Source organism: Aulostomus chinensis, chromosome 4 (genome assembly GCF_037954235.1).
Source record: "Aulostomus chinensis isolate RoL2024-O1b breed Wild chromosome 4, RoL_Achi_v1.0, whole genome shotgun sequence".
NCBI classification, from domain to species: domain Eukaryota; kingdom Metazoa; phylum Chordata; class Actinopteri; order Syngnathiformes; family Aulostomidae; genus Aulostomus; species Aulostomus chinensis.
Genome location: NC_141323.1, coordinates 17,894,073 through 17,966,161, shown reverse-complemented (window position 1 = coordinate 17,966,161; position 72,089 = coordinate 17,894,073). Strand labels below are relative to the sequence as shown.

The 72,089-nt window shown below is 42.8% G+C and overlaps 1 protein-coding gene across 1 annotated transcript; it reads left to right on the top strand.

Annotated features, from left to right (window-relative positions):
• The first annotated feature begins 36,776 nt into the window (after positions 1-36,776).
• gpr37b (G protein-coupled receptor 37b) lies at positions 36,777-56,421 on the top strand. The gene is made up of 2 exons (XM_086202201.1): positions 36,777-38,385; positions 52,859-56,421. The coding sequence occupies exons 1-2, from the start codon at positions 37,363-37,365 to the stop codon at positions 53,672-53,674; spliced, it is 1,839 nt and encodes a 612-aa protein (XP_086058327.1). The 5' UTR covers positions 36,777-37,362; the 3' UTR covers positions 53,675-56,421.
• The last annotated feature ends 15,668 nt before the right edge of the window (positions 56,422-72,089 follow it).

The window sequence follows — 72,089 nt, the reverse complement described above, 5'->3', positions numbered from 1 at the left end:
CACATTTTATTTGTGAATGAAGAAACATTTTATTCGTGGAAGTCGTGTGATGGAAGATTCCCCCTGAATCCTTCAAAAGATTAAACCCTTTTTCTCGTATTCATGCATCTCTAATGTTTCTCATACAAAATGAGGAGGTAAATAACTTTTAAGCCATAAAGTAATGAAAAATTGGGGAAGCGTGTCGCAAATGATATGGGGGCTGGACATGTTCATGTGCGTAAAGGTGCATTCACTTGATTGCTCGGGTAGGTTTGATGCAGGATTTTACAGGTTTGACAAATAAAACCAGGCGAACATCAACTCAATAATAAAAAAGAACCCGATCAAATATTTCCAACAGCCTTCACCGAGAAAAAAGTTTGAAGATGAGCTTCAAATGATGTCAGATACTTTCATGAATTCTGCAAGGAGTGCTTGAAATGCAAGGCCCTTTCTTGCTTTACTTCACTTCAATCTGAACCCTGGGGTGAGCAACAGGGCTCCATTTGCGGCTCTTTAGGGCTTGATGGGCCACACACCAGGCCAGTATGGATCATAGAGACCACCTCTATAACAAATCCCAGTCTAGTGATTTTGGTACATAAAATAAGTGTAACTGCCAAAAAAGAAAAACACTCAAGGGTTTGATTAAGCAGTTCTAAATTAGAAAGGTGTGATACCAAAGTATGCAAAAGAGAGAGAACCTAAATTTTGAAAGAAGTTCAATAGAGATTAATTTTCCTTTGTGGCATAACTTTGGCTTCGGTTTCCTCACATCCAGGCTTGCCTACTGTGTTTCCGAGGTTCGACTTTATACACCCTATAAAAGGAAAACTGCATCATGTGGTGCTGAAGTTACTGGCGGCCTGACGGACACGCATAAAAGAGCTTAGTTTACTTCTACCAGCAGATTGTCCTCTGTTTTCATCGTGCTCTTTCATGGACTCAGACCATTTGCAGTAATGTTGGCATTCTTTAGGTTGAGGGATGATATTCCCATGAGTACTACAGCATCGGGTCATTTCATTCATTAGCTGGTAAATGACAAAATAGAACGAGAACATTCCAGATTAATCCAGGGAGGACATGGATAAATGCATCGTCTGAACTGGAGATCAGTTGTACAGCAACACCGAATTTTTGCACATACGGCTCTTCCTTTCTCTGCTATTTCTTTGTGATGACTGACTGTGTGAGGTGAGTGGCGGTCTTGAACAAAAAAAATTAGGGGACTGTTAAGTGTCAGACTTCAACCTACTGTGCAAAACAGATCAAACAGAATTAGATGTTAACCGCTGTGAAAGTTCAAGTTCCCTTCTTTCCTTCTTGATGAAACAGGCGTGCTCAAATGAGTCAGAGAAAAATCCCCCCAAAATCCCCCTGCTGGTTTCACGTTTGTGACACAGCAAAACAAAAGTGCGTGTGTGTGTGTGTGTGTGTGTTTGTTTGCCTTTGGGACTTCTTGTGAATTTTTCTTGGACCCCATTCTGAACACCCTACATGACAGCTGTGCCATCACAACGCTGAGCAATACAGGCGGTGTGAACACTGTTCAAGTCTCTTTGATTGTTGCGAAAAAGCGATTGGTCATACAGTCTGTCAGCTGGAGAGAGATGAACATCATCCCCAGAACTTTTTTTTTTGTTTTTTTTGTAGCACTCCACCGCAGACTCTTGACCTTACTCTTGTCTACTGTGAAAACAAATAGTACGACATATTGCTTTTCATGACTCATCTGAGCTCCTTTTTTTTTTTTTTTTTTTTTTTGCCATAATATCTGGTTTTTCATGACGTTTGCATTTACAATTTCAAAGATTATCTTGAAAGAGTTTTGTGACCCGTGACCAGTCTTTTTTTTCTTTTTTTTTTGGGTCTTCTCTGACTCCTCTCTATGGATAGGGTGAGCTAGGAGGGCTTAGAGCTTAGAGAGGCCAACTTCTTACTTTCGGGTTGCTTGTTCAATCCCCTGGACCAGCAGGGTAAATCTGGGTGGAGAAAGAGAAGAAGGAACAACCTAGTCAGTGTCTGTCACATCAGAATGCATCTTCGCATCCATTCCTGTAAAGCGGTGAGCCTGCTAAAATTTTATCAGTGAAGGTGGTGTTCTTGAACAAGTCTTCTCTTTTATACTTGGCATTTTCTCGATCGTTACATTTAGAGAAAAAGAGCGAGCGTATATGATCAAGTGACATGGTTCATTTGGAAATTTGGCCCCTCTGTGAGGAAAGCTCACATCAACTGAAGGGTTTTTCCACTACATTTCATTTCTTTACGTTATTAACAATGAATGAAGTAACCGATCGCTCGGTTCTGCTTTTGGACATCCCTTATAACCTGTACGTTGTTAAACCATGAAGGCGTAGTCACTCAAAAATACAGGTGACAATGTGTACTACTTAAAATGGAAAGATGGGGGTGGTGGGAGTAAGGCTTTGAGAAGAAAGTGTGCACCCCCTCTACCCTCTCTGTTGATCAAAATGTGCAGTTATGGTCTCTTGAAAACCAATGCTGTGCTATTGAGGTAATCGATAACTTGTATGGAACATTTTTCAAAAGCGTACCTGTGTGTACAGAACTATTCTTGTCTTGTACTTCCAGTTTTAAGGTTTCACAGCACTGACTTTCGTAGCCATCTCTGGGAACTGCATAAAGCGTCCAACTCTCCATCCATCCATCCATTCCATACCGCTCATTCTGTTAAGGGTCGCGGGGGGGCTGGAGCTTATCCCAGCAGCCTCCGGGTGAGAGGCGGGGTTCACCCTGGACGGGTTTCCAGTCCATCACAGGGCCAACACATGGAGACAGACAACCATTCACACTCACAGCCACACCTACGGTCAGTTTAGAGTATCCGGTCGTGGCTCGAACCCGGAACCTTCTTGCTGTGAGGCAACAGTGCTGACCACTGCACCACAGCGCCCAACTTTATTCTCAGTTATTTAATCATAATAATTGGAATACAACCTAAATAATCTTGATTACCATTTGGACCAATTTAAGATCTGTCGGCCCCCCCCCCCCCCCCCCCCCAAAAAAAATTGAAATTCCCAAAATTAAGATTGGATCAGGGAATACGATCCTCTTCCAGTCTCTGTCATCATGAGTCATTGCCTTGTTCCTAATCTACATCTTCTATGTCCTTAAAGTTGCTTTTAGTTTCATCAAAATCCAGTTTATGGATTATATATTACATTTTCTAACACGTAAGAATACCTGCATTCTAAATTCTGCTTGCAGAATCTTTCCATGTCCTGAAGGCACCAGGTAATAATTAGGTGTCGGAATGGCATCAGTGTGTGTGTGTGTGTGTGCGCGCGTGTGTGTGTGTGTGTGTGTGTGTGTGCGCTTTATTCATTCATTCACGTTCTTTCCCATGTCAAGAAAACCTTGACAAGACAAATCCACTGACATTTCTTGAAGGGCACAGACATTGCAAGGCCAGCAATGCAGCTATTTAGTACATGTACTTTGTGAATTTCTTAAGTGCATTCCAGTTTCTGAGCTCATGGTATATTTTAGAAACGCTAAACCAAAGGAAATAAAAGCTTCATCTCATTGAAATGAATGCACGTGCACACAAACATTTTTTAAAAAAAAATCAGAACTCAAGTACGAATGCTTACTTACTTATGTGTGTGGGTGGGAATTTTTTATGAGATTGCATTTTCCCTTTTCCCATAGTGTAAACCTACGAGTGCATATCCTCATCATGTCTCGTACTGTTAGACCGTATCAGTAAAGATAAAGGGGGGGGGGGGGTTGCAGTAGAGACTGCTCCATAAAAATACAGGAGAGAGGAGGAATAAAATAAGCACGTGAACAGGAAGTAGGGATAATAGAGCCCCGTAAAATAGAAGAAGTGGGCACAAGATTCAAATTGCCTGTAAAACATTTTTTGTCCAAAACAAATAATCTCTCTCACACAAACACTCACACACACACACACACACACACACACACACACATCTAGAATTGCTCACATTTTGACATGACAGTAGAAGGCAGCAGCGGGGGGGGGGGGTGACTTTGTTACGTAATTCAATGTTTCAGTGCCGTTTAGATGCAAGCGAGTCTTTGTAGAGGTGTCCATCTCCTTTTGAATGCAACCTACGTGTGTATGACAACTGTGGTACCACAGCGCCATCTGTCGACTGTCAGAGGCAACAACCTGCAGAAGGACAAAATCAATCCACTTGTTTTTGTTTGGTTTTTTTTTTGCAACAAAGTCGCTCTGATTGTCTGAGTCATTTATCCATTAAAGCTCGGCGGCATAGGTCGTAGATTTAGACTGGTTCAATAAATGATTGCGTCTGAGCTTTACTGACAGCGACATATCAGTGTGTGCGGGGTTGTTTGTGGGTAATCCTTTCATTTCCAGAGTGGTTTATATATTTAATTCATATAAATATGAAATGAAATTGTGAATTTAGACCTACCTAGAAACCTAGAATGGCCTTTTTTTTGTAAATAACCTCCTAAAAACCTGAACAGTCTGATAGACCTGACAGCGTCTACTAAAACCCTCCGCCTCTGCGTCAGATAGATATACAAACGGGGAGGGGGAGGAGCTTAAAATGATTTGCCTTTGCCATTTTGTCATGAGAAATGTAGATATTTTTCTGAAATGTTTTTAAATACCGGCTCAAATGACATGGACTTTAGGTTAAACGTGCTCATGCAGCTTTAGATACACGTGTTTACATCACAAGAAAGTAAATTCATCATGAAAACGTTTTATGTGATCATAATCTGTGTAAATATTAGTTTTCGTAAGACTATTGTGCTGTGACTCTAATGCTCTTCGGGCCTGCAGCCTTTTATTTTGCTTGTTTCTTCGGGGTTAACAAGAATTTATCTGAATTTTGATTTATTTGACCTGTTAAGAAGACTTCAGTGAGACTTTCAAGGATTTCCGCACTGGATGATTTGACTCAAACCTGGTCAAGTGGTCGCCGCGAGTAACCAAGTCTTTTTCCTAACCCTGCACAGTTACTTGATGACCACTTGACCTCTGAGTTATGTCAACCAACTTAACATAACCAGACCTTAACACACTGTTGACACATCATGTTATGCAATCTGTTCTCACAATAAATTCCTGTTTATTCCTAAACGAACTCCGTCCATCCTCAATTGCCTAAACTATTTCGGAGCAAGAGTTGCGGTTTAAACCTTGAACAGGTCGCCAGTCTATCCCTGGCTCCCATCTAGGCACAGACAACCTTTCACACTCACACCTAGAGGTGTTTTAGAGCCTCTAATTAACCCAACATGTGTGTTTTTTGATGTTTGCGAGAGAAACAGACGCAGGAAAACATGCAAATGCCACACAGAGTCTTCGGACCCAGAACCTTCTTGCTATGAGGCGATGACGCTAACCATCCATCCATCCATCCATTTATTTTCTCCCGCTAATTCCTGTTAAGGGTCCTGGGGGGGGGGCTGGAGCCTATCCCAGCAGCTACCGGCGAGAGGCGGGGTTCACCCTGGACGGGTTTCCAGTCCATCGCAGGACCAACATATAGAGACAGACAACCATTCACACTCACAGTCACACCTACGGTCAATTTAGAGTATCAATCAGCCTCGTCCCCTCTTGATGTCTTTGGACTGTGGGAGGAAGCTGGAGTACCAGAGAGAACCCACACAGGAACAGGGAGAACATGGAGACTCACACAGAAAGATCCTGTGCTGGAGTCGGCATTCGCACCCTGAACCTTCTCGCTGTGAGGCTACAGTGCTGACCACTGCACCACAATCTCACTCCCTAAGTAAAGTGATGCAGTCTGTATTTGTATGATAAACCATGTCATTTTGAGGCAGGAGGATAAATGAGCAGCAAACTGTATCTTTCCAGCAAAATGTTTGGACGTTTCTGGGTGATTTAGTGGGGTGACTGGGTCATTGTTTTTTGTTTTTGTTTTTTGTTTTTTTGGCTTCTTGTGATTTAACTTTATTTAAGAAATCATGTGTATGACTCCTGAGAAAATGACGTTATATGACATAAAAAAAACATGCTTATGAGTTGTAGAGGCTGGAAATAACCATCATAAATATCTTATATGGTTGCTTTGGGGTGTAGTTGAAGTGGAAACCTCAGTCAAAAGGACAAAAGTTGACAGTTTCCATATATTTTGCCTTTAACTCTCAGATGTTGAAGCACCAAAAAGTCACTATAACTCCCAATACTTTCTCCACATTCGTTCATAACAGCAGCTTTGACATTTTACATCAAGAGAGCTGATTGATTAAAGAGTCATTGAGCTCTTTCCAGCTGCCCATTTTAGATTAGACACACACTCAACCACGCGCGGGCTGATTGCAAAGAAAGTGACTTATTCCTCCACTGGTCAGTTATGTGCACAATAATGATTTGAAATTATCGATCTGACAAAAGAACCCAACATCCCTGGCTGCTTTGAAACAAGCAAACGGGAGGAAAAAAAACGAAACAAACAAACAAAAAAAAACCCCGAAAGAGATCGATGGTTATTTTACTCTGCGGACCGCACACACAAAAGCATTGGCAGAGATCCACATTTATCACATTAGCAATACACACCCTCTCCCCACCTGCTGCAAATCTCATCTCCACCTATTGACCGCAGCATTCCAGCACGAAAGGGTTTAAGCGTTAAAATATCGTTGAAAGACAAAAAGAAAAATCAGGACACACAGAGAGGTCATGAAAAACTACGACAGAAGATGATTCGGTTAATAATTGAGCCAATAAAAAGAAATCTTCATCTTTTCCTCTTTTCTTCATCTCTTACTCTCCTGTGCACTTATTTTGAAAAGGTTGCTCTACTCGTTCCTTCTTTCTGAATGTTTTCAATTAAATCCAAATGAAAGTGGCCTCTTTATGTATTTTTGCCCCTTCTCATAATTGTAAACACCGATAAGAATTTTATCACTCCGCTGTTTTAACGATCGGTTCAGTTTGCTGTTGTTTTTTTTATTCTCCCATCAGCCACTCATCTGTTATTGCATTTTTATGCTTTCTGCACACACTTATCTTTTCTATAGACCTGCAACGGATCAGTCACTTGATTCCCCCCCCCCCCCCCCCTTTTCTTGTCATTCTCTTTTATTCTTGTGAGACACGGTCAGGCTTGAATCGATTCACAAAGGGAGAATTATAAACGGATGAAAGCGTCGTTGCGAAAAACCGTATAAACATACATGTTACATACAGGAATTTGCACGCGGGAGAATTTCTCCCGGCATCGATGCAGGCTTACGGGGCCACAGGTTTCAATTGGACTTGTTTTATTTAGAGGCCATATTGAGTTTTTCTTCCTCGCTTATTAAAACAGAGGAGTGAAACCGGCTCGGAGATCCACACCGAGTCAGACGCTGATATTGTCTTCACCACTAATAGGATCTTTACGCCCCCCCCCCCCCCCTCGCTTTTAATGATTTTTCTCCTGAAAGAGGTTCGGATCAATAGCAATATTACATCAGTGTCATCAAAAGATAACAAGTTTCATTTAAATTGGAATCCTAACGTGATGCCGCAACGCTGTCACACTGGGAGACGGACAGTTGACATTACGGAAACTTACTAAAAAGTTTGTCCCGTTCAGGGACCCCTCACCACTGCTGTCAGTCAACAAAAACATGATCCTTTTGAATAAACTCGAAATCTAATTTGGACTCACACAGGATAATTAGCTGTAGAGAATTCGCTTCGCATTAACGTTTTTGTTTTGGCAGACAAGATAAGCCTCACCTTCGTGTGTCTGTCCGTTTGTTTGCTGGAAACAAACAAACTAACGGATGGATTTTGATGAAATTTGGTGGAAAGATGGATCGTATAACAAGAGACGACTGAGAAGCTGTTGGAGGTTTGTCGCGATTGTTCTGCGAGGCACTGCGAGGATTTCGCTATTCGCCGTACTTTTCTGAACATGCCAGATGAATCTTAATCAAATCCCCAATACATGTGGAAGGGATTGAAAGAGGAAAGTTTCCAGTTCTGGTAATCATCTTCATCACATTCAGTAGGTTTTGAATTCTTTCTAATTTTGAATAAATTCAAAACCCCGATGGTAGAACTCACTTGTGTGTGTTGTATTCAAGAAAATACTGAGGTCATGTAGAGTGTCCCTTCAGTTTTAGGATGAAATGTTTCCAGCAGTGGAGAATTAGACTCACATTAAATCTTAAGGCTTTAGGATCTTTGTCAGCTTATCGAAGTGTTCTTCAAAAAACGTTTTCGCATAGTTTGAGTTCAAATAATAAAATGTTATGATGCTTAATTATTAAGAAGAAAATGTTTCCTTTTAAAATGAATACATTAGTTATGTTCAGGGAAACACTTTTCAAATATGGTGCAGTAAACAACCATGCTAGTGTGTGTGTGTGTGTGTGTGTGAGTGTGTGTTTTGTGTATCTGTGTATGCATGGCCCGCAGTCACTAATAATCTTTCCTATCCCAAATGTCATATGGCCATGAGACTACAACGTGATAGAGCAACACCTTCCGTCCTCATCTACCTCATCTCACAAGCACACACACACACTCACACACACACACACACACACACACACACACACACACACACACACACACACACACACTTCAGAGGGCATTACATTTCCTGGAGACTTACCCGACAACTTTCCTCATCTTTTCATGTAATGACTTTCATCATGGGGACTTGCCTTGTCCCCAAAAGAGACGTGAATCCCCACAGCATGTGAAGTACAAACACACACGCTCACACAAACACACACACATACACATATCCTCATTATACGAGTGTCAGCACCTCTAATCTGAAAAGTTACATAATCCAGCATATATTAATAAAGACAGAAATAACAGTAAATGACTCATGTAGCATGTGAAGAGCTAGAGGCCCAATAAGCATCATGGGTAAATAAAGTCAAGACAGAGACCAGGGCCGGATGCACACCGGAGAGCAGTTCATAGATTTTTTTTCCCCCAGATTTCATCATGCAGAGCACAGACCCAACATTTTATCTCTACATGTTCAACAGGGTCCAGCAAGTGCAGCAAGTGCTATTTCAAATACACAGCCTCCCATGACCTCACAGCATCATCTATTTGTTGAAGCGCCCCCCTGAAGTGCAGTGGTTAGCACCGTCGCCTCACAGCAAGAAGGTTCCAGGTTCGAGCCCCGGCTCCAGCACAGGATCTTTCTGTGTGAGTCTCCATGTTCTCCCTGTTCCTGTGTGGGTTCTCTCTGGTACTCCAGCTTCCTCCCACAGTCCAAAGACATCAAGAGGGGACGAGGCTGATTGATACTCTAAATTGACCGTAGGTGTGACTGTGAGTGTGAATGGTTGTCTGTCTCTATGTGTTGGTCCTGCGATGGACTGGCGACCCGTCCAGGGTGAACCCCGCCTCTCACCCAAAGACTCCAGTGATAGGCTCCAGCCCCCCCCCCCCCCCCCCCCGCGACCCTTAACAGGATAAGCAGTAGAAAATGGATGGATGGATGGATGGACTGTTCCTTCTTACACTGGCAACTTTTGGGGGGAACATCTGATTCCACCTCCATAAACAAATCAAATTCCCATTTACTTTGGTCTTTAATCAGACTAAAACTACTCTGAACACATCTGTAACTGAAACCTTAGACATATCATGTAACATTACCCTCTCTGTTAACTAATTTCCAAATGTGCTGTTGCCCTCACATATAATTTTAATGTTTTATGAAACATTTCTAGTTTTAGGAGCTAATACCCTTCACTTTTTCCTCCGTCTCGCACACACACACGCACACACTGCAGCAAGGAATTTAATGATACAAACACACACTTTCATGCCTCAGTGTTCAAGCTACAGATAAATAGATGAGAAAACCAATGGCCAACAAACACAATATTTTGCTCCGTAATCAGAATTTGCCCTCAAGCTAGATACGAAACACCTAATGTAAAATAGCCTGGAAAAGGTTTTATAGTCGCAGTGGGGATTTTAGTACCCCTAAACAAATTTTAAGCACCGCTCAAACTTGATGTTTTACACACTTTAGTTTGTGGCACAATGGCAGCATGTTCTACTCCTCACCAGTAACCAGTCAAATGTTTCACACACATGAAAATCACAGGTATGCCGGAACATTTTCAGATAATATTGCTGGATGTTCCAGCCAATAATGTCCAATTGGGACATTTTGTTCACCGGTGAGAAATATTGTATAGTGCAAAGCTACACATTGTCGTAGGGGAGGAAGGAACACCTTGTCACTTGTCACATTTTTAAATTTCTTTGGATGAAAAAGCCTTGGCCATGTATTTTGCATTCATTTCACTTTTCAATCATATTTATCATACTATCAGAGTTACAAACATTTAAATAGTGAGTGTGGCCCCATCAGCGGCCAAGTGACCTCACAATGAGATGTCAAATATAATTTTCTAATATCACAAGAGTCATTTCATTGCGAGGGTTTTTTTTTCTTGATAAGATTTACAAAAATAATTTGAGCTTGGGGCGGCACGGTGGTGCAGTGGTTAGCGCTCTCGCCTCGAGCACGGGATCTTTCTGTGTGGAGTCTGCGTGTTCTCCCTGTGTCTGCGTGGGAATCACAAAATAGATTTTACGCTTCTGAATATTGCCCTCTGATGGTAAAATTAATTGCAATCATGACAACCTAGCCATGTGCCAAGACGCCCTGGTCTCCCGATTGTGGTGTGTCAAACACATTAGCTAGTAGCTAGCTTTATATTACTGGCTAATGTTAGCTCCCTGAGATTGCTAGCAAAGACGCTAACAGATGCACTTCATATATTTTAAAATCGACACAGTTTCTTTTATAATTATGATATATGACAGGAAATTTACAACAGGGAAGTGATGTGTTGGAACAATTCCTCTCTTTTTTTTTTTACAAAAATGAGCCCGATCCACTTTTGATTTTTTTCAGAATACCGTGGTCAGCTCAAGCAGTGGCGGCACCGGGAAGCTGAGGTCTCAGTTCAGTTTGCCATTCCCACGACCCTTACATCACTCAACTAAGAAAATGTACGATTTTTAGCATGAACCATTAAAAACATAGCAAAGGGAAGTGACTGTTCTTCAATGAAAAGCCACACACTCTCACTCCTGGTGAATAATTGCCAATTCCAATCCCTGCAGTTTCCCAATTACTCACTTAGAATTCATATTTATCTCAGACATCAATGAAAGTATGAACATAGCTGACTGAAACAATGATAACGCCACTACTGAACAGGCTTTTAACGAAAGCAGTACATTTGAAACTGCTCACAGTATTACCTCCCGCCTCGCAAGTCGCCACAATATATTGTGGGGTGTAAAGCTCATGTAACAATCCAGAAATTAATCAAATGTAGTGTTAGAAACTAAAATATTGTAAAAATATATTTTAAAATAAACAACAGGTTGAGCAGCTTTGAAGGTCTGGACCTAAACTCGACCCTCTCCACTAGCAAAAACCCAGAGAGAGGCAGTGTACAGAGGAAATACTGTTGAGTCAAAATAGTGGTGATGGAAATATGAGCTCAGAAAATTGCACATCCATTTAACACTGCGTAATTACCACTTAGATGTGAATAGCCTTTGGCAAGCGCACAACCTTGCTGAGAATGAGGTTAATTCAGCCAGTCACATTGAACTTAACACCACTCGTGTCTTCTCATGAGCTGGCACAAATGGCATAAATTTTTAAAGAGTTCAACACACACCATTCACAGTCTTCTTGAGCAGTTATGACATCGGATGTTGTTGTTGTTGTTGTTGTTCTTGAAGTTTTTCAGAACCTATGTGAATACAGCATGATGGAAATATGACCATGACTCTCAGGAAAATCTAAAGGGAGAGGGAAATGCCAGTTTGGAAAACAGAATGAGAGAGGTAAGACAGGCAGGTAAACTGGATGAGAGAGAAGCCGCTCTCGACGTGATGATCACTTGTGTTTAATTGTCGTGCAGCTGCTGAGGGCACACGTACCCTCAATGCGCGCCTGTGTTTAATTCCATAAATGATATCAGCACTCATGATATCTTCTTAATGGGCGATTACTAGAAAGGATGCAAATGTTGCACACATAGGCGACTGTGTGTCTCCTCAGTAACGCTGACTCCATTCTCCAGGTAAGAGGCAGGAAGAGAGAGAGAAGATGATGACCACTTAGATTCAATTTGCATACATCAAACTCTCATAAAGATGTCCTCTCAGGGGGAATTGGGTCTGTCATACCTTTGGCAACGCTCACTTCCTTACATCTATTGAATAGCCTTTGTAAAGGATGACAAACGGTTAATGTGGCATTAAAGCCACAGGTTCATTTTCCTGATACCAGTGGCAGGCGGGGTTAAATGTTCGATGACACAAACCTGTGAAATGCCCTGAAGGCAACAGCAACCTGAATGAGAACCATCCACTTATCCTAAAACGCCCCACGGCCGATCTGACCTTTCACAAAACCATTTCACAGCCCGGTACCAGATGTTTCCAGACGTTCTCCCATTTTCTCAACGCTTCTGTCATTTCACTCCAATTCCCCTCCTCCCCGTCTTTATCATCTGCTTGTTTTGTCCGGTGATTTCATTTTCTTTATTCCAGGCCAGTGCATCAAAGACTTCGCTTGTATTTGATTGACGTTCGAAACGGACAGTCTGACCCAGGTTTTGATGCAAGAATAAATGCTCTCTTCTGTCTCTCGTTCGTTCTACGTTTCAAGAGTCTGTATGTATGTTTTTCTCCAGCAGAGGTATGGATTACCCCATCAATCCGCCGTGAGTGTAAAGTTGAAATCTGTAACTTTCAGAGCAACTGCACAGAGTATTTGATGGTGACCTCAAGTGATGGCACCTTAGAAAGAAAAGGTGTGTTTCCATCAGGTGGCTTGAGCAGATAAACTATGCTGGTTTCATGAGAAGATGGCAGTCCAGGCAATGTGTGACAATGCCTATTATGACATCTATTATTTATGCCTATTTTTTCATATGAGGTATTTGAGACCGAGGAATATTTCGGCATCCTCATCGTTCCAGGGTATCTGCTACCGAGGTGAGGGAAAACATGAAGAGCCGTCACATGAGTTCAGTGTTGACAATATCAGAACTTATTCAGCAAATGTGTTTGCATCTCCCAATCAGCCCATTAACTCCTTTTTACATGAGTTTAAAAAAAAGAAAGAAAGCACATTAAGGAAGCATAAAAAACCTTTTTGCCAATTAGACTTTTAATTTGAGTTGCAGGGCATTTCTGTCCCCCGTCTCCAATGCAGTAGTTCAAAATGCGCATAAAACAGAGTGATAGAAACCTAGCAAATGTGAACCAATTGGGACACTTGTTTGTCTTTTGTTCAGTTTCACAGAACAAGTAAGCTAGTTGTTGGTACCAGCAAAGCCTTTTGGTACTGCAAGACCTTCCATCCATCCATCCATTTTCTACAGTTTATCCTGTTAAGGGTTGCTGGGGGGTGTCTCAGCGGGGGGGGGGGGTGGAGCCTATCTCAGCGGCTTTCAGGTGAGAGGTGGGGTTCACCCTGGACAGGTCACCAGTCCATCACAGGGCCAACACATAGAGACAGACAACCATTCACACTCACAGTCACACCTACGGTCAATTTAGAGTATCAATCAGCCTCGTCCCCTCTTGATGTCTTTGGACTGTGGGAGGAAGCTGGAGTACCAGAGAGAACCCACACAGGAACAGGGAGAACATGGAGACTCACACAGAAAGATCCTGTGCCCGAGAGCGGGGTTTGAACCTGGAACCTTCTTGCTGTGAGGCCACAGTGCTGACCACTGCACCACTGTGCCGCCCACTGCAAGACCTAGCCCAAGTTTTTTTTTAAACTAAAACTAAATGAATGGCCACCAGCAGCACTGCACAGGATTTTGTGTATCCACCTTGACAAAATTACCCATGTATTCACCACAAAGGGTGTCTGTTTGTCTTTCTATTGCCAGTTGTGTCCTTGGTGCCAGCAAGGAAGCTTGCCAGATAATCCACAACCACCGTATAATGAAAAGGTCGTGTTTATTTTCGAGGTTATTCCGTGTATTTCTGTAATAAGATTAGCCTTGAATTTCCCACTTGCTATTGTCTTGAAATTCTCACATTCATGATGAGGCATTTATGCCAGATATGATTTGATAGTTAGGAGCTTCTTGCAAAGATTGTGGGAAAAAAACAACAACCTGAAAGTTGATTGAATGTCAACCGACCTCTCTTCACGCTCTCTGCATTGTTTGACACCTGAACCGAACCTTTGATTCGTTTCAAATGCTTGCTCAGTTATTGCTGAGAACCGTCTCCACCTTTTTCCTCATCCCATGCCAGCCGCCTTTTACGATTTTCATCTCCTGACCCTTTAGCCTGACCTCTGGTATGTATAATACGGATGCTTTCAGCGGCCATGAAAGCTCTTCATCCCTTCCTCCCCTCGAACAACACTCTATTCTTCAGACCTGCAAACACGACCTTTACTTTATTTCCAATACATGCATTTGGATTCTGTCATTAAAAAAAAAACCCTCTTACCTTCATCCTTCACTTCATACGTCTGGCTCGCAATTCTTTCCTTGACCATCTCGCCGCATGCTTATCTCGCTCTTTGTTCACTGTACTTTCCATTTCCTGGCCGAACAAACTCACCCTGCCATGTTCTGTCGGTCAAGGTTCCCCACCTCTGCTTTTCTGGTTCTTCATGCACTCTTTATCTCAACAAAATACTCTCTGTCTGTGTAGAGACAAAACTGCTATGCCATCCAACAGCTTTTGCAACGCTGTAATGGCGTGTTTTACAGAGGAGTGGTGGTTCTACCTCCGGCTGAAGCACATTACTTACCTCCTCTCTAAAAGGAGGTCACGTTTGTGGTGGTGTGGTGGTGATTTTCGCCGGACTCGGTGAAAGGGTGTAGTATAGACAAAGGAATAATCCATTAAATCTTTGGGCAGAGTAGTTGTAGCGCCACCTAATGGCAACAGGACACAAAGTGGGTATTTTTTACACTCTGTACTCTTCCTAGTGAGTAAACCAGATCTCGCACAAATTTAGTCAGAAGCACCTACGTAAAGAACATGGTTATGGGTAACTAAGACGACTGTGGGATTTTGATATTCGCCATGGAACACAGACCTGTAACTGGACTTCACATGGTTAGATCTTTTCTAAACTTAGCGCGTTTGATTAGAGCCCCGGCCTGAAGACCCTACAAGCTGAATTTAAATCATAGTCATAGCCCCAACTAGTGGTTACAGGAAGTACGTCTGATGTAACAAACAACAATTGCTGTTTAGATTCTACAAAAGTGGAACTCCCCAGTAATTGCTTGGTTTCTGTTGGGCTAAATTATTTAAGGAAAACATGACATGCCATTCAAAGCATTTCAAACCACCTACGCCCTCCAGCTGTGATTCAAATAGCCCAGAAAGGATTTTGTGTGCGTGTGTGTGTGTGTGTGTGTGTGTGTGTGTGTGTGTGTGTGTGTGTGTGTGTGTGTGTGTGTGTGTCTGGAGCATGCTGACATGCCCCCCCCCCCCCTCCGAACTTACTTTCTTTGTAATTGATTATAAGCTCAGCACGGAAGCAGCTTCTCTAGGTGCTGATTTCCTCTGGTTTTAGAGATCAGTGATCCAACAGAGAGAGGAAGCCAAACAGGATTGAAGCCAAAACAAAGGGAGATAGATAAAGAGGGATGAAGGAAGATAATGAGAGAAGTCAGAAAAGCCAATGGAGCTGGCAAAAAAGAATATGAAATAGAGGAAAAGGAAGCATGGATAACAAAACATGAAAACGAATAAAAGGGAGAATATCAAATGAGCAAGACGGAGAAACAAAGTTTAGTGATGAACAACAATAGCGTAAACATGGTGTATATATACAAATATAAAAAAGGAGAATGCAAAAGTGCACCAGTATGAATATAAATCACAAACACTAACTGAACCGTTGACATATTGCAGTGAAATTGTAGTTGTTGTGTATAAACAGAGTTACAGACTATTGAACAGATTAGAGTAGACAGCTTTTTGTCTATAGGTAACTCTATTCCCGTATGGTGTATTAAAAAAGTACACAAAATAAAAAGATGAAAAGAAACTTGGCATTGATGGTTCCAGGAGGAAGTGCAGTATCAAGACTGACGTCTAGGGTTTTAAGGTAGAGACTGAGGAAAAGGTTTTGTTATGTCACATAACCAAAGGCCGGGGCCCTCAAACAATGCTCTAAATAACACAAACTCTAATTGTGTGTTAAAAAAGTTGCAGGAGAATATGTAGCAGCATGTATATAATTTCAATTCCAGTTTGAGGATGAGAAGCAGTTATTCCAGTACTTGTCTGGGTTTAGTGTGCTGATGACCCAGGGGAAGAAGCTGCCTCAGAGTCTGGTGGTCGGTGCTTTGAAGGACCTGTAGCGCCTGCCAGAGGGCATCAGGTCAAACAGGTGGTGCGCTGGGTGTGAAGAGTCCTTAATGATGTTTTTGGCTGTACAGAGGCAGCGAGAGCAGACGATATCATCCAGGGAGGCCAGAGAGCAGCCAACACGCAGCACATATTAATCGAACTAGCCAGTGTTCACAGTAGTCAACCACATTGTAAACATCAAGAAAAAGACTTGCTTAATCTTGTAAGATGAACTTGAACAAACTTCAACCTCAGCACCATCTTGTATCCATAGCACTCTTTCTCAAAAGTAGAAGCTCTGATATTGATACTAAGAGAAGTTCAAGGAATTTGTATTTGCACAATAAAGACCGGATTTGAAGATTTAATAGACAGCGAGATGTGACAGATATACATGTGCACAAGGCATTTGTTCGTAGCGTTGAGTGAAATGAGAAGGGATAAAGCCGCCATAGTGAGAACTGCTCTACCTGTGAGTCTTAGGAAACACCTCCCCATTTCCCCAGAATTTTGAAAAAGATACTGGCGAACTAGAGTTGTGTTTTGAGAGTAAAGGTATCAGCATTTTGTGTGATGCCAGTTGATGGGGGGGGGGGGGGCAGGGAAGGGGGTCAAATCATATCATCTTCATGCCCTGCCCCTTTATCCCTTGTACAGCTTGTTCTTTGAGGGGCGGGGCCATCAGTTATGTGACGTCACATCTCTTTGACAATATTGCTTTGATCTCATTGATCTCAGACTGCTTTGTTCATCGCAATCCTGTCTGTCATCTCACTGGCTCTGTCATCTCAGACCATACTCCCTTGGATTCCAGATCCTAAAATTCAGAACGGCACTTCCTGGAGGCGCCAGCAATGCACACGCCAAGCTTAACATCGATCAGAGGAAGGATTGTTACTACAATCAAGTTACGGACAAACACGATTATTATTTGCATTTTTAGTGCAGAAGTACATTACTGAATGACCTCTTCGGGAATTTGGATATTGAATATTTGAGGTTCAATGTGTGTGCAATTTCAAAATAGTGTTAGCATCAAGAAATACACAATATAGTTGTGAAGAGCGTAAAAGTCCTGTATACTTTCAGCACGTGTGGTCATGCTTATGTGAGATTTCATGCATCTTTCCGTTCACTTTCATCGTCTCAGCTTACTTGCTTGGCCCCCTCTAATGTGCATGCATGTGTCTTCACTCCCATATTATGCACCCTTCGACCCTCCCTCCCTCCCTGTCGTCTTTCAAAGATGGTGATGGCTGGTTTTTCATTTTTCCCACCCTCATTCCAATTCAAAAAACAAATCTATCCATTCTCAGAAGCCGTGTGTTGATGTGTTTGGTGTTGCTGGTAAATTGCTTTCTCGCTGTGTCGCTTACACAAGGGTTTTTCTGTGACAAAATCTGACAGTCTGACTGAACAGCTGAGTGGCTCTCTCACTATTTGCCCATCATTTGACTGGGTGACTGACTGATTCACAGTTGACTGACTATTTTCCAGACAAGGTGACAGAATGATGTCTGTGTTGTTGACAGAGTGATTGACTAGATGTAAATCTGCTTGTCCATCCGAGTCATTCGTCTGTCTGTTTGGAGATGAAAACACTGGTAGTTTGCAATGCAGGCTGTTCCTCAACTGACAGAGATCATATTTGGGATGTTTTCTCTATTGGACAAGTGGGGAGTATTTCATCTGTTGTCTCTCTTCTGTAGTATTACCCCCCCCCCCCCCCCCCGGACTCTCCCGCCAGCGCTCAATAAAAAATTAGGAGAGCACTGAGTGTGATATTTCTAGATTAACTAGAGAGACGTAGGGTCACATCAATATGAGTATGAAGTGTTCAACTATCACTTTGCTCACAAAAGGAAACAGAAATACCAGCACAATGTCTGGTGAAAACAAATGATTTTGAACGAAAATATTTCATAATTTTAAAATCACTTGGTACTGCAATTTGCAATGCAGGAATACCAACAATATTAAAGGGAAGAGATGCCTGTAACAAGCTGAAAACATCAGATTTTAATATGTCAGGAAGCCCTCCAGCCCATATACAGTAGCTCTATGTTGTTTGTTTCTACCCTGTGGCTTCGCACCTTTGAGTATGACCTGGTTGGGTTAAGGTCGAGGTAGAGAAAAGACCATGGTTTAACTTCGGATACCCAAAAGGCAGCGACTGTAGCGTAGCATAACATAGTAGCATAGCATGATGTGGCAAAACACGATGTGACATAACATTGCATGGTGTAGCATGACGTGGCACGAGAGGATCTACACCTCCTTCAACAGATATCTCTCACTTTTTATTTAGTCTATCACGTGTCCTTCTTTCCTATGGTCTTAAATACCAAAGGCACAAGATGGCCTCGGTCACTTATACGTGAATGTACTGTAGGTCTTTTCACCATTTGTATTTACCTCCTATCTCTGCTCATTCTTCTGCGGGGGACAGTCTATGAATTATTGATAAAGCTCTTTTCTGCCTTAACAGGAAAGTGCTTTACAGTGCTAAGAGTTCGGGCCGCTGTATATTAGCTGCAGTAGCATGACTTTAAAGAGACATTTGACTTATAAGTAACCAAATTCTTGAAGCTCACATCGGTACCAGTGTCAGACCCCCACCGCGTTCGCATTTGTTCTGCTGATGCCTGATACCAACGTCTGTATTCTCCACTTTTCTCGCCTTTTTTCCTCTGTTCTGCAGCTTATAAAAACCTCACTCATCACGCAGAAGCTTTTAGGCATTTTCTCGGGTCTTAGTCAGCAGACGGAACGTGAGACAACCATGCAATAACACAAAGTAAATGAAAGGCGGTGAACTGTTTTCCCCTCTGGTGTGGGCAGGGCTCGATTCAACCCAGATTTGAACCTCAAGTGGAAAGAGAGACACTCTCTCTGACACCAAAGAAAGATAAGAGTCACCTGTGAATCATCCTCACACTAAAAATCCCATCTTGTAACCCACCCTCCCCTCCCTATTTATTTCTGTTAACGTGGCATTATCTTTTATTCACACATCACTCTCTCTCATCCTTCTCTCTTATATTCCCTAATCACGCCCGCCCATCCTCTCCCACCTTTTCTGTCGGGTTCTTATTCTCCTCCTCAGTTGATTTTAGCCGAGTGGGAAGGAGAAGGTCAGGGATAAGTGGAACTTGTATCAGTCTGGCATCTCCTCGCCTCCACATTGTTTTTCTCCTCTCTAGGCACTCCAATGCATAATTAATCCCCACCTCTTTTTTTTGTTTTTCGATTTTTGATGCTTCCCGCTTTTCTGTGTCTTTGTTTATTTTTATCTCACTTTCTGTTTGTCTTCTCTCTTTGTCACCCTTCTCTCTTTCCCTTTTTTGAGCCAGAAGAGCGACATTTTCAAAAAGTCAAACTGATGTAAGAATCACAGGACCCATTTGCATCGAGGGTCCACTAAACCTCATATTGGCTGTTGCCACAACTGTAAGCTGGGACTTAAGTAGGCTGTATCATGGGCGTGGGGGGAGGGGGGGGGTGGACCTGACTACCCAGGGCCCGAGTAGGGAGAGAGGCCAATGAAAATCCTGATTTTTTTTTTCTGTGACGTTTTTAATTTGGAATGTCACTATCCCTGTCTCGTGTTTCCTGTGGTAGTGTGAGGTCAGTGCCCTGTCTTCCTGTGCTCCTCCCTGTGATTGCCTCATGTGTCTCACCTGGGTGATTACACCACCTGTGTCTCCTTCTCCCCAGTGTACATAACGTCCGTGTTTCCCTTTGTCCGTGTCAGGTCATTGTCATTACTCTCATGTCATTTGTGTCATGTCACACGTCTTGTCGCCCCAAGCATCAGGCCTCAAGCCTCCAGTCCCCTGTTTTCCCCCCCTTGATCCCATGCACTTGTGTACACTCCTTGTCCCCCTCTGCTACTGGGTCAAATCCTCACCCAGCACATCTCATGACAGAGTGAACTGAGCCCTCCAATTAATTGGTGTGATAATTTATTTCAAATATATTGATAAAATCAACTTTATGTGACAGTCCTCCCAACATATTGTAAATTCTATGGCCCCCTCTTGGAGACACAAAATGGTTTAGACCGCCCAACAGACACCGACGACAAGTGTAACATCAGTGAGGCCAGATTGAATGACCTGGGGGTTTGATATCATGTTGCCCAAAAAGCATAAATCGTTGTATCAAAAGAAGAAAGACGACAGGATGAGGGGAGGCAGCTGTTGACTGCTGTCTTTCCCAAAGGTGAACCGAGTTTGCTTGTTAGGCAAAGTCCAATTAAAGTTATCGTAGTCCACTCCAAGACAGCTGCTGCTGACGTTTGTATGCTCCCGTGAAGTCTTCAGCTTAGCTCGTCGCCAACCAGGCTGCTTGCGGCTGTAAGCATAAAGACAATAACGGGCCAGCTAACGTTAGCTGTCAACATGAAGCAGTTTCAGAAACACACAGTGCCGCTGTAGCAGCCGCAGCAGCTTGGAGCAGCAGTGGCCAGATCTTCTGAAGATGAGGCTGAGATTAGTTCAAATATTCAAGGGCGAGCTCCCCCCCCTCCAAACCCCCCCCCCCCCCTATGTTGTTTTGTAGGTTTGCAAGAGAGAGAGAGATGCTAACTGGCAGAATTGCTGCCTAAATGCGAGTTGTTTACCTTAACTTTAAAATAAGTCAGCCTTTTGGTTCTGTACGTGTGCTAGAGCCTATTGTCAACGAACACAGCAGAGCTGAAAGTGAAACTCTGTGCTGAGACTTAATAAATGATCCGCCTCGCAATATTTCTGCTGCATATATCAATGTGTAAATAGCCTACAACTATTACTGTCGGCTCAAGTGCACACCAGTCATATATTAATTGAGCAATAAAGCAATTTATTATTTTTGCCTTGTAAAAAGCCTTAGCATTGCATTGCAGTGCTGTGCTTAATCAGAATCAGAATTAGCAATCCTTTATTAATCCCTTGCGGGAAACTATTGGCTTGCAGCGCTCCATTTTACAGTAAAAACAATATATAATATATATTATAAAATAAGACAAATAGAAATGAAACACAATTTCAAAAATAGTAATACAAACAATACATGACAAAGGAAAAAAAATAGAAAATCAAGAAGATAAGGTGGTATCTTTTGTACATGTTTACATTTTTACACCAGTGAATGGGCTGTTTGTATTACTGCACGATTTTAACGGAGAAAACACCTCCATAAGACGGGCTGCATCTTAGAGGAAGGAGTTAAACAGTTTGATAGCCACCGGCAGGAATGATTTCCTGTGGCGCTCAGTGGTGCAGCGTGGGGGGATGCGTCTCTGGCTGAGAGTAAAAGCTACAGTATAGTCACTGCTCAGTAAATTCAGGATGTTGCCAAAGCCGATGAATAATCCTGTTAAATAACTGTGACCTCAAGACCAATCAAACATAATTGATTCAGATTTTTGCCATAGATAGATAGATAAATTGATAGGCAGCGAGAGAGAGAAAGAGATAGGTGTAGGTGGTGAAAACGTAGGAAAACAATCAGCTATTCCTCTTAATCTGGCTGAAAAATGGCTAAAGACATTCTTGCCTCTGCAACTTGCTGACCATGATGAATACTGGGCGTTCTTTGCGCTCACGCGCCTCATGCACTGGCATGCACAGGGGCCCACTGGCATTGAGAGTGTACAGGGCCCAGAATGTGGTGCTACGCCCCTGGACTGTATAATAACACAGAAATCGGTTATTTTCATACCTTGTACAAAAACAGTAAGTGCAAAGCGCAAACTGAATAATTATTGCGGTTAAATGTTTCAATTATACTGCGGTCAGACAAAGTTGACTTGTTTATCACCTGCGTCACCTCACTTAGACGGGAAGCTGGCGGGTTGCAGCTGACTGTACCAAACCAGAAATACTTCCATCCACTGTTTATCTAAAGCTTCAGTGGATTTTTATCATCCGTTGGTCTACTGACAGGTTAGCAAGAATTGAAAGAAAAAGCGCCCTCTGCTGAATCAGACCAACTCCAGCAAAGAGTCTTAAGCGCTTATAAACTCTGTGTGCTGATTTTTTTTTTTTTTTTTTTAGTATGAATATTTTATGAACATTTAATTTTTCACCACAGTCAAACAAACATTCGAATTTTGAATAAGAAGTGACAGCCTTCACCTCTCCCTGACACTGTTTGTCTTGATTTTGTTTCTTCCATCGTTTGTTCTGCTTCTGTTTGTGGGGTTTGCAGCTGAGGCTGTGAGGGAAATACGCCAAGCTGTTGGGAAGAGCATGAGTCAAGCGTTTGTGTCTTTTGTTGAATGCGTGTGTGGGGTTTTTTTTGGGGGGTGTTTTTTTTTGTGCATTTATGCGATGTGATGCAGAATTTTTTGTCGTGCCATTTGGAAGGTGCACTGACATGTGATGAAGTGAATGGTGCCTCTCACTTCTCCCCTGAGCTCCCATCATCCGTTCCTGTTACTTGAGCCAACCGCGCCTGCTAGCTTGTAGTGCCGCTTTCGGATACTGGAAGCTAGCTCAGAATTCAAAGCAGAGAAATTACGGCACAGGCTAAATGAGGATGTTTACAAAGGAGGCAAAGAAGAGAAAACAGAGGAAGAACATGACACTTGTCAAATGCTAGTCGCTCAGTCAGTGTAGCGCTAGCAGTTCGTGACGAATTCCCAGCTGGTATGGGTCCAGATGAACTGATTTCAGCTGAAACAATCGTCGTCTTTTTGTACCTCATTTTTAAACACATTCCGCTTCCTCTGCCACGGTTTTGTTCTCAAATCATTTGTTCCACTTCATATCGTGTCACAATAAACTGGTATTCTGGTTAAGTCCCAGATTAACAGATGTGAATGCATCAGTGAATTTTACCATTTGGTATCAGCAGCTGCTGCTCAACAAAAATTCCGTAATGCTGCTTGAATGCCTGCGCACACCTCTGTGAATGTGTCTCAGCATGAAGGCGCGCGCGCGAGCGAGTGCGTGTTTTCTCACGTTCGTGCCATCTGATGTTTCCCCTGCTGCAGCATCATCATAACTCTCATCCACTGTTAGGGCACTAAATGCGAGATAGACTCTGTTTATTGCAACTAAATGTTTAGTTCGGCCATAAAAAAATGACTCCAACTCTCCCACATGCAGAGGAAAATGTCTCTGGAGGTTCACAGTATGCTGCACACATCGCACGCACACAACTGAGTGTTCCACCACCTGAAGTGCTCCTAACAAATGTGTGTAAATAAGGCCGTTTAGGTCTAAGTGCTATACTTCATCATTTTACACCGCAATTATTATTGTTCCCCCTTTCATTTCCACTCAATACAGAATCCGCTGGCTGGTTGAATTATGCATGTTTGTTTGTTAGTTTCATTACAGAAGCAGATGTCTCAGCTGGAATAATGGGGAAGTTCAGAGCGTTATTATGGTATTGATGTTGTTTTTTTTGTTCCTCTTTTTTTTTCACTTTTGCTGCTCGGAGAGATGACGAGCACTTTTTTTTTATGAATTAAATCTCTGAGCACTGAGGTCATGGACGCGTTGTGATACGAATCCAGCTTCATATCCACTCATAGTAATATTTTTTCATCCAGTATACGTGCACCTCTGGATACGTACCATTTTCTCACACAAACAAATATAGAAATCCTACATCCTCATGCAGCGCGAATGGGAACGGAGGGACTTTCTTAAAGTAAGCAGCATCGGTATTCTGACTGGTGCAATAAGGCCTCTGTGACCTTTTAAACTGCACTCTTATTCCCTCAAATCCTATAAAACTGTAATTGCATATTTGTCATTCAGACTCAGGCAATGAGAGAATTTCCATGCTGTAGTGCAGATAAATGGTCAACTACAATGGACGTACCAAATCTGCCTTTAAGTTGCGGCCCCACTTGCGCAGTCCGCATTCCGATTGGATTAAAGCAGAAAATTAACTCTCTAACTTGTCTGCCTCTGTTATCTCCATCTGCACTTTTGTGAAGGCAAGTTTCACCTCGTTCGCCGAGTTGCCTAAAGGCGCCAGTGACCTTCTTCAGCCCCGTCTGCTTGATCACCATCGTCTACCCTCAGGCCGAGCTGAAGCCAGAAAATGCATTTGAATATAACATTATGCTTCAATATAGTAGGAGGCATGTAATTAAGCATTAGAAAGCAGATGCTTTCGCTCGATTTTTGGGATGTGCCGCTGTAGATTGATCTGAAAGACCCGCTTTCTACGTGATGCGGCAAATAGATGAATGCTGACCCTGAAAAACATAATGAATGAAATATTGACTAAAAGGAGGGAAGGAAAATCCAACTATCTTTGTTTTGTTGTTTTATCACCTTGGGGACAATCAGTCCTTACATCAACTCCCATAATGAGCTACTTTGCTTCAGCTTTTTCACAAGAAAAAAAAATCCAAATATATCTGCCATGCTTGCATCACACTCTGGAAATTGTTTCCCCCCCCAAAAGTGTCTCTTAAAATTTGCTTTTCCTAACACAGAGTAAGGAACTCCCTGTCTTATTAAAAAAAAAAAAAAAACAAACTATGGATTTGTAATTCATTTGTTCCAAAACATCTTCCTATGCTACGTGCTAACAAGTGCAGAGGCTGACTGGTTAACTTAGCTGACTCAGTTTAGCTCACATCATTTCATGTTAAACCTCTACAGAGACATTCTAGTTAGCAGCAAACTTCAACATGATTCACCCATGTCAAGACAAAAACAAAACCATGCCTCAGCGGCGCAGCATTAGCAATCAGCACAGATTGCTAGCATGCTAAAAAAAAAAAAAAAGCACGTCTCTAAACTCCCAAAAAGTATTACTGGGTGTCATACTTTTAATGCACTTTCATTAGGGATTACTGTGAGTCAACAGGTAGTCTGTTCATCCCTATGAGTACCACCCATCCACCCATCCATCCATCCATCCATCCAGTTTTTTCCGCTTATCCTGTTAAGGGTCATGGGGGAGGGGGGGGGGGGGGGGGGGCTGGAGCCTATCCCAGGTGACTTTGACCCTGGACAGGTCACCAGTCCATCACAGGGCCAACACATAGAGACAGACAACCATTCACACTCACAGTCACACCTACGGTCAATTTAGAGTATCAATCAGCCTCGTCCCCTCTTGATGTCTTTGGACTGTGGGAGGAAGCTGGAGTACCAGAGAGAACCCACGCAGGAACAGGGAGAACATGCAGACTCCACACAGAAAGATCCTGTGCTGGAGCCGGGGCTCGAACCTGGAACCTTCTTGCTGTGAGGCGACAGTACCAACCGCCGTGCCGCCCCTTATGAGTACCTTTTTTTTTCTTCTTTAATTTCAGTCCTCGGTATTTTCGTTGAATATGTTGGAAAAAAAACACAAAAAGTGTTAAGAGAAACAAGTTTGTTGGCTAATGCTATCTCCGGCTTGCTCCATGCTAACTGGCAGCAAACACGCAAAGTCTGGCTCTAAACCTGGGATAATCAGGTTATAATAGGCGGGCGGCTTCTCATCAATAAAAACACCAGGGGTTTTATTCCATATTATATGGAATTATGTGCATCACAAAAATTTGCATTGGAACTAAGTGTCAATCTATTATATCGTATGAGTTTACATCTTGTGGCGTTACTGTCACATATAATTTGCCAAAATAAAAAAGTATATTCTTCAAATTAATAAAATTAGGAATAAAATAAAACATACATTGTGTGTCATGGTCAGAAAATTAATAATTGTTGGTTTTTTTTGTCTGTTTTTGCGCATTCACTTTTCATCAAATGAAATAACTGACTCCAAAAATACCTCAACATCACGACTGCTAAAGTTAACACAGAGAGAAGCTACCAAGGACCGTAACTTCTACGAGACAAATCCTTCACCGTACCTGTGAGAGCAATATTCCGAGAGCTGCTGCATGAAGTCTGGTAGCAGTGCAGCTGTTTGAAGCTGTCAGGCGGTAGACGCTGGGCCCAGACAGGACTCCGTGATCCACCGTCTTCCTTCTTGTCCCAGTCACACACTCTTCCTTTAGCTCACTAGTCGGAGGCCACAGGAGTCCCCCGGTGGTCTGTAATGAGCTGCAGAGTCAGCGCCTACTCCACACAATGGTAGAAATGTGTACTGACACACAGCTTAGTATTATACATGACAGATGTGGATGTTCTTACCTGCAAAACAGCACGCTAGCTGACTGTAAGTACATTTTTAGCCAACGCACTTGAAAAGAAGCGGGTCCTTGGAGGCAGGATTGATGAAGCAGCAAACAACGCCACCCTGAGAGACACACACTCCCTCTCTTTTTTTTCCCCACTCCCTCACTTCATTCAACATACCTCTAACAGTGTGTGTTTCACCCTCAATTGTGGTTCATGCTATCAGATTAGTGGCCAAATGTGTTACATAACGACCTGTCCTTTAGCCTTTCGTGTAAAATGGCACAAGAAGAGAGATTTGTCTCACGCACACACATACGAGTACTGTGTGTGTATGTGTGTGTGTGTGTGTGTGTGTGTATGTGTGTGTGTGTGTGTGTGCTTATTAGCGCATCCCCTCAAGCCAAGTTGAAACTCTGGGATATTAAGTTTCCTTCCTCTGGACCCAACACTGGTAATGATGAAACCTGGGAAAACACACACTAACACAGACAAATACACACTAACACACACACAGCCATTAGAGTGTAAGGATGAACACGGGCAAAAACAGGTGAGACTAGATAAGCACATAAATTCCCAGAGACACAGAGGCAGCACATGCCTGGGTATACCAGATAGTTTGTCAACAGCAAAGTACAATCTTTCACATGGAATTGATTTCCTGAGCACTTTTCTGTCCCCTGATAGTGAGGATGTTAAAATGAGCCGACACAGATATGTGCAATATGTAATAAGGTAATCTTCATGTACAAAGTCAGTTAAATTGCGTTATGTGCCGATTTTTTTTCCCTTTTTTTTTAGTTGAGCAGATTATTTTCTCACTCTGTGCTACAGTGCCACCTGCTGGCCAGTTTAGGAACAGCTGAAGTCAACAGCACTTTCACAATGTCTGATAACATTCAATTTCCTACCTTCATATGGAAACACACTCAAGTGCACTCGTGAAAATGTCTATACACGCCGCACACACACACTTCAGACCTTTTTATCTCTTCGGAAGCATCCAAGAAAAGAAATTTGTTGAATACAAAATTGGTTTTCAAGTGCACTTTCTTCCATCTGATCGGGAAATGTTATTCCTGCTGTGTTTAAATAGCCAGAACTTGAACCCTCAGCCATCAGCGCTTCATTGAATTATAACCGAGACTCTGTTGTTCTCCTTCAATTTGAAGTGAACTGTGGGTGACGATGAAGATCACCAGATCAAGGGAAAACATCGGGTGGAGTCGAGTTGACGTGGGCCGCATGAAAATGTCATCTCAGAGAGACCGGTAACTCATTAAAAAAAAAAAGAGAGAGACACACTATAAGATGAGTAAAGAGTAAACTCAGATTAAAAGTACAAACTCTCAGTATTTTAAAAGGCAGTACACAGTTCATTGCCTAGCCTGTTGGAATGGTTTTATCTAAGTGTCAGAAAGCATTACAAAAATGGTGTTCACGAAGGAACATCATTTTGATGAGCAACAGTTTTTTTTAGTCTCGTAGACTTTATCCGTCACAGAACTTTTTGGGAGAAATCATCAAAATCAATGTAAAAGTTCCACCGGGTTTTGGTCGACGGAACTGTGGCACCATTTTTGTCGCAATGGAAAAGCAATCCTCAGCCCACACACACACACACACACACATCCTTGTACTTATATCTTTGTGAGGACTTTCATTGATGTGATGCATTCCCGAGCCGCTCACCCTAAACCTAACCATCTCAACTGACTGCCTGGTCCTAACCTTGACCTTAAACCAAATCAGAACCTGATTCTAACCTCGACCCTAAAACCAAGTCTTGACCCTCAAATGGCCCTTTGAAGATGTGAGGACCGGCTAAAATGTCCTCACTTTCCAAATATGTCCTCACTCTGTTGGTTAAATAGTATTCTAGTCCTCAATATGTAGCAAGTACAAGAACACACACACACACACACACACATTTCCTTAATCGAAAGAGGGCACTGGGTGGCAGCATGGCTCAGAGGTAGAGTGAGCGTGAAGCAACCGTAGGGTCGCTGGTTCGACCCTCACGTCCCCCGGTGACCATGTTGAAGTATCCCTTTGCAAGATACTGAGCCCCTAATTTCTCCTGAGGGCCCTGCGACAGACTGGGGACCCGTCCAGGGTGAACGCCGCCTCTCACCCAATGTCAGTCGGGATAGGCTCCTGCTCCCCCCCCCCCCCCCCGACCCTCAATGGATAAGCAGTATAGAAAATGGACGGATGGAAAAGGGGGCACTGTTACTCTTACAGGTTATTGCTAGGTTTTTTTTTAGACTTAATGATCAAATAGCTATCTTGCTATCCATCAATCTACTGAAAAGGATTTTTTTTAAAGGCTCTGTTTGTATTTTTCTTGTTGTTCAAGAGATTTAATTATAAGTATTTGTTTGTTTGTTTTTTATCCATTTGTGAAATTGATCTTATTTGTCTTTGAGACCACAAGCCTCCTTTCATGAACAAACACTGACAGTGAAAGTCACTCATACCGCCACAGTAAAACCAAAGCAGTTTGGAACTTCAGCCCTTCAGTTGTGAGATAAAAATGTTGCTTGTGGTCTCACCCACCGTATGATGAAAGATCAATGTCGGCTGAAAGTGTCGAGAGCACGGTACACAGCTCCAGGACGTGTTACTGGAGGCAGGCTGTAATTGAAACCCAAACATCTTCCAACAAATCCAAAGCTGTGTAAACTGCATCCTGTCAACCTCACTTCCAATTTCAACTTTTTCACCGAGAGGAAATTTGAAGCGAAACACGCGGGTACGTGACCATTTTATGACCCGAGACTGCATACAAGTGAGCAGTTTGAAATCCATTTGCCCGCAGTTTGGTTGTCTTCATTATTCCAGGCTAAGACTAGATAAGCCGAAGGGAGAAAAAAATCTTTAAGACTTTTTGGACAACGGCACTGCTGCCATTTTTGAATGAACACGTCAAAAGAATATCACCTACAGACAAAACGGCCAAGGGGACACAACAGGGTAAAAAGCAGCGTCACAAAGTTCTGTATATTTGCCCATTTATCGAAGAAGTTCCTCACTCTGCAATGCTAGCGGCTCAGTTAGCACTGTTGCAGCTATGTCACTGTCAGGGTTGGAAGTTGGAGGTGGATTGTATTGTACTGCAGTGTTCCAGGCTGACAAGTGAATATCATTATTTCATTGCTTTCCCATAGAAAATGTTAAAATTAAGAGACTTCTGGGTAACTTGAAAAAAAAAAATTACCACACAAAAAAAACCCCTGTACTATTCAGCTGCTTAGCAATAGAAGTCTCTGAGCGTGTCCTTCACTGCCTTTTTATTTCCCTGCTGCGGTGAAGGTGATGTTATTCTTGGCCACAGCCGTCTTCATGGCAGCATATATAGCAGACGTGAGTCTTTCTTTGCCTGGCAGGCCTCTGATGTCTGACTGGCCCCGGTGCCTTGTTGTCTCTTTTTGTTTATCATGTGGAAACAAGCCCAGAAATAAGTTACAATATTCCATCCATCGGGGGGGGCTGGAGCCTATCCCAGCTTTTGGGGCTTGAGGTGGGGTTCACCCTGGACAGGTCGCCAGTCCAACACATAGAGACAGACAACCATTCACACTCACAGTCACACCTACAGTCAATTTAGAGTATCAATCAGCCTCGTCCCCTCTTGATGTCTTTGGACTGTGGGAGGAAGCTGGAGTACCAGAGAGAACCCACACAGGAACAGGGAGAACATGCAGACTCCACACAGAAAAACCCCGTGCCCGCACCGGGGCTCAAACCCTGAACCTTCTTGCTGTGAGGTGACAGTGCTGACCACTGCACCACCGTGCTGCCCAGTTACAATATTTAAAAGGGGGAAAAAAACAAACAGTGTAAGTGCATAAAACAGGAAAAAAGTGTAAGGAAACTGGGAGCTGGCCAGAAAATGTGTGAATCTCCAGGAAAAGCGTAAGGGTTGGCAAGAATGCATGTAACACAACAATAAAAAAAACGTTAGCTAAAGAGTGGTTGAATGCTAAAGCCTTAGCTGTTGGCTAAAGATAGCTAACGGATGATATAATATTTTGTCTCTCTGTAAATTGATGAAATTAAAAAGAAAATGAGAGACCTCCTTCCTTCTAGCGTCCCACCCTGAGCAGGACAACAAAAGAACGTGGCTGCGGTGTGAATAATGTCTCTTAGCTTTTCCTTCTTGTCAGCGCTAATTCTTGTATACTGTTAGGGATCAGAAAGTCATGATTTAATACATTTCATAAAGTAACTCCATTGTTCAATTCACAGAGAAAAACAATGTAAGGTCCCTGAATGTCATTGGCTGATAAGTTCTGATTGTGATGGGTAAAACCACCTTTAAAACGTGACTTTTAATTCTTCCTGAAACAGTAAAAAGATTTATCTCCTAGCTGAATGTTCTCGTGGTTAATAATTAATATTGATAAACTTTGTACCATTTGAATTGACCTTGCTGCAGCAGCACTGGCTATTATTTGTAATGTGTATCGCCTCGTGCTGCAAATGTGCTTTTTACTTAATTACACAAAGGGCTGGTTCAAGATTTGTTTTTGTCTATGTTCTCCATGAGAAGAATCCATTCTCTTAAAACAAACCATGATAAGTAGCTGTGATCAGATAGACTGTTTAGTACTGTAATTGTATCTCTGTAAAGCCCATTTGCTGCAATAAGTGACGTTGTGATCTCTGCAAACAATAGATGTCCTGCTGCGGGCAAAAATAGGCCCAATCTTCCTGTTTCTATCCTTTGTATGAGCCGATGAGTTCACGGGGCCCTACATTTTCTCCTTTTTAGTTCCTCTTGGCGAAATAGGCACTTTGCATGCCGAATAATAAAATTCTGTTCATGTTTAATGGATGATTAATGATGTCAATCACAGGTAGAATGGGGGGGGGGGGTGCGCGGCGGGAATATATTAGAAGCAAATTACAAAGAGAAAAGACAAATTCATCAGATACATTTCTAAAAATGGTGAAAGGGGTGTTTGTTCTTTATCTTTCCGCTCATGCCTCCGAGAAAAGATAAAGTCAAAATGGAGATAAGCCAAAAGAAGCAGCGAGCTGAGCCCAAAGCACCACAGCGTGTGGACAAAGGATAAATAAGAGACAACGAGGAGTTCATCTTTTCTGTAACATAATGGTTTCATATGTATGATTTGCAAACTGAAATGTCATTTGCTATAGATTTTGCAGAATTTCGTTCTTGCAACATCCTAGATGTTTCATATCCGTGATGGTATTTGCTGTTAATGTTCAATTTTATTTTTGTCTTTTGCCTTTTAAAAGAAATGAGATACGGTCCCGAAACCTGCAATGAATGCTCAATTTCACAATCATTGATGAGTAGAAATGTAGGTAAAAATATAGCAACACAAATAGAGACAAGAAAAGGAGTCAGAAGGGAGTTCAAAAGAGAATAATTGAGATCATTTAAATGGTTCATTCACATACCAGCAACCGTACGCTTTTTCAAAAATCCACAGTTTCGTGATTACAATACAGAATGTTTCTGTCTCCCAGCATTGTGATGAATTGCAGGCTTTTGCAACTTAGTAAAAGATACCATTTATTAATTTGATATATCTGTTCAAACTGAACGCTCTGCAAAAGGCGACAATTCCAAATCGTTCAGCCTTCAAACTCATGTGTCAGGTGACTCGATGACTTCATACGCATTCGCCACAGTCATCCAGGGATTTTTAGCGTGATTAATGCCTCCTCACAACTGGATTCACCACATCAAATCAGCTCTGTGAGCTCTGTGGGAAGTGGAGCCATCCAACAGTCAAGCTAACATCTGTTAGCTAACCTAAGAGGCCATTTAGATAAAATGAAATGATTCCGCGTGACTAAATGTAACTTAGATACATCCCCGTGTAATTGAACAATGACAGCAAAAACGGCCAAGAACCCATGCTGTTATACAAATGATTAAACTTAGGCTTTTGTAATTTTGCTAACTGAGAGACTCATAAAAAACCCTACATACATTAGGTTAGCAAAGAGGGTGAGCAAGACCGTCAAATAGTGGACCAGGGAGGGCGTCGCTGCTCTCCAGGGATGTCAAGAGTCCACTGACTGGAGCAACCTCCTCCCTCCCTCCAATGACGCTGATGAGCAGGTGGATGCGGTCTCCTCCTGTATCAACTTCTGTGAGAACACCATCATCAAGTCAGTCCCAACAATAAACCCTGGGTCACCAAGGAGCTGAAGGAGCTCGTCAACAAGAAGAAACGCATCTTCTTCACTGGGTCTGAGATGGAGAAAAAACAAGGAGGACACGAGAGCCATCGAGGTCGCTCAGCTGAAATACAAAAACACACCACAACCGCGGACAACATCAGCGGCTGGGTCCTCAAATGCTGGGCTGACCAGCTTGGGTGCCTGTTCCAGACCTTTATGAACACTGGCACTGTCCCCAAGCTCCGGAAACACTCCACCATCATCCCCATCCCCAAGAGGAACCCTCCCAAGACCCTGAACGACTTCCGCCCAGAGGCCCTCACCTCCTACGTGATGAGAGGGTTGTTCAACAGCACATCATCTCTTGGACAGGTTCACAGCTCGGCCCTCTCCAATTTGCATACCAGGCAGCCAGAGGCGTCAGCGACGGCTGTGTATGAGCAGCAGGTTTGTGACATGGCTGCCCAGACCCTGAAGGACCCCTCCCACGCTCTCTTCCCGGCATTCAAGAGGCTGCCATCCGGTCACAGGCTACGGCGTCCGGCCTGCAGGACCCAGCGGAGGAGATCCACCTTTGTCCCCCAGGCTGTCCTCCTCCTGAACTCTCTGTACTCTGACCACAAGTACCACCCACAAGGATCACCACTTGCCACTTGTCATACACTCAGTGTGCACCTGTACTTCTGTATAGGCTGCAATTATGTATATATATTCTAGTTATGCTCCAATTCATTCTGTACATACCACAAGATTTGTACAAATTCTTCTCAGTGCAACAGTAGAAATATCCTCCTTATCTATTGTGCACTGCTACTTCTGTTATGCACCTTACCAGGTAACCGCTGCTCACTCTGACATGTAGAGACCGTTCCACTGCACTTTCTCACCTCACGTACATTGTTGTGTTGTTGTTCTTGTGTAACTTATGTAACCAACTGTGGCGCTCTCTGTTCCCTTAATTGCCCCCCCACCCCACCCACCCAGGAGATAAATAAAGTTTTCTGAATCTGAAAAACGGTGCCTTTAATTGTGAAGGAAAAAAAATTGTCCTGTGAATTTCTATTTTCCTGCGTGGCATAAAGTCTCACTACCATTTTTAAGGTTCATGAGAGGAACAAAGTAATTATTGTGTATGTGTGTATGTCATTATAATGGACAAAAATAAAACACTGTTTTTTTTTTGTAGTCAGGCATTTTGAGCAACTTCTTACCTCTTGCTAGTCCATAAAATCACCACCAGATGGCAGCATGTACTAACTCTTTCCTAACTTTAGCGACTCCATGCTGAGTCCCACTGAATGTCCATCATCACTACAACCCGGCAAAAAAAAATCGAAGCTAACAGCCTCCTGGAGATGTGCTGACGCTCTTGAAGGATAATGTTATTCATCATGAAAGGAATGAAGCTTAGAGGACAACAGGGTCTCTGGTGAAAAGCTCTCGGCATCCACAGTCCATTCATGTGCTAGGTTGTAGGTAGTGTGATAAAAGGCTTAACCTGCTCCACGGCAAACAAATTCAACATGGGACAAAGAGGACTGAAATCCAGTGAAGGTCGTCGAGTTTTATTACGGCATAAATGTACTCCACTTGGATTCCATTCCAGGACATTATACTCTCATATCGTTCTGTTTTTACAACAATTTCATAGGAATGTGGTGTTACACATCGCAAAATTTGAAAATTTCCAGACAAAATCACGAGAAGGTGGAGGTTTAAATCATCCGGTAAGAATAAAAGTATGAAAAGTGTGTCCCTTTTGCTGCGTCTGGCAGCTGAACCAAACTGATAATTGGAGCCACTGCTCAGTTTGTTCGTGCGTCTGGTTTTGTTTATTCCGTGTGAATGCACAAGTGGCGGCGCGACTATGTGTCAGCGCATACCTCTCCGTTCACATTAGTTCAGGGTTTGGTTTCTATCAGTGTGCGTTATTATAGTTGAATCTTCATGGTCCTGGCATGTTCTTCTTGCCGACTTCACACCCCGGTAACCTCAAGAATCCACGCTGTGTCTGCCCCGCTGTGCACTTATTCCCTTATTTGTGTTTCACGCATGGCGTGCGCCCTGGATGTCCCTGTGTGTCTGAACCTTTTGAGTGTTTTTATGCATGAGTACATCAGTGGGAGAGCCTTTCTCCTTTATCTCTATCCACACTCGCCAACAAGCCGGGTCTCCGTGGACCACCCACACAATAGACATGATAATTACATGTGAAATGCGGCCTTACGGCTTGCAGCTGATTAAAATGGTTTGCCATGGTTTTGCTGTGGTGGTATGTTCAAGGTCAGATACGCATTGTACTTTGAAGGATTTAACCTGGAAAGCTCAACGGATCCTGAGTTGACCGATTAGCATTTCTCCTATTTTGAGGACTTGTTTGATTTAGATTTTTTTTTTTTAAAAAAGGTGGAAAAGATGTGGAAAGTAATACAAATATTTCTACTCAAGTACTTTACTTCAGTACAGTGTTGAGGTATCTGTACTTTGCTTGACTCTGTATATTTTAGGAGGCTTTAAAATGCAGTGGCGTAAAAGTAAAATGGAAATGTTGTACTTTACAGGAACTGTGTACTTTTTCCATCACTGCTGGTGCCACTGTTTTTGATTGTGTATCCACAGTAGCGACAGTCAAAACATCTTCCTCCACTTGATAGCCTTCAACATGACTCTGCGGTCACCTAACCATCCATCCATCCATCCCTCCATCCATCCATCCCTCCATCCATCTCTGATTCAAATTTTCTCTCATTTTATCATCACAAGACTAGCAGTCACCAGGTGGCATCAGTCACATGATTATCAGTGGTATTCGCCACTTTCTTTGACTAGGGAAAGCCAAACTGAGATTATTCTACCTTCTTCCTGCTGTTGAGGCCTTTAAAATGTAATCCAAAAGCACCAGAGGCACGCTTTCTTTTATTGTCGCCACTTTACACGGAAAACTTCTCTCTTTCATGTGGAATCAAGGTCAGATGTAGATATTGGCAAGAGCAGCTTGAGTTATCAGTCTTCTCTCCCCATGATATGTTTAAACTTGGCTCTGTGTGTGCGTGCGTGCGTGAGTGTGTGTGTGTGTGTGTGTGTGTGTGCGCGCGTGTGCGTGCGTGCGTGTGTGTGTGTGTGCGCGCATTCTCCCCCTGGTTGGAATTGGCTACAATCGCCTATTTGATGTAGAAGGTCACCAGCGAGATGTCCACCCAGTCTGCCAATTCTCCTCTCTCTCTCCCCAAATACCTGCATATGTTGAGGCGGGGGTTCTTCTATTTTTTTATTTTTTATTTTTGGAAAACACACACGCACAAAACACTTCAACTTCAATTTCTCACTCTTCTATTTTAATCTATAAGTGCGTGTTGAGGTGAGTGTGTGTGTGTGTGTGTGTGTGTGTGTGTGTGTGTGTGTCCTATGAGGATATATGACTTCAGTTTGAGGTCTTCGTGAGAAACGTCTACTTAGAAGCTACTTAGAGCACTTTAGACATTATGCTCTTTTCATTTAGTCTCTTGAATTATTGAGCTACTGGACATACAGTACTTCATCAAGGGTTGTGTGTACTCAATCACAGCAGACAACACTCCAGAGAGACTCCAGGTATTACCTCCGCCACAAGAAAAGTGCAGTACTGGGATAGACTGGAGTATTCCAGAATGGAACACGCTTTTGATAATACCTCTCACAGGTGTATTGATACTACAAATTGAAGTCAGATTTGAGGTGACGTTCATTCACGCAGTGGTTGAAAAACCAACAGCAGAATTAACGTCCATATCCTGGTTAGATCACATAGGACGATGCTTAATGAAATATTTAGCTGAATTCCAATTTTTGTTTAAAAATGCCTGAGGGAACTCTTCTTATGCAATGATCTGAGCACAATAAAGCAGATAATTGCAAATTAATTATTTCATTCGACACAAATGAATAGACATATCTAAAATTGCATTGAATCATATCATATTTTCCGGATTTGTCCTCGGGTATCACAGCGTCGCTTGTGCGTAAGCAATAAACGGTACAGTAATATATTTATTAGCGGGTCTGTCGGGCGTGGCTGGCGTGTCTGCCGGGGGGGCTGGAGCCGTAGTCTGCTGCGGGGCTGCTGGCTGGATGTTGCATGATGGATGAGGAGTGACAGATCGGGGTTAGCCGCCAGGGGAGTCCATTTTCTTCCAGCGCACGGTTCCTTCTAGCCTAGGATAGAGCAGAGGAGGAGGAGAAGGGCTGGTTCGCTGGCCGCAGAAGAGGAAGAGTCAGAGAAGAGGAGCAACCCCTCCTCTGTCACTCTCTCTCCCTCTCGCTCTCTCTCTCTCTCTCTCGCTCTCTCACTCCAGTCATTACAACCGTCTGCACCGCATTGACGCTGCTGCTGCTGCTGCTGCTGCTGCTGCTGGCGACCCAACCCACTGAACTAACGCACAGCGAGAGAGCAGTCCTACTGGATGCTGCACAGATTGTGTGGATATGCAACATCTCTACCTCTCTTTGCTCCTTCCTGCGAGGATTCTATCAGCCACAGTCTGGAAGCGCGGTTGACTCGGACAGGAGGAGGTTTGGAGATTATTGCAGGTGCGGCACAGCAACACATTTGGATACAACTTCTAAGTTTTCACGTCATGAATGTGGCTGTTTACTTGAGACCGTGAGATCACACCTCCCCTGTGCCGTTACCAACATGGGTGTTGACTGAATGGAAGCCCCGCGCTGCCACGGAGATCCACGAAGATGCACTTGTGAGGATTAGAACTGAGCTCTATAAATTCCCGGACCATGCAGGTGTTCTCGCCTATGACGTTATTTGTGCTGTTAGCTCATGCACATGTGTTGTTATCTCTGAGAAACAATGCAGAAGTGCGAACTAAAGAAGTCCACGGGTCACTCCGGGAGAGTCATCAAAACAAAGCCCGGGATCGCGCGCTCCCGGCGGGGTACGCCACAGGTGCGTCCTCGGCGGAGCTGCAGCGGGAAATAAGCCGAGGGACCTTTAACTCCTCTCATCCCTGGAAACGGGTAATTGTAGGAGAAACGAGGCGATTAGGACACAACAAGCGCGATTTCAATAGGACAGTGACACCCATGGAGGATCCCAACGCCGTCTCACATTGGGACCCGACGCGCCACCGTAATAAGAGGATAAAGTTGAATGGCGGTTTTAGTAGTGCGGGTACGCCAGCAGGTGGACACTACAATGCGGCTAAGCCTTCTTCAATGGGCCGGGTTGACGGAGGAGGGGGGTCCGATGAGGGCGATAGGCATAAAAGGGGTACAAAAGACGAACAGAAGAAAGCGTGGAAGAGGGGGAGAAGCCGGTTGAACAAAAGCTCGGGGGCTCTGACGCAGCCTCACGCGTCGCCGTGGGAACCCATCCCCAAACCGGTGGCCCTCACCTCCACTGACCTGCCCTTTGACCTTTTCACCAGGAAGCCCGACTTTTTCACGTTCAGGGAGGAGAACCCCTGGGACGCCACGCCGATTACTCCTCCAAGCTCGCAGGATTTTGGAGAGGAGATCAAGAACCCATTTTACCCGGTGACGAGTGAGACTTACGGCGCTTACGCAATCACATGCGTCTCTGGGGTTATTTTCCTAGTTGGGATAGCAGGCAACATTGCTATCCTTTGCATAGTGTGCCAGAACTACTACATGAAGAGCATCTCCAACTCACTGCTGGCTAATCTTGCTGTCTGGGATTTTGTGCTCATCTTCTTCTGCCTGCCCATGGTGGTTTTCCATGAGCTGACTAAGTCGTGGCTGCTGGGGGAATTCACCTGCAAAGTGGTGCCCTATTTGGAGGTAATTCTGATTTTCTCTTGTCTTCTATATTACATTTCTACTCTTAAGTGTCTTCTGGACTACTTTATCTTGCACTGCAGGTCAAATATTTGGAAGCAGGGCTTTTTTTCCACAGGGATGACAGATGTCAAAGGCCCCTCACACCTGCAGGAAGGTTGTCACAGGGCCTTTGAGGAACAGAAATGTTTCCACACCCCTGTTACCTCAGTAGATGGACGTGTAGTGTTAAATTTCACTTTTTTAATACCTGACTGGCCACAAAGTACACAGCAACAGCTATGGGATGTCACCTAAGCCAGTACAAGAGCCCTGTTTGTCAGCTGCTGTTGGTAAGAGAGCCTCACCCAGCCCTCAAGACATGTAAAGAGACGCACACTCGCACACACAACCACACACACACACACACACACACACACACAGAAATACACATCAGGATGTAAAGCAATAGCTCACTATCTCCCTTTCAGACATCAAATGTCTTTCTCCTGTTGCTAGTGCTACAGTGCATTGCAGGTAACCTATATTCTCGCCCCCAAACACACCGGATCACATCTTGTCCTTGCATTCTAGTTCTCTCTCTCTCTCTCTCTCTCTCGCTCTCTCTCTCTCTCTTTCTTACACACACACTCACACACACACAGGTTCCTGTGCTTGACAGGTTGTTTACACCATGTTGATTCCCGTTCTTCTGTGCGCTGTCTGCAATTCCACCAGTGTCAGATTCACCTGAAAGGTAAATGTGTTTTGTGTAGACCAGGGAGGTGGGTGGCAGGTGGTGGTGGTGGTGGTGGTGGTGGTTGGGAGGGGGGGTCCAGCTCAGGGTTCTAAAGCCTATTTTGAATGGATGTTGACAGAACGCCCTGAAGGTAGTAAGGAGGATAAAAACATAGTTAAAATAATTTCCTTAATACAGCAAATCAGTTTGGAACGACTGCCTTATTTTTTAAAAACAATGTTGGCTTTTCCTGCCATGGAACCACAGATGAGTATATTATCGGATCAGTTGTAACCAAAAAAAAAATCTTTGTTTCTTAAAGTTTAAAATTTGTTAAGTGTACTCAGTTTAACACATGCACATTCACACACACACAAACACATAAACACATGCAGACACTGATGGAAGAGGTGCCAAGCTACTCATCAGGAACAAATTGGTTCAGTATCTTGCTCAAGGACACTTTGCGACGGTCCCTTGGGATCGAACCAGCAATCCTTTAGTCACGAGATGGCCAGTGAGCCATTTTGAGCCCAAAAAATTGAATATTTCCATGTTGCTTACAACGGTGTTTAATATGGAAATCAGAGCAGCAAACACTTGTGTGCTTTTGTAAATGGCGGTTAAAATCAATTCACGACACGTTCTTACGCACAAATTTGAAACCCGTTGGATAATTATGCGCTCACTTCAATGTCATAGACAGGACGCAGAGGCTATTTGTGACACCTAACTCTTGGAACCGCCATTCGCCCAGGCTTGCAAAGTCATAAGCTCCTTTCACATGTCAGTCTGACACGAATGTATTCGAAATGTCATTTAGAGGACGTTTTAATTGATTTTCCTCATATCGTTTTCATGTTATAGAGTTTTGATATGACAGGTCGTGTTACAAACTCTTCGGCCAATTAGAAATTTTCTTTTCTCAAATTGTGCGAAGCATTTTTTTTATTATTTTTTTTTTAGAAACTTTAAATAAATCTCTCCCACAAACGGCTTGACAGTTTGTAGAGCTGCAATATATCGGTTGTGCTGTATAAATCTATGAGATTCATAACGGCTAGTCCTCTCAACAAGTCGTCCGACCTGTACAGCTATGTAAGTCACTTGTTGTGACCCTCTGATGAGATACATTTTTATAGTCTGGTTTGGTCTGGCCCATCAAAAAAATCTCTCTCCACTCAGTACAGCCTCCAGCAAACATGATTCTTGGTGCAGTTCCCAATTTATCCTTCCGCTTCCTCCACCTCTTTATACAGATTTTTTTCCCTTTTATTGCATGACTTTAGTGCTATGACCACTAGGTGGCATCTGTCACTTTAGATGTACACGGATCAGCCGCACTGAAATAGCTGATAATTGAAGTGAAAAAAACTGATTTCCTTGTTACCTGGGGGGGGGTGGCGAGTACAAGGATCTGACAAGGGACTAAGTCCAGCTTTTTCTTGTGATGTCTTACTGGCGTGCAGTAGTTAGTACCTACCAGATTTGATCCAAGGAAGGAAAACTAGTGAACCAGGTCATGTGCTCCCAAGGCTCCTTGATGCACCAGAGGAAGCAAAGGATCGCGCGCCTGATCTGATCTCACAGAAATGCTCTGGTCAAACACGCCGCTGAAAAATTGACCTCCTGCAAAACATCTTGGCACCACAGGACATGAAAGCTGTGCCGGCGGCACGTGGGGGACATGCGCGTATTTTTACTGGTGGTTTTAATGTTTTGGCTGATCAGCTTAAGTCACTTCTGTGTCGAATGCCATGCAGATTTGCAGTCCTCTTATTTGAGGAAAAATACTTCCGGAAAAAGCGCGTCACAGCAAATGGGCTTTAAAGTTGCAGCATACTTCCCCTCCTATTATCAGTCATTAGTTTCAGTAGTTGCCTCTTAGTTGGCGTCAACAGCCATGGAGAGATCTACGACAGTCTCCCGTTCGTGGAGTTAATTAGCAGCGGCTCAATAATAACATCACTGACTTTAGCGTGTTCTGTGTGCCATGTCGCTGTCCAGAAAACATACAACATTACTATGTGCCGCGTCTCATTTCTTTAGCAAACATCTTGTGGGTATATATTTTTAATTAATGGAGAGCGAGAAGGAAACAGACCCCCACCCCCTTCCCCGTGTGGTTGCATGTCAGCCATCCAGGTTGAATAATGTGAATAACACACTTGCTTTGCAGACACCGTGTGGCTTCTCTGAGCAAGGTCTGCTCACATTATTTCATGTGTCTGGCCATTTTGGAGACAATATCTATCAGGACATGTGCACAGGAGCTTGTGTGTGTGTGTGTGTGTGTGTGTGTGTGTGTGTGTGTGTGTGTGTGTGTGTGAAAACAGGCCATGAGTAATGCTGCCTTGGGCTCACATTCTCCCTGTGGAACATTCAGTGAAACACACACACACAGTATGGAGTGACTTTATTTTACATCTAACCCAAATTCAGTGGCAGTCAACACTTGGCCTTAAAATAAAGATGCGCATACTTTTAGTCATGCATGCAAACACAGCTTCACGCATGCATGCAGAAGGTGGATCGATAATCTATCGGGAACCTTGTTTAGTCGAGTGTGGGATTTTCAGAGAGAAGGCAATTCTTGTTGTGAGATGTAAGAAAGCGTCGCGGGGAAATTGTTGACATGCTGCACTAAATAAAGATGTGGGCTCCAGTCAGCTTGAATTATTTCAGATACGCTCCTGCGTCGCGCCGCTGTCACTGCATACGGCTCCTCTAGGCGGTCGGGTGCAAAGCAGCAAATTCAGGCAAATTTAATAGCCAACTGGATTTTGCACCTTGCGGTTGATTTTGGACTAAAATAAGATAGTATTTAACAAGTTCAGAAAGCATTTTTATAACCAACAGGGAAAAGTGACTCATTGGCTAAGGTCCATTCAGTGCTGTAACATAAAAGGTTTTGTCTCATCATAACAAAATAACCAGATGTGCAGGATCCGATCAAACAATTTGTGTTTTCAAGTAAAATCACTCGGTACTTTATTATTGGAACATCTGCAGTAAGAGGCGTTGTTTTCGAGATTAAAAGGATGGTGCTCAGATCTGAGGCCTTCTACTGTGTAATGTGTGAAAACAAAGAGCCGGATATTTTGTTACATTCGTAAAACTGATTATTTTTCGACTGTGTGGGGGCCTAATGACCACCAACCCTCAGAAGAAGGACGTCCACACACTTTTTTGTTGTTGTTGTTGTTGTTGTGATTATCTGATTTACCGCTAATTGTCCAGCATCATCGTGGAACGTAAATCTAACGACTCCCTGAAGGCTGATTCCCACCTTCAGTCTCGGCAGTTAACTGTGACCATATGCTGTCGGTTGTTTTGTTGACGGTGCAAATATGAATAATACGTCAGCCCAGCATACAAATGAAACCACAGGCCTTCTGAGATGATTTTAAGCATAAAGTGATGCTACGGTGGACTTGAGCCTGGATCAAGAAAGAGGCTGAAGGAGAGAAAGTGAGATGGAGCAAGGCAGGCAGGGGGATGCAGGGCTTCATGGAGCCACAGAGAGCCGGAGGTAGACCCACGTTGGGTCGAAATTGGTGGGAATGGCTGAACATACATCAGCTTGACACATTCACCGACTGCACATTGTTCCAATTGGTGCTCACTGAAGACATCGGAATTTCAAATTTAGGTTCCTGTGTGTGCCTGGTGAGGGATGTGAGGGTTTCACAGGATCACGAGAGGGCCGTATGCCATCCCACCGGTTTTTATCGACGTATTTCAAGTGTTGCAGGAGGCGTTAAACTGGAGACTTGCTTGTGTAGTGTTTTTCAAGGTTTTGGTTTTTTTCTGTTCACCTTACAACTGAAACTAAACCATTCTTATTGAAATTCAGTCATTTTGAATGCCAAGACGACCACGCTGACATGCAATGACACTAAAAAAAACTCGGGAGATGGTCGAGCAGCGACAAATTTGTGACTGAAATCACTTTGACAATGCTGACATTACGCGTCACGGACAAACCTGGCGTGTTTCAGACGCTGGAAGAGATGGATTGAAACCCTGCGTTTGAATCAGCCTCGATGCACTGAATCTTTAACTGCTGTGACTGTCTTCATGGACATTCTCGAACGTCTTCATCTCTGGAAAATATCGTCTAAAGTAGCTGGTACGAAAGACCAATGACAAAGAAAAAGTAATTCCTCTCTCGAATTTGCTGACAGACAGCTGCTGATGGCGTGTGTTGTCTTGCCCGTATCGCCATCTCTTGATGAAAATATTCTTTATGTCATGTGGTATGTTCATTCCCTCGGCTATGTCTGATGACTTGGCCTCTGGGAACAAGGGCCAGTATTTCGGAGTTCTGGCGTAGCCGGCGGATATCCGGTTATGACATCCTTGGTCTTTGCCCTGCACATTGCAGTTTGTAAAGCAGTGAAAGACAATGAATACGAGCGGATTGTGTCAAAAATAGGCAGTTAACAGTTTAAAACCACCACAACGGTTTTATTAAATCCCCAGACAAACATTTTTCTGACCTTGCGTTGACCTGTGTCGTGTCGTTTGCGTTTTTCACGGACCGTTTACGTGGACACAACCGAGGCCCAGTCAAACGTGATAGGTCAAAAGCTACTAAAATGGAAACCAGTGGCTTTCCTGTCCTGACATTTTCTGCTTTGCCTACAGATTCTTCAATTATATGCCTGATCTTTTTATAGAGATTTATTCGCTCCACACCAGTCGATAGAAATGCACCACATTTGCATTTCCTTTTTTTTTTTTTTTTATGCAGCATTGCTAAATTTTGCTCTAAAGACAACCAGTGACTCACCCTTGTACACACATCTGCCTATGTGATATATGTGTCTATCTAGCCAAAGATCTTGTCTGCACTCATATTCAAAGCAAATCAGTTTTCTCATCTGAACTGGGCGACGCTGATCCTCCAGATGGGTGGGACGGCCTCCTCTCTAATGATAGCTGCCCACGGCTCTTCTCTCTCTCTCTCTCTCTCTCTCTCTCTCTCTCTCTCTCTCTCTCTATTTCTCCCCCCTCCGTCCCCTTCTTCCTCTCTGTGCATCAGCTATCTGTGATTAGAAGCAAGCCTCAGGGAGAAGGCGTGCACACGCGCGCTCTCTCACACACACACTGTAGTGACACACTGAGTTCACTACAGAAGCATTTGGGCACACACACACACACTTACAGTAACAGTATGCACACTGCAGCACGGCGTAAACATAACTTAAATGCATAAGCACACAAACCCACACGCAAACGTCCACACACCAGATGCCGTGGCCTCAGCCTGTCTGTCGTACACACAAATGACAGTTAATTGGAAGATGTTTAAATTATTCATCTCCTATAATTAGTAGCTGTACATAATGTATGATGGTGAGTCCATTCAGCCAATTCTTTATCCACAGATGAGTAGATATTGTGTTTTGGATGGTGAGCGAAGGCCACAAAACAGCATGACGCAAAGGTTACGGTTGCTGTTGAATGCAATTAAGCAAATTTACAAGTAGATGCGAATGGGATTTTGTTGAAATGAAAAAAAATAAAAACTGTTGCGCATCAGAAAAGAACAAATCAACAAGTAACTCGCCTGCAACATCAAGCCTCTGGACAAATGTCAACGACCTCGAATTAGACTTTTCTGGCTGCTACTTAGGGACAAATACTTTTTTTTTTTTTTTTTTTAAATATCGAGTGAAAATCTGCTACTGGTCGAGATCGAATTTAATGGAAGAGAATTTTATTGTCCAGAAAGAAACCGCCTCGGACGGTGAAAGCAACAGCTCAGAATACAATAATGGACTGTTGATATGTAATTAAATTACAGAAAAGAAAGAAGCAAATGGAATGCGCGGTTCTTCATACACACTGGTGGTACCCTGAAGGACCATTTCATATTTAAGTTCTTCCTTTGTTTAGCCTCAGAATAGAGTAGAATAGAGTAGAATAGAATAGAATAGAATAGAATACTCTGTTTGTGAGCCCACGTGGATTTAGCGATGCCTTTGGGAGCCATAATCCCACACACATGCTCATACTGTATACTGTATATGAACCATCCACACTCATATATACACAAATGGACTATTACATGTAGCTTTTCATAATTCTTTGTAAATGTAGACTTGCACGCACACACACACACACACACACGGACACAAGTGTGTGTGCGTCACTCTTCCTGACCCGGCTGGAAAGATGGATGGTGGCTGTCGGAGGCAGATTCTCTCTGGCTAGAGTTATGGTCTGGTGGAGCCTGCACAGGGTCTCACACACACACACATACACACAAATACTAAACCTAGAAGAAAGAGCAGCTGGAATAACCCTTTGTCTCCATGGCTCAGACTTTGTGTGTGTGTGTGTGTGTGTGTGTGTGTGTGTGTTGTCTCCACATTAGCCCATTCATCACCTGATAACCCCCATTAGCCCTGACAGTGACTGTAGTCACAGCATGGCCACACCAGCTCCACCAGTCCTTGTTAAGACCCAATTAATAACACAAGGCCTTTGTGCCACCAGCTCACCGGACCTTTAATTGGGAAGTTAATGGTCCATTATTAAAAACAGCACCAGGGGACAAAATCTCTTTCTCACCTGCAGCACGGATAGAACCTGAAACACACGTGTTACAGATGAAAGATCTTTCTCATGTTATTTTGTGCCTTTGAAGTTCAAGGTTGAGAGCAAATAGATGAAATACTTCATAGTTTTAGACTTTGTATTCAACCCACGTGGTGAATCGTTGTGAAAATCGACGTGGTCACGGTCCGAAGAAGTCTTTTATTTGACTTTTGCTAGCACTGAAGTGAGACTGGATAACATTTGAGCAACAGCCAAATAAAAAGTTGCAGGAGATGAAATCGTGGATGACGATTTCCAGGTCAGACGGACAGAGAATGGAGTTCGGAGGCTGAACAAAACTTCAATCAACAAACGGATAGATCTTTCTGTCAAAGTTATAAAAGGCCCTTTTTATTATAAGTGACTTACTGTAAAACTGAATGTTCAAAAGAGTGGGGAACATCTGCAGTTTCTGAGGTGCCTCTGATGATGAAACGACGCTGGTGCCGATCAAGTTTGTTGCCGGAATTAGCAGCAGATACGGTGAAGTTCAAAGAAAAGTTCTTAATGAAATCCAAGAGATCGACAATGTCATTCTTTTTTTGGAGAGCAAAACGGGAGGGGAGATTTGAGACTTCCCTCCGACAAGATGCCATAAGAAAAAAAGAAGAAGAACAGTCAGATGAAGAAACTTCCGGTTCATTTCTGTGAGCTGCTGACGAGAGCGGCTGAAGTGGCATCGTCGTCGAGGGTCAGACGTGACTCAGTGATGATAACAGTAAAGATTATGGGAATATAAAACACTGACAGATACACGATTCTCACATTCCGGAAAGCAAACCTGGCGGGGGAGGCAGAAAAAAGATTCACGGCAGATGTAATGGAGAGAAGATGATCATATTTTATTGAGCGAATCACTTTGGAGATACGATTTTGACTCATGGCTGGTGTTTGACAGACTGCGGTGGGGTGTAGGCCTGGAGAGCGGGTGATGTTGCTCTGTCTGAATGCCAGTTGGCTCATTACTCATTGAAATGTCCCAATAACCTTTAGGATTGATAAGACATTATGCAGATATTCATGGTTAAAAAGCTCATGGTCTTAAACTTTGGTGACATATTTGAGCCAAGATTCCTAAACTGGGGAATGCACAATTAGTCAGGGGTATGAAAGAAATCAGAACTTGTTCATGTGTAGAAGTCAGGGGGTACACAGCAGCAGGTTGAATGTTTCAGGGGATACAGGACTATTCACTTGGATGAATTGGCACCCAAATATGTTCAGGTATCCGTGACTCTGATGTGATGATGATCCTCTGACTTCCTCTGGTGTTTATACCTGTGATTTTCATTGAAATATGGCTCATTCAATAGAATCACCGAGAAACAATGATTAACTTGACCCCGATACTTCTAATGTAACTAACCAGAGCGGAGAACCCCAAATTTTCCTTTCCCTGGCAGTGTCAGCAATCCCTGAGTGGGTGATCCCGAGGTGTTCCCAGACCAGCGTGGAGGTATAATCCCTACACCTGGTCCTTGGTCTGCCATGGGGCCTCCTCCTGGTCGCCCAGAAGATCTCCCTAAGGAGTTGTCCAACTAGATGCCTGAACCATTTCAACTGGCTCCTTTTAACGCAAAGCAGCAGCCTCTCCAGTCTGAGTTTCTGTGGACGACTGAACTTCTCACCGTATCCCTAAGCGAAACACTAGCCTCCCTCTAGAGCTCGCCCTCTATTCCTGACGGATAGATTGAGAGTTTTGCCTTCTGGCTCAGTTCTTTCCACCGTAACAGTGCGTTAAGGCGAATGCAAAACTACTCCCGTTGCTCTTATACTTCAACCCATCTCGCATAGTCCCCTTGAACAGGAACAGGACCCTGAAGTACTCTAACTCCTTCACTTGGGGTAAGGCTCGTTGGCTCATTGCCGACCTCAAATGGAAAATCCACCCTTTACCTGCTGAGAGCCATTGTTGATCCTCATCCCAGCCATATTGCCATCAGCTTCAGATGTAATTTGTGTTTCGTACTAATGCTCCAGAGCTGACAGTGAGCTCTTTGGAATCAGCTGTCTGTCCATCGACCAAACGCTATCTGAGAAAATCAGTTCAGCTCTATGTAATGGCAACTCTTACAGGTTCTAGATTATAATACAACAAAAAGAAGTCACACATAACCGTGATCACTTGGTGTTTCATTGATGATTAAATGCGTGGTATGATGTAACGGAGGCATGATTTTTCATGCCGGAGGCTCACATGCCAGTCACATTAGCAGCAGGTGAAGTGAACATGACAGGGTCAACGCAGCTGTTTGGAAGAAATGGCAAATTAACATAGCTAATCATTCTAAAGGGGTTGGGGGCTTGTTTCTCTCTTCCTGCCTCTTTGAGTCGTGACTCACCGACGCTTTTCTATGTGATCACCCTACTTTTCTTTCTCTCCTCCCGTTCTATTCTTCTGTCCCTCATTTGTATCCTTCCACAGCTCCATCACCCCACCAGTCCTGACTCTTGGACTCCCCTCTCTGTCATCTCTCCTCTCAACAAAGCTTGTTTGTCCTGCCCTTGTTCTCCACCCTGACATGATGATCAAAGCCGGGTTTCCTGCTACCCCATGACAGCGTTTAAAGCCCTTCCAGTGCTGTTGTTCAAGCCATGAAATATTCACTATGTGCAAGCTCCTGTCCATGTGGGTACTGGATGGGCTTTTGTGAACCTACATGCGCGTATTATTTGGAGAGGACAAAACTAGATTTTACAACTTCGATCAACTGACCTACTGTCGGTAGGAGCGCGAATCACTCAGATCACCACGGTAACGTCATGTGATATTACTGCAATAAAAAGTTTACTTCTAAAAATTAGCAGTAATTTGGGAATAGTTTTGCTTGTTCACCAAACAAGAAGACCCACTTGTTAATTTGTACGCAATATTTTTCACAATAATTGCATCATTATTATTTTTTCCACAAAATCAGGCAGCGCATGTGTTTTTCAGTACAAAGTGCGAATATCATAGAAATGTGTTTATTTCTAAAGATAACATTTAGATGTAGGATGTTGGATTATTTTGTTGTTGTTGTCGTTGATATAAGATATGCCCAAATTTTTACAGCTGATTTAAAAAAAAAACAAATTCGGAGAAACGCTTAAAAATTATGCATGTTGAAAAATGTATTATCTTTATTACCGAAACATTTGGAAAAGCCCTTAAATGACATTAACAGCATTATTTATTCATCTTAACAACAGAGGATGTTGTACATCCCTGAGGGGCCGATCAAGGCATCTTATATTTTTTCACTGACTACATGAAAACAACATATTTTTCTTCCTTTCTGGGATAAAAGCTGTCAAAAACACCCTCACGTCTTCCTTTCCAATTTTTTTGCCAGCATAGTAGTGTTTCAAATGGGAGTTGGTGTATAAATATGTAGCCAGAAGTTTCAACGAGTGAAATATTCACTGACAGATGAATCAGACACTGTGTTGTCTGTTTCTGTTGTCTGTTTCAGCAACATGTTGAAGGTGTACTGCATCCCTTAAGATGCTGGTACAGAATGAAATGAAGCGGCATTACTTGGGTTTTTATTCAAACGCTGGGGATAGAATCTTAATCCAAATCTTCCACCATATCAGCAGAAGACACAAACACAATTTAAAGTGAACATTTTCTGAAATCCGTGTGTTCGTCGAGGGCGGGACGGTGGTGCAGTGGTCAGCACTGTAGCCACTGTCGGGTTCCAGCCCCGGCTCCAGCACGGGATCTTTCTGTGTGGAGTCTCCATGTTCTCCCTGTTCCTGTGTGGGTTCTCTCTGGTACTCCAGCTTCCTCCCACAGTCCAAAGACATCAAGAGGGGACGAGGCTGATTGATCCTCTAAATTGACTGTAGGTGTGACTGTGAGTGTGAATGGTTGTTTGTCTCTATGTGTTGGCCCTGAGATGGACTGGCGACCTGTCCAGGGTGAACCCCACCTCTCATCTGAAGGCTGCTGGGATAGGCTCCTCCACCCCCCCCCCCACGACCCTTAACAGGATAAGCAGTAGAAAATAGATGGATGGATGGATGGACACTTGTTTGCCGTCCTCCTCAGATTACCACAATGAATAGTAGTATCACAATGAATTGAATTTGTATAATAATTACTGATGTAATTAATCGGCCCGTAAATGAGACAAAAACCAGAAGAGAACACAAATAACATTTGCCATTCTGCCAAAACGGATGTCAGTCTGTAGCTTTGTGTGAATCCAGTGTATGGTAATGTTCAGGCGCTGTGGAGGGTGGAAGAGGATAAGAACAGGTCATCCTTGAAGCTGGGGTTTTTTCACTCTGGAGAGCGTCAGGCTCAGATGCTCCTGATTAGGTTGAGTAGGTTACTGACATCAGCTCCTCTGCACCTCAGTAAGCAACAGGTGATTAGCTGACAGACGGCGTCCGTACAATTTAACAGGGGCCCTCTCATTGATATTCAATGAGATGACCGTCGATTCTTGTCAGTTGTGGACATCGTGATGGTGATGTTATCCATAGACTTAATTAAAGGCTGCTTTACACTTCTGTGCCAGATCGGCAGCATCTAGCATTTATACTTCTGCAGTTGGCTGGCTCATGCTGCGTTTACTCTCCCACAACACTAGTTGGCAGTGTTGAGTTTCTTTTTCTGTACTTTTTAAAAAAAAAAAAAAACAGGCTGAAAGGGAATAAATTGGAAGTTTGACAATCTGGGATCTATCATCCACATCTGATGACTTTGCCTCTGGAATCAAGGCCCAGTATTTAGCGGCTCCGTTGTAGCCGGATATCGACACAGACGAGACCTTAGACCAAAGGATGTAACGCATCTTGAAGGGTTACAAGACGGAACAGCAAAGGTTGCTGGGGTCTGCATCAATGGAGTGGAATGTGCATTTCAAGTTACTGTATACTGCCATGTGTACCTACGCTGAAGTTTATGACGTAGATTTCACGCAGAAGTGTAAACCAAGCCTAATGAGCCCTTTTCATGTTGGAAAAAAAAAAAAACTGAAGTTAGAAACGTGACTTCCAGTAAGAGACGTCATTGCCAGTTTGATTGGCATATCGGGTAACGAAGGACATTTCAACGCATCAGCACAAACACGTCATTATTGCTCATCAAGCGTGAAGTCAGGAGTCTCTAGTTTGTCGAGTCAAGTTGCAAGTCATCAAAACAGTGACTTGAGTTGGACTTGATCTCTGGTTACTGTTAAGAGCGTCCTGTTGCTGTTTGTCTACACCACTTATCTCTCACTGTTCTGTACGGTTGCCCCTCATTAGCCTGGAAAAACCTACGTGTGTGTCAGAGGGTCAGTGTGTGAAAGAGAGTATGCCAGGTCTACTTTCACAGAATGTGTGTGTATGTGTGTGTGTGTGTGTGTGTGTGTGTGTGTGTGTGTGTGTGTCAATGTGTATGTGTCTGCACAGGAAGTTTGTGTTTAGAGCCCTAAAGCCATGGCTCACTGGGGCCATCTGGGGAACTGGCTGTTGTAATTAAATTTGATATGACGGGAGGAACGGAGGGAGGAAAGGCAGAGTGGATGTTTAAAGTGGAACAGAGGGCAAAGAGCAAAAAAGAGGAGGGGAGAGTGAAAGGGAAGTTGAGATTCAGTGCTTATTAAAAGTATTCACCGCTTGATTGTTTTCTCCTTTTGCTGCTTTTAAAAATGTAATCATTTTTAAGTAATTGACTTGAGTTTGTGTAAATCTGTTTTCACTTTGACATTAAAGAGTATTTGTTTTCTGTATTTTTGTCCAAAAACTCACATTTTTATGCCCATGATTCCATTATTGCAAGCAATAAAAGGATCCAAGGGGGTGAATGCTTTTTATAGCCGTTGGAGGATGGAGGCTCTCCAGCTTTGGAGAAATATTTCGCCGGGTGCCAAAAGGACTTTTAATTTAGCAGCTCACCTGTTGATGGCTGTTTAAAATGTAGACGAAGGTGCATTCTTTGTAATTAACAAAGAAACTGCTGAGTGTTTAGCCAGATTTGTTCATTAGTGAGAATGGGAGCTGTTAAAAGATTGAACCTTCTCTTACTTAATGTGTGGTATCTTCAGTATGCTACACCCTGTTACAGCCTTCTGTTGTGTGTTCTGTAGCTCTGTTGCCGTAATAACCACCCAGTTAAGTGCACCCACAGGCCAGTACCTTGTTACATTGTGTTTATGTAGTATTGACGTGTAGAAGAGCCACTGTTTGTGTGAGCTCTTTTAAGATCCTGCAGGAACATATCAGTGTAAAGAGAATCTTACACAAGAGATAATAGTGTTGACTCCTTGTTATTATTTGATTTTTGGGAGAACGAGCTGGTACCCTTGGATAAAAAATTCAATAATCTGCCCATCTCTCAGCTTTGCAGATTATCATTTGTTGTGAATGGCCTCGCCTCACAGCAAGAAGGTTCCGGGTTCAAGTACCAGCTCAGGCACGGGATTTTTCTGTGTGGAGTCTCCATGTTCTCCCTGTTCCTGTGTGGGTTCTCTCTGGTACTCCAGCTTCCTCCCACAGTCCAAAGACATCAAGAGGGGACGAGGCTGATTGATACTCTAAATTGACTGTAGGTGTGACTGTGAGTGTGAATGGTTGTCTGTCTCTATGTGTTGGTCCTGTGATGGACTGGTGACCTGTCCAGGGTGAACCCCACCTCTCACCGGTAGCTGCTGGGATAGGCTCCAGCCCCCCGCGACCCTAATAAGCGGAAGAAAATGGATGGATGGCATTAGTCTATCCTGTGAAGCCGCATTCCAACCGGAGGAATTTCCCACAAGAAGCAGGGTCTTGCCTGTAACTAGTTTCTCAATTTAATTCCTGGGCCAAATTCCCCCCCCCCCCCCCCCCCTCATAAATCACAGCTCAGGAGGTTGCACAATCTGAAGTTTCTAAGAAGTACGGTGGTGTTTTTTTTTTTCCGTCCTGAATATTGCCAATAGGTTCAGTACTCACCTCATTGGATTTCAACTGCCTTAATAAGACCGCACTCCTACCTCAGACCCATTGTAGAGCACAATAACAAGAAAGCTTCTGTACAGATGACAAGGCACAGGCCTTTCAGTAATTTCCAGTCATGTGACTTAACTGTTCTGTGCTGCAGTGGTTGATTCATGTTATTATCTATGTATATAATGTTTTGAAGGACAATGATGGAAGATTGTAACCCTGATAAATATTTCTGCTTGTTTTCAGGTGGCCTCCCTTGGCGTGACCACGTTCACCTTGTGCGCTCTGTGCATTGACCGGTTCCGCGCAGCCACCAATGTCCAGATGTACTACGAGATGATCGAGAACTGCACCTCTACTACTGCCAAACTCGCCGTCATCTGGATCGGGGCCCTTCTATTGGCTCTTCCAGAGCTCCTAATCCGGCAGCTTGTAACTGAAGACACAGAAATCCCAGATGAGCCTCCCATCGAACGTTGTATTATTAGGATATCCACGTCACTTCCTGACATGCTCTACGTCCTTGGCTTGACCTATGAAGGTGCCCGGCTCTGGTGGTGCTTCGGCTGCTATTTTTGCCTCCCTACCCTCTTCACCATTGGGTGTTCGTTGGTGACGGCCCGTAAGATACGGCATGCGGAGCAGGCCAGCGTGCGCAGCAACAAGAAGCAGATCCGGCTGGAGAGCCAGATGAACTGCACAGTTGTGGCGCTTGCAATTGTCTATGGTGCATGTGTGGTGCCGGAGAACATCTGCAACATAGTGTCTGTGTACATGGCAGCTGGTGTTCCCGAACACACCATGTCTGTCCTCCATCTCCTCTCTCAGCTGCTGCTCTTCTGTCGGGCCGCTGTGACACCAGTGCTGCTGCTTCTGCTGTGTCGCCCGCTGGGCAGGGCCTTTCTGGAATGCTGCTGTTGCTGCTGCTGTAACCACACGCCCTCCTCGACCACGGCCAGCGACGATAACGAACACGAGTGTACCACCGAACTAGAGCTGTCGCCATTCAGCACCATCCGCAGGGAGCTGAGTAACTACACACCTGCTGGCTCCAACTGCTAAGCTGACATTCCGTACCAGGGATGGAGAGTTCACTAGCCTGCTATTAGCCTGTGGCCAGTATTTCTTGGACTTGGCGGGAGCAATTTGCCTTACCTAGTCTAGTAACCTTTCCAAGTGGATGCATGAATGAACTTGAACACTGAATAATCACAGTCAGTGTTCTAAATACTCAAGCTTCATTCCTTATATTCATACTGTACATTTACGGTAACCGTACAACCACACAAGATAACAAAAACAGTTCCTTCCACTCATGTGGAGATCTTAAGGTACATATCATTACCAGAACAAGATACTGGTTGTGAAAACATAAATAAAATTGCCTAAAACCTTTAACACTTACAAACCACCCTGCTGTAGACCTAGTATGCCTAAATATCTTGTTGGGACGGCCAGCGTCTCTCCACCATCTGAGTCTACCATACACGCGCAAGAATTGGTCAGCCATCTTGAGAGAGTACACTGAACCTCAGTCTTTATTTTTCAGATTATGATAAAGCTGGGTGTCATCAGCACAGCAGCGACACAACTGAGTCATGGTTTGAAGTAGAGACACGGATATATGGAATGCGTAATCGCCCAAAGATGAAATGGCAGGGTTGCGGCATCGACGTGCATTAATTACAAATCACCAGCATAGACCTGCACCTCTCATCTTGTCATGGATTAGTTTATTCATATAAAACTTACTATACTTGGATTTATAAAATACGATTCCTTACCGACCGTATGCCTGACATCCCTACAAGGGTATGGATCAACAAGGGACCTCTAGAGTTCTCAGTAATTCGTTTTTTCTTCTATCTGATGCCAGGTGTATCCCAGTCTCTTGAGGTCTGCCTGAAGATCCTGTTTCCAGGTGTTCTTTGGCCATTCTCTGCAGTAAATATTTTGTTTTGAAAAAAAATAAAAAATAAAAGCAGAAGTATCCAAGACGGTTCTCAAGTTTGGCTCAGATATTGGAGAGACAGGTCCGTCATCATCATGGCTCCTCACAAGAGAGTTTCTTACAGTGTAAAATCTTCATGTAATCATTGAGGGGACGTAAATAAACCCAATGTACAAGGAGAAATTGTACAGGATACATCTTAAAGTTTGTGTTGAGCCTTCCTGGCAACGTGCTCGGCCAACAGAAGTAATATTTATGTGGTAAACTGTACTGTCCTTGAGTAGATATGATTACCGCCAATCGCCGTCCAGCCAGGTGCCACTGGTGGAATTATGAGGACCAATTCATCACAGAGCAAATCTTGTACAATAACTCAAATACTGCCTACAGATGTACAGGACTCAGTCTACAGACTATATACCCACTGTAAATGTACAGTTCATACACTGGTGCACACACGAAGAGCCTTTGTGGCTGCAGAACATGATAAGTAAACTAGCGCAGGGCGTCGCTGCAGTAAAGTGGGGAGATCGGTGTGGAAAATTCAAATATACACTTTAAATTGTACATAGGGGGGGAAAAAAAAAACACACACACATCAACTCCGCGATACTGGGCTGGTCTCAGAGAAGCAAAAACACAGACATCAGTGACGTGAAAAGAGTTGGATCGGATTAAGGGTAATGAAATGAGAAGCGAAAGAATGAAACGTGACAATTAAAGCAAGAAATGCACTCGGAGAGCACAGACCTCCACCATTAAGGAATTAATGAAAATGTCTGGATCCGGACCAAAATTAGATGGGTTTAGCCCACGCTACACCCTTCCAGTGAGGATCATGAAAATCAACCTGGTACTGTAGTCTGTGTAATACTGGTAAACAAACAGCAACGAAAACATAACCTTCTTTGAGGGGTTAAGAAATGAAATGAATAAAAATAGAGTGGACAATGACGGAGCGTAAGACAGTGGAATATACTGTAATTGAACGGGGTGGACTCAGCATGGACTGCACTGAATATAAATATCTGCACTACACTGTTGTATCATGTTACGCCTTACACTTCAGGCTGTATATATACTGTACACTTTCTTTGGTGCTCTTATGATGAATGCGCTGTAAACAACAAATCCGTTGGTTCAATTAGAATTGCAAGTAATTGAGCTGCTCGCTTTGTTTGTGGTCCAGCAAACCGATCACAGAGCTATCTGTGAATGTGGAGAGCGTGAACAAAGAGTGTGGCAAAGGGAGGAAAAATCAATATACAGTTTCTCTTATGTTACAGTTCAGAGAGATGGCTTGAATTCTTGAATTTTCTGCCTTTATTTCAAGTTTATTATGAACCTGAATTAAAGGCAGAAAAGTGAGGTAGCATTTATTTTCCAGTGCAGTAATTATGTAGCCACTTACATTCACACTGGAGAGTTGCAGTGCAGTAGATAAAAGGATTTAAGGAGCACGCCAAATTTTGTGGGAATTGCCAAGAGAGACGGTAAAGAAGATACGTCACCTTTCTCTCTTTTGTGTAATCTTCAGGGAGCTGAGGCTCACCGAAACCAGCTGACAGCGAGTCAGCCGAGTGGAATGAAAAGTAGCTTGCATACCTTAAATCAAAAGTCATCAGAGATTCAGGGCCTTGGTTTGTGTGAATGGTTGTCTGTCTGTATGTGTTGGCTTGTGATGGACTGGCGACCAGTCCAGGGGGGAACTCTCTCGCCCGAAGGCTGCTAAGATAGGCTCCAGCCCCCCGCGACCCCAACAGGATAAGCAGAAGAAAATGGATGGATGGATGTTCACAGCGTTTATGCCATCCATCCATTTTCTATACTGCTTATCCATTAAAGATCGGGGGGGGGGGGGGGGCTAGAGCCTATCTCAGCTGGCATTGGGCGAGAGGTGGGGTTCACCCTGGACGGGTCACCAGTCCGTCATAGGGCCATCAGGAGCAATTTGGGGGTCAGTATCTTACTCAAAGATACTCTAACATGGTCACATGGGAGCAAGGATCAATTGTTTGATCATTTTGTTTGTAAAATTGCAACAGGAATGGGAATTATCAGTCCTTTGATTCATAATTATTGGAACAAATACGTGCCAATGCTGCACATTTACATTGTAAGTACTAGTTGATTTTTGTTTTTTAAGTATAAATGCTATATTTTCACCGATAATCAAAGAAGTACTCAATACAAAAATTCATTTTTTTCACCAAACATCATTTGATACCATACAAGTATCAAGTGATTTCTGAACTGTAAATAAATACTGTAAAAAGTGCTAAGACAATGATGGAAACAAGCAGGATAACAAAAAAAGTTTTGACCTGTGACAGGTTTTGCAGCTTCTTTACTTCAGCTTTTATGGAGAACCAACGGAGTGTTTTTCAGTGTATAAATTTACAAGTGTATTGTACTGTAAATCTGTTTTCTTAATCTTTCTTATCAGACTTGGGTCAAAACATAGTTCAAACCACTCCGCCAATTCCGTTTTTCGGTGAAACGTGAGAATATTTGCCTCATACGGAGATTCGTGTTATCGTTTGAGAATTAAAAGTCGCTTAAGTTTACCAAAACAAAAAAACAAAACCAAAAAAAAAAAAACCCAGACAGAATAGCCTTTATTTTAGTCCTTATTTCAAAATAGGTAGTGAACTATGTGACGACCCGTGTGTGATGTTCATTGTTATACTGTATATTGCGATGGATCTTTTGCATACGATTCTGCACTGCCAAACACCTTCTCTCTGTCTGTCTCTAGTGCTCTTGTGGTAGTAGCACACTATTTCTGGCTGTCTCTCTCTCTCAGCGTCGAGGTCAGTTTGCTCTCTGTTCTATCAATACAACAGGGGGAGTAACACCAAGAAAGGTTTGATAACAAAGATGTTACAATCGTACCCAAAATATACACATTGGTCGAGAGAATCTGTGGATATAGCAGGTGTTTTTTTTGGAGCAGCGTCAAGAAAACTCCAGATTTATAAGCTACAAGATCCAGGTAGGGGGATGGGCAGGAGCGCAGCAAACTCCTCTCCAGGGATCTTAGTTACAATCACTTCAAGAATGTGGAATGGGTATGTATTTTAGGGGCTAAATCCTGTTTTCTCTACCTGTTAAATGATGCAACCGATTGTAAACTGATCTCCTAAATCTCTTTCTTCCTGTTTCTGGGACTATAGCTCATTCTAAATGGCTCAGTGTGTAGTTTCGTGGTTCAAGCTATTGATGAAGTGATTCTTGTAAATCAGTCAGTGAACTTTGTGAGTATCCTCTTCACTCTGAGCAAAACGTGTCTGTATTTGATACCTGAAAATGTAAGCACACGACCACTATTGTCTCCAAGTCTAGTCACTGGTTTCTAGCTTTTTATATAGCCAAAAACTGTCCCTTTGTTTATCAAAGAAACTTTATCTTGAGAACAGTATATTAAAACCCTAAAAGTTACTGGTGCAGAGTTTTTTGAGGTGATTTAAGGCCATCGGTTTGCCTGGTTTTTATATTATATGTCTTAATCTTTAATCTTTCATTGTTTCGCTTCAGAACTCTTTCCAAAGATATCTGAACAAAGATATAATCCACTCTTTTGGCTCTGAAACAAAATTGTAATAGCCACTGGAAGCAATTGCTGTTAGGGATATAAATGAATGTTGCTCATATTACAAAGGATCCTGACTTTTGGTATCTCGAAGGTGACAAACTTCACTAACACTTTACACTGCAATAAACTTGAATGCCTCTAGGTGGTTTAGAGATTCTGTATTTAAAAAAAAACGTTTCTAGGGATAAGTACATTAGACCAAGCCAACCCAAACTCCCTGTAGAATACCAGAAGTGACTACTTTACGATGTAAATTTGGTCTTTGCACTCTTTCAAGTTTATATGTCAGCACTATGGAAGCAATACCTGAAAATGTCAAGTGGGATACTTGCACTGTGAACTCAGGAAATCCCTGCCTCAACAAGCTAGTTGTCGCAAAGGCAGAGGGTAGTCCCCCCACCCTGGTCTTGAACCCAGGTCTAGGGAAAACGAAACATACCGCAAAGATCCACAAATGGCCAGGCCCACTGTCTTGTATATAAAACCGAGGTGGTAGCGCTCCATCACATTACCAACCCTTTTGGGAAGCTTGCCGATGCGCTTTGCTCACGAACCCGAATCTTCCACAGCACTTCTTCAATCCAAGGGTGCCCCCAAACACGAGTGCCTCACCCCGTTTCTAGGGCGTCGCACAAGCATCAACCCCATCTCAGAACACATGACTTTGTCTGCTGACTTAAAGTCAAAATTTTGGAGTTTCCAATGTAGCTAGCGGATACCGTCCGAGACTTCCTTCTTCTGTTTGCTATTTATCGTTTACAGCTCTTGTAGCAAATTGAGACATTTGAATGGTTTTGAAAGGCAACGAATACGAGCGGATTGGTAGCCAGTATACACTGACTTAACAATTTAAAACCACAGCAATGGCTTTGTTACATCTTCAGACTTCAGCCGTTTTTCCAACCTTGCATTTCGGCCAAAGCGTTCTGTCGCCTTTGCGCTCCCCACAGGCTCTTTGCATGGACACAAAGTTCATTCACTGTTGGAAATGTTTTGCTACGTGCCATCAGGTCTGGTTAGGCTTCGACACGTAAAAGTTAGGGAAACAACGTCTGTCAGCTTAACATCGTTAAATAGTGTGTGATAAATGGGACTTAATTCTGTTTGAGCAGCAAGAATCACCACCCAATGCATGACATTGCACCAGGGAGTGTGTGTGCCCTCCATGAAGAAGATGTGACTAGCAAGGCAGAAGGCAGACTTCCAGGACGAGGGATAAAAGAGCCGCAGAGGTGAGCTGGTATGAAGACAGCAATTTTATGACAGCTATATCTCATATGATAAGTTTTTTGTTTTGTTTTGTTTTTGTCATCCAACAGGGCAAAAATGCTCATAGGAGAAAGGAAAAAGTCAAACATAAAGGCTGCAAACATTGTCAGGGAAGACTATTAAATCGTGAACCGCTGGGTCAAAAGTGTAAAACTGACGTAGTTCTAAAATGCATGTAAGCTATTATTGTTCTCAGAATGCATAAGCTTAACCGCAGAAATGAAAGTTACAAAATATGTTAAAATGTGGGGAGGAAACATCCCAAACTCTTCTACCCACGGAACAAAAGTGTCCTAAAGTCCCGGCCTACCGAGGGACCTCCTACTCCAGCTAAACCACATGAAAAAAAATACATCATTTGTCTCTTCTTCACATAACAGAAGACCTTTTAAAATATTCATCCATGATGGATCACCATGCTCTCTCCCCTCCAACAAATCCAACACACCCACTCTCTCCTCTCTGCTGCCTTTTCTTTGTCTGCTGCATCCAAGGTGTTACGCAACGCTGATGACGATGTTGGCGCCCGACGTCCCGGGGTATGTGTTTGCAATAAGGATGCAGAACAGAACTGTTTATAGCTCCTAAAAAAAAAAAACAGAGTCGGCTGTCATGTCGAACACTGAACAGATGTCAGAACGCTTCCGCCACCATCAAAAACGCCTTGCTCGCTCCCTTGGAGGACCCCACCCCCCACCCCTGCCGTTTTGGAGTGTGTCACTTTTCTCCATGTTTTGTTCTGTTAAATATCAAGAAAAAAATAGAGGAAATGTGAGAAAGAATGAAGATGCCAGGAGGAAAAGAGAGATGTCTTACAGAGTTGTTTAAATGGCTATTTGACTCTCAACAGCAGTTTGGAGTGACAGAAGTGAAAAGCAGCATTCGCCATCACCGATATGAGTGAAATGTGTCCTATTTGAGGAAGACTGTACCTTCCATTACACCTCGAGAGTGCCTGTATGGGATGAATAATTACAGCAGCTCATATCGCACTTAAAACAAAACCCCTCCGTCTGCGTCTTTATCCGGTTTTATGATTTAGAGCTACAGCTTTCTATGAAATAGGAATGTTTGAGGATTTTTTTTTTAGAACTGTACCACAATCGAGGCTTTTATCTGCTGTCTCCCATCTTCTGCTCATTGTCACAAAAGAAACAATGTTGTGTGCGTGTACGCGCGCGTGCGTGCGTGCGTGCGTGCGTGCGTGCGTGCGTGCGTGCGTGCGTGCGTGCGTGTCATCCCAGAAAAAAGCTGACAGACGATGTGCCACTCATCTCGCTAATTTCCTCAAAACAGTTGGCCTCCTGCCAGTACACTCGCTCACGCTCAATCAGCAGCATATTTGCAGAAGCGCCTGTAGTCCTGTGTGTGTGTGTGTGTGTGTGTGTGTGTGTGTGTGTGTGTGTGTGTGTGTGAGTGTCTGTGTTGGGGGGGCTGTTGTCTTCTTGTTTCATCCTGTGATTGTCTTCAAAAGTCCCTTTTTTTTTTTTTTTTAGTTTTATCATAGCAATGTTTTTTCATACCCCAAAGAAGACTGGCTAATTTTCTTTTTCATCTATTATTGTTGTTCTGTTGCTCTGAAAAAACATTTCTGTCTTTTATATATATATATATATATATATATATATATATATATATATATATATATATATATATATATATATATATATATATATATGTATATATACATATATATATATATATACATATATATATATATATATATATATATATATATATATATACTATTAGTTACAAGTCAAAGGTTTGGACACACCTCATTTCATGTTTTTTCTTTATTTTCATGACTATTTACATTGTAGATTCTCACTGAAGGCATCAAAATTATGAATGAACACACATGGAGTTATGTAGTAAACCAAAAAGTGTAACATATCTCAAAGCCTGTTTTATATTTTCCATTCTTCAAAGTAGCCACCCTTTGCTTTGATTACTGCTTTGCTCACTCCTGGCTCTTTCTCTCCATGAGCTTCATGAGGGCGTCACCTGGAACGGTTTTCCAACAGTCTTGAAGGAGTTCCCAGAGATGCTGAGCTCTTGTTGGCCCTTTAGCCTTCACTCTGCGGTCCACTTCATTCCAAACCATCTGGATTGGTTTTAGGTCAGGTGACTGGGGAAGCCAGGTCACCTGGCGCAGCACTCCATCACTCTCCTTCTTGGTCAAATGCCCTGACACAGCCTGGAGGCGTGTTTGGGATGGGATGGCGTGTTGGTGCAGGACGCTGTGGTAGCCATGCTGGTTCAGTGTTCCTTCAGTTTTGATAAATCTCCAACAGTGCCACCAGCAAAGCAACCCCACACCATCACACCTCTTCCTCCATGCCTCATGGTGGGAACCATGCATGTAGAGACCGTCCTTTTACCTTTTCTGCCCAAAGTGTCCTCCAAAGGCATGGCAGGTGGAACCAAAGATCTCAAATTTGGACTCATCAGACCAAAGCACTGATGTCCATTCCTTGTGTTTCTTGGCCCAAACAATTCTCTTCTGCTTGTTGCCTTTCCTTCGCTGTAGTTTCTTTACAGCAGTGGGGGCCCTTGGTCTTCCTGTCCTGGGGCCGTCCTCATGTGAGCCAGTTTGGTCGTAACACTTGATAGTTTTTGCAACTGCGTTTGGGGACAAATTCAAAGATTTTGCAATTTTCCAGACTGACTGACCTTCAGTTCTCAAAGTAACGATGGACTGTCGTTTCTCTTAGCTGATTGGTTCTTGCCACAATATGAACATTAACAGTTGTCAAACAGGGCTGTCAGCTGTGTACCAACCTGACTTCTGCACAACACAAGTGATGGTCCCAACCCCAGGGAGAAGGCAAGAAATTCCACAAATGAACCCTGACAAGGCAAACCTGAGAGGTGAAAACCACTTCAGGTGACGACGTCATGAAGCTCACTGAGAGAAGGCCAGGGGTTTGCAGCGCTGTCCACAAGGCAGCGGGTGGCTACTTTCAGGAAACTGAAGTATATAACATTTATTTATTTATTCAACAAGTTTTTCTTTGCTACATCTTTCCTTTTATCTTGCTTCATATATTTGAAGTCTTCAGTATGTATCTACAATGTAGAAAGGGAAAAAAACATTGAATGAGAAGGTGTCCAAACTTTTGACTGGTAGTGTACTTGGGAGAATCAATGTTTGACAACACTCAGTTGAACCTTAACTGGCTTCCTGGAGACAAGAGAAGAGCAAGTGTTTCACTAGTTGGATTACAACCTGAAAAATATAACTTCAATATCTGACAGATGTGTTTCTCTTTTTGCGGTACTTCTATTATTTCGTCTCAGTAACAGTGTATGCAGGTTATTTCTACCATCCCGCTAGTACCATTACGTGTTTAAAAAAAAATCAGCGACTTGCAAGGAAAAAGAAGATTAAATGATATGACGACGCACTATTTTTCCATTAAGGCAGAAATCCTATTTTCCGCTTGTGACTGTGGATGACATCACAAGTTTATCTAGTGTTACATCCTTCAGTTCCAACAACAATAATATCAATATGTCATAATGCCATGACCATGTTTTTATTCCTGGAAATAGTTCAAGATGATTTACTTTGATATACAGGGCCACGTGGAGTCTCTCAGTAAAAACAGTTTTTTTTTTAAAAAATATTCGATGACATCATCGAATATCACGAAATCATGGTATTCTGTCTGTATTGTTCAACACCTATATTTCAACGAAACAAACAAGCAAGAAGTTTCTTTCACTTCATACCTCATTGTGTTTGTTCAAATATTTCATTCAAACAGAAAACTAGCAAATTAGCTTCTTCCCAATTTACCAATACTTTTGCTGAGCCTTTAAAGCTAATTTAGCTAACATGCAGTAAATTCAATGGTTTGGTTGTAATTACTGTTATTACAAAAACAAAAACAAATCTTTTTGCTGTAAAATGTCACCCAAACAGGAAAAAGAACGGAGATTAACTTTGTTGCTGCTTCACATTTCAGTGGAGATAAAGGAAGGTAAGTAAGTTGTTGTAACATTATCAGTTAGCATGGTAGCTAGCATGAGTCTGTAGCATATCAACAAAATAGATACTGACACATCTTATTCATTAATCTGGGATTGCCATGCTTGAAAATGGCAACGTGAAAAACTACTGTGTTATAACAACTAGAGACTGTAAGGGATATAACACTATTGACAGGGAATTGAATAACCTTGAGCAAATAAGTATATTCATGTTAATTCATTGCTTTAAACATTGTTTGAAACCCCCCCCCCTTTTTTTTTTTTTTTTACAGTGACTACGCAACACTGCAAAACATATCTAAAACATGATTGCTTTAACTAACCGTTAATCATTCCAGATATAAAAAGGATGGACTGGTTGTCTGAAAAAACTGACCTCAGTGTCCAGTGAGGAAAGCTGGAAGAAATTTAGAGCAGAGTATTTTTGGCCACATTCCTCAGTATAACTATATCTGTCTTGTGAGATTTGGTATATTAGTTGTTGGAATACAGTATAAACAGAAAAGTCTTTGTATTTCATCTGCTGGTGCAAACTCACTGCAGGTTCCAGCCTTAGTTCAGACACACTCCCACCTTTCTGTTTTCCAAGTGTAACTGGGCATTCATTAAAAACAGGAGGTTCCAGCCAAGCAATCTGGCTGGGCTAAGGTTTTTTTCTGGCTGTGCTTTATGAGTGGTTGCTAGGTAACCACAGAGTTAAGTTACAATCTTTTCTAACTTTCTCACATTTTTTTTTCTTTCACATTGAAGACCATCCTTTCAAAGACTGTGCCTTAGTGTTCCATTTATGAAAGTAAAGATAGCTTTTCGAACGTTAAAGGTGCAAGCTAAAGGGTAAAGTAATGTTGTGAATATCCTCTTGGTGTCATGCAGCAAGAAATGGTCTTTTGTACCGAACAAAACGGGAGTAATAACACAATAAGAGCCAATTATCACACTCCATACATGTAAAGCTGCAGTCAAACTTTCTATACAGACATTCATGTGCCTCAGGCAGCAATAAAACATCGCTTTGACAAATCCAAAGCACAATCTAGACTTTTAAACACACACTGAAATGGAGCAAGGGGGGGAAAAAAAAATGACCTGGTGCTGAGGTAGAAAAACAAATCCAAACATATTCACATTTTAAAGAAAAGCGTACGAGATGCAGGCTATAATTGAAGAAAAGACAGGTCGCACTTTCTGTCCTCCACAGGCATGATTATGTTAGTGTGGTGATACTGTATTAAAGGGCTCTAGTAAAATTAATTTCTGTTGACGATGGTTTGAATGAATGTGTTATGTCGAAGACGTTCATTGTGACACACCCATAAATAATCAGAAGGGCACGCAGAGGGTGTGCCTCTCTGTTTCCATCTATTCCCTGTGAAATAATGAAAACAGTCCAGAGACAAGCTACTAAATATTCCTATCAGTGTTGGATTTGTTATTTGTATGGTGATGCTTTTAGCCCTAATAACCTAGCACCAAATTGTCTTTTGGTCAGTTTGCCCTCTTCTATTCTGAAGCATGATTGTCCTTCTCTTCTTCCTCTCTCCAAGCCCAACCTGACCTGAGCGCACTTATGTCATCACTGAGCTACACTGAAAGGTTTCAGCATTACACGCACTCACACCCACACCACACCTTACATTTCTCATGCAGTGAAATTTCCAGGGTGACGCTCACAAAGTTGCGCAGCGGTTTTTTTTTTTAAACAGAACAGGAAGAAAATCCCTCCCCTAAAGTTCAGAAGGCCCTCCTTACCAGCTAATCAAATAAAATATAGCTACCGAACGGCCAACCAAAAAAATAGCATTGCTGTATCTGGGCAAGATTTAGATATTCCGTTACAGTTTATCTTATCACAAGCCAACGAGTAGGGCTCGCAACGACAGAAGAGGACGACTGCCATTGTCCAAGGCTCTCAGGCTACATATCGACATGGGAGAAGACCATATCCGATGATACAGTAAGTCATCTCATCATTGATTTCTGTTGCTGGGGAATATATACACGTCCAGGCCTGGTATGTTAGTTAACAGTTGAATGACTGCTAGCTAATTTCAACACCTGCAACCAAAAACACTGATCAGACGCACACGCAAATTTATGTGTCATTTATCAGATAAGACTACTGTCCCCACCCAAACCCCCACTGCCGCCACCAAACTCTCACTCTGAACTCTGTATGGTAGTGCAAAATTATTGCACTTCAACTGTGCCAAGGTCAAGAAAATGTCTTATGCGTGAGTGCAGTGCAAAGCTATCACACTAGCCAAACAAACTGGAATTAAGGGGACATGGTACAAATAACCCATAGCAGACTTTTTGTTCCTCGAGGGGCAACGGTGTACGAAATGCATGGTTCTATTCCGGTCTCTCTCTTTGATAGGTGAGATGGTTGAAGCTATGGTTGTACCAGAGGACTGCACCTATACTACTCGTGGATTTAAGGTAACTAGCGAGCACTCCCGCACCATTTCACATAGTTAGAAGGAGAGAAACTGCATATCATCATAGGGAGCAGCAGGCTCGGTCAAGCACACTTCTGAAGGAACTCGTATTCAAAGGTGAGTGTCATGCAATGTAAATCAACTAGAAGTTTGAAAGTGTGACCCTCAGGTCCTGCTGAGGAAGTTAGCATCTGTGTCAAAAGGGGTGGACACCACTGCTGTCCGGTGAATGGACTGATTTGGAGTGTGGACGCCTGACCTGAGATCACCTGTCCCTTTGAAGATGAAACAAGCAGCCATGACACATATTGGTGATTTTTTTTGGGTGGGGGGGGGGGGGGGGGGTAGCAGTGAAGGCTCTCTAGCGAGGTGAACCCTTTGATCACAAAAACCAAAACAGCAGACAAACAGCACATGACATTTTAAACTAATATCACACTTCACTATGTACTAAGTGGGATTTGTCATTCTTTAAGACAGTGTCATATTGCGAAGGTATATTGAGATTCTCCATTGGGAACAACTCAATAACGTCTCTTCCTTCCTCTCTTTCTACTGCCTCATCCAGTCATTTCTCATCATCCCTGAGCACTACCCTGCCCTCTCATACATTTTAATGCCAGCAGTTTGATCCAGCTGGTCAAAAAAAAACATCCAAATGCCTCCACTCGTGATGAATAAATACATAATTTAGCTACACAAGTCAGCGTTATGGAAAAGACTAGATAATATTTCACTTAACCAAGAGTGGGTGGAATGGTACGACATGAGATCCTGAGTTACGTGTGGCTGGCAACAATAGCTTGAGAATCTCTGTACTCCTAAATCTGTTAGGGGGGATCCTGGTAATTTTCCTCAACAAAGAGCAGGTTGTTTCCCAGTCTTCAGTGCATTCAGTGGCAAGGATTTTGTATTCTGTTTTGTTTTTGTCCTTCAAATATGCATATTTGTAATACATACATGTATTGGTCTATCAAAAGAAAAAGAAGAATATCAAACAACCTGCAATTGAAAAAGGGGTGTACAATAGGGTGTGCATCTCTCAACGGTTAATTAACCTTCCTGTCGATATGCATGCCGAATCGAATCCAATATGTTTGCAAAAACATGAAATAAAGCAGCTCGGAGCTAAAAGCGTGCAGGGTTGGACGAAGGTTAAAAGCAATATGTTGTGTGAGCGCAATAAGTAAAAGAAAATTCCAATATGGTTTGGTATTTGCCTTCTTCAGGGGGCTGCAATGCTGCAGACTTTTCCATGATGAAGCTTGAATTGAATTGAAATTGGACTGAACTGATTGAACACCCAGGCACCTGCGTTGTTTATCCATTTATGTGGTTTAATTCAGTTCCATTTATTAGTAAAAGAACTGCCTCTTACCAAAACGCAAACTGCGTCATGACAGGATTCAGGGAGAGGAGTGGGCTACTTTACCTTTTGTTTGTCTTGTCACTCATTTCTAGGTCACTGGGAGAGATGAACGCTCGGCTGAGCTTGAGAGATGCTCAGTGATGGATCTCCTATGTGTGTGTGCACAACCCAAAAGGCACACACAAATCTTCCTAATACATGTGTGTTTCAAGCTCAGCACACACACAGCCTACCAGCCTTTACTGCAATAAACAATGGTCTTTCTTGCCGTGCCGTCTCACCGTCTCAGAGCTTTGAGCTTCTACTTTGTCAGAGAGCTCCAGCTGCTGAGGAGTCGTTTTACTTCAAATGCCTTTCTCTTTCCTCGTTCTCCTCCAGAACTGAGTCTGAACTGCAGGGTCAGCATGTCAGAAATTGTTTGTTCGAAAATACGCAATGAACAAAAACAAAACAAAAAAATCACTCCGTATTCTCTGTAACTCACTGTGATTGAAATATTGAAGTTACTGTTCAGAGATTTGGGGAAACGCATTCAACAGCTCTTTACAACCGTTGTGCATTCTTCAAAAACGAGCCGTTCATGAAGCACATTTTCAAGAACGCAGTAATCAGTTGATCCATGAAACGTTTCATGAAAGGGAGGGGAGCTACATACTGGGGGGGTAGGACCAAATAAATTGACACTTCCTCCTACCCCTTTTCGAGCGCGTCTTTTGTTTACGTTTTGTTGACTATTTGTTTACCCGTCAAATAATGCAGTTATTTATTTTCTTGTCTTTGATTTTACTGTTTACATGTCGAAATAAACACACAATCAATCAATCAAAAAAAAATTCAAAATACAAAGATCCGACAGCGCTGCATTTGATACTTTGTGCACATCAACTTGGATTTTGCAATAAAATCAATGTAGCAATATTGTGATTTAAAAAAAAAACAAGATTCCATCCCCTTGTATCAATATCGTATGACCAAATAATACCATGACCGATGTATTTATGGCAGCATGTTGCATTTTCTGCCCTACTTTGAGATTTGCAGTAAATATGAAGATTACCACTATGTTTATCGAATCATATCCTGCCACAGTAATTGTCAGACCGTCCAGGGTGACACCCGCCCCTCGCCCCAAAGCAGCTGGGATAGGCTCCAGCCCCCTCACGACCCTTAACGGGATAAGCAGTAGAAAATGGATGGATGAATAAGCTTAAGGCTGTGAAATTGAAGAAATATCCGAAAGTGTTTATTTATTCATAATTCTATTCTTTTTTGTTCTCCTTTCCTCTTCTGTCATATACAACACATCAACCAGAAGTAACTTCGTTTGACCTGAGAATGACACGTTCCTACAGCACACACTGTTAGCAGGTGCTAGCGTGTCTTTTTCTGCAAGTAGCAAAGGTGGATTAAGGAGGGGGGGGGGGGCAGATTTTAACAATATAAATCAAGACTTTGGAATGCGTCCACAAATCGTGTCAAGAAAAGTCAAACTGAAACAAAGTAGCTTAAAATGTTCATTCCTTCAGCGGTCTCTCCTCTTGTAGCTGAGAGGGAAGGCACAATGGGAGCTTTGTCTATTTTAGCTCCAATTAGACTCTTCTTTTCCAGATTAAGAGATCAGAGCAGAACCCCCCCACGCACACACACACACACACACACACACATACGCACACATCTTCAGGTCTTATGTCAAAAGCTTTCTAAATTGGGCTCTCAAGACAAAAGGGAAGAGGATAGAAATATATGGCATGTCATGTTTTGTTCTGGTTAAACACTCTAGGTGAACCCACTAGACCCTCCACTGCTGCACCTATATTCTGCTGGTTCCGTGGTGCAGTTTAATAAAACACCTAAATGGGCGAGAACCATCTTTGTGATTTACACCTGTATGACCGCTCACTGTGCTTTTTTTTTGTTTTCCTCCCCCTTACTACATTTGAGGACTCCTGCCACTGTTTGATCACCTCGGAAGCCACTGTCACTTCACCTGGCAGAGATAAATGTCCCCGAATAAAAATATAGACTATATTGCACTTTCTGCCATGTTTTGGTCAAACAAAAGAGGTTTTGGGGAGTCATTATACCACAGTAAGCTGCAAAAAAAATGGTTTGCCTCATTATCTCCACACTCAGCCCAACAGCAGCGGGCAGATGCTGTCAGACATCTTTTTTCTTTATCTCACCATTAGAGGAAATTCTCGAGGGGATGTCTGTGAATGCTGTAACTTTGCTTATAAATCAAAGAAATGCTATAGTTTGACACCTCTTTACTGACACCCCTTCATTGTCACAATAGGATATGTTTAAGTTCAGAAAATACTGCCAGCATCCATACCACATGACGATAAAACACACACACACACGCACCTGGAGAAACCTCAGACACACGCAGTTGCTCATCTACCGACAGCTTTGTCACTGCTGACGGAGTCTTTTTCCCCGATCATCAGCACTGACGTTGGCAGTTCTGCAGCGTGCTCTGCGCCTCTAATTGCATTGCTGGCAAAGGGAGGAAGCTCGTGAGCAATGACGTGCACGAGCACAGGGAGATTACAACACAGAAAGGCTTACTTACACACAGGTACCCAATGTTCTAAAAAGATTTACAATTACAAACACTGTCAGACTACAAATATTCATCTGTGAGCGGTGATTACCTGACTCGCCGTAGTCATGGCACCCTCTGAGCCTTTAATATAAAACTTCACATGCTGAAAAACTGCTTTATTTATTGCTTAAGACGTCCCAGCGCAGTCATATAGAGAGAGCTGCAGCTAAAATACACAGGAGGTTTGAAATTATGCTCACCTTCTGGAATTTTATTGTGTCGCAAGCTGAGAAATTGACTTACAGCTTACATATGGTAGGCTTTTACTCTCCCAGAGGATTCAAGGCTTTCATCTTTTCTGTTACTATTCAATCGGTGCATGGCTGTGTTGTCATTCCTTGGTGAAATGATCTTTTTTTTTTAGTTGAGAAATAATTTCTCCCCCCCCACACTTTTTTTTTGTCCCTCAGAAAAGCTTTTGCAGGGTGACATGATACTGCATGTGTTAAATCCAAACCACCCGGGGAATCTAAAGAGAGTTGCTTGATTGATTCACAGCATCTTTAAACAGCAGCTCTCAAGGCTGTTTTGACTGTTTTGAAAATTACATCTTTCACTGGGAGTAACACGAGTTTGTCTCTTCACATAAAATGTGTGTATGTGTGCCTGTGTGTGTTCTCAATAAAAAAAAAAAGTAGTTATCTTAAGAACACCTTAACAGGCTGCACAACAACACGGGAGTTATTTTTCATTTGTTCTGACTTTTGAGTCAGCTGGCTGGATCTGATAAGGACAGTTCTGAACAAATAACTCATCCACCAACTCCATAACTGTCAGAAAAAGGAGGAATTGTTGATGCCCTGTAAAGGGGGTGCTTGTGCATCAAACTGATTTTTATCTGTAAGCCTGCAGGAATAGTATAGAGCTACTGGAAATCTGACAGAAACTCAGATGTCATTGTAATATTCAGTTTAAATCTTGATGGGTCTCTTAATTAGCAATATACTGACAATAAAATCTGAGTCAAACCTAATTTAAATGGCTAACTTGGCTCTTTTCAAATATATATAGGATATATAGAGGCTATATGGCTGAGCAGATACAGCGTTTAGCATCAATTGATCAAAACGACAACCTCTAAAAAGGGCTTGTCTTTCAGGCTCCATTGAATGTCAAAGACTTTAAAGAAATCAATGTGGCAACAACATGTGAGGTATGGTGCTAGATGTGCTTGTGCATGCGTGGACTCTTCTTTACCAGTTTGTAGAATTGGGGAATAAGGACATTTTGGAAAGTGAGGTCATTTCTGACATATAAAATAAAAAGGCAGTTTGAGGTTGAAAGAGAGAGAGAGAGAAAGAGAGAGAGTTTGTTTGATGGTTTTTGCCACCTAATGGAGACTTTTTCTTGTATAAACACTAAGTCAATCAGGACAGCTGGTCCTCATGTGGTCCAAAAACTGATCCAAATGCATCAAAATGTAATGTCCCAGTTAAAGCTAGGATTAAGGCATGAATTGAGGTTAAATGAAGGTGAAGATTAGGGTTTGGGCTATCTACTACGAAAGGAAGTCAATGTAATGTCCTAACCAGGATAGTACCACAAATCTGTGTGTGTGTGTGTGTGTGTGTGTGTGTGTGTGTGTGTGTGTGTGTGTGTGTGTGTGTGTGTGTGTGTGTGTCGGGGCAAAAGATGGACACCTGCTGCTAACTACTTGAAGGAGCCTCTTTAACGAGCGGCAGTTATTGCCATGGAAACCCACCCCCTATACACTCACACACTCACAGGCACACACACAAACAGTGGAGCCCTCATACTGATCATTAGTTTAGTGATCTTGCTCCTCTGTGTCCTCTTCTACCCCCATCGCTCTCCTTTCATGAGGCAAATTGCACCCCTCTCTCCATCACGCCCTTCCTCCCCTCTTCCTCTTCATTGCTGCCCCGCTTGCCTGTATTGGTGCTTTACCTCCACCCTCCCACTTTTTTTTTTCCATTTTATCCTATCTTTCACACCTCTATCCCTCATATTTTTTTGTACTGCATTTCTTTCTTTCCTAGTTTTCACCAAAGCCTCAATCTATTTTTCCACTTCCACCCCTCCACCATCTCTTTCCTCGAATAATTACCCCGTTGGAGGTTTTAATTACAGTGAGAGGAGGAGCAGTCTGGTGCAGCAGACCCCTAATTGAAACCCCAATTAGTCTCCTCTGGTTGTCAGTATGCCTAGGGAGCCACCACTCAGATGAAAATCAGATAGATTTTCATCTCGACGTAAATTTTCTGACGTGATTCCTGTGAATTTTAAT

Bases quoted from the DNA above. Each gene is read 5' to 3' on its own strand.
- gpr37b (XM_086202201.1), top strand. From the start codon at position 37,363: ATGCAGGTGTTCTCGCCTATGACGTTATTTGTGCTGTTAGCTCATGCA. The intron at 38,386-52,858 runs GTAATTCTGATT...GCTTGTTTTCAG, and splicing joins AAGTGGTGCCCTATTTGGAG to GTGGCCTCCCTTGGCGTGAC.